The following is a 71,871-nucleotide window of genomic DNA, read 5'->3' on the forward strand; positions in this document are numbered from 1 at the left end:
GCAGGAAAAGCTCGTCAATTCGAATCGCAAGGGGAAGCTGTCTCAGTTCGAATTAATCAAAACAAAGTTTGAACCAATAAAAGTGAACTTATCAACCAGGGCGTATCAACAGTTTGATGCTTCAAAAAGTCCACGATTGCAGTTTGCCTTTAAGCTCCTTTCACTGCCGGATACGTGTTTCTGACCGTGACGCACCCCAGGGTCCGCTTGGTTTCTGGAATATCAGGGAAGGAGAATTGCGATTTATTTGACTATGATAGCGTCGAGAACACAACACGTTGAAAGGAAAAAGCGTGGGTAAAAAATCTCCTTCCAGATATTTTCAGTGCGCTGTGCACGCTTCCAGAACGAGGACCCCACCGTTTCAACATTAGAACCTGACGCTGTGGAACTCGCACCCCATCCTCGGATGAAAAACTCTCAGAATGCGAATCCGAGCTCGGCTCGTATTCGGTTCGGAATCTCGAGAACCATCGCTCCTGTCCACAGTCGAAATCCCCGCGCGCATGGAGGGAGCATTTACAGCAGCCCGCACAACGCACAGAAATGACGCGTTGCGAAATCATGATGGCAAATAGAGATCAAAAGGGGATACAACATTGATACAACAACCTCGGTTGCTCCTGACAGCAGCAAGTGAGGGTGCGGCGAGTGAGCAAAATCCCCGATTGAGTCGTGTTTCGGTCTTTTGGAGAGGCAACGGCGCACTGGGCTAACCTGGCATGCCATAGCAGACGCGCGAACAGAATAATAATTAAAAAAAAAAAAAAGCAGAGACCTGTTCTGGATGGCCCAAGAACCCTTGCATCCGTAATCGCACGTTTGCCGCATGGTCACTCATACCGACAGAGTACAGCACACGAAGTGACCATGCCCCCCAGCAACGAACAATAGGCGCGGTCGCTGCGTACTCTTCAATATACTGTCGTGGAAAGCTGGCAAGTGAAAATATGAGCTACTAGAAGGATTCGACAGATGGCGCGAACAGTCCAGGCTTGGTGCCAGCGCGAATTTTTGAACGCACAGAGGAGAACGTACCGGTACCTCAGTGTCACTGCGAAGGGGAAATGTGAAAATGTACCGGTACCGTTTCAGTGGTGCCAGGACTTTCTATGCCACATTCAATGCCACCATGACTTTTGCAGTGGAGAACCACCTTATTTGTTGTTAGTGGCAGCGACAGGTTCTGCGCTTCTGAACTGAGAAAACCGCTTTTTTTTTTCTGCTACATTGCATAAACATCGCTTTCTTCACTCTCCTTTACTTTGCCTCATTGCTCAGCAGATTGCAGACCATTTGGAACTCTGTACTTTTGCCTTACGTGCAATGCTCTTGCCTCTGAAGCGCATGAGCGGACTTACGCGTCCCAAGGATTTTTTTTACCGCTCTTTTTTTGGCCCCCTCAGTCCACTAACAAGTGGAACCTCCTGCACTAAAACTGCAATTATACCAAGATTCGAAGGGTTTGCATGGGTAACCTCTGCACGTAAAAATGAATCTGACATCTCATAAGCCTTCACACATGCTAACAAATTGCTGGAAAAAAAAAAAAAAAAATTTCCTCTCAAGTGTAGATTCATCTGCACTCGTTGATTAGAGCAAAATCATCAATTTTCAACATGCACAACTAAAAACAGCTTCGACCTCACAGAGGCCAGAGAAAAGTGGAGGAATCAAGGAGGATGAGAACAAGCTGAAACCTTTTTTTTTTTCGACACTTTTGTTTAGGTTTCTACAAAAATTCTGCCTTGTTTTGTCAGTGCTGGAAAAGAATGCTTGTGTGTGCCATTGAAACACACAAGTGCTGCAGAGTTCTTGTGTCAGCTCGCCCATTATTGTGCTTCTTTTTGTTCTTTCTTGTTGGATTTACGTAGGAATCATCTGTGAATCAACTTACGGTAGTTGTCAGTTTCTCTGCAACTGGAACTGCGACCCCAGTGAAAAATTTCCTTCCGGCCATTTTATTTCACAAGCTCATGCTGCACGTATACCTCGTAGCGTTTCCCAAGTGCACCCTGCCAGGCATTAATTTGTTACTCAAATCTGGGCTTCAGATTTCTCACTTGCACAAATTACGGCGGCATTCTTCAAGGCTACCGGTATCCCCATGCTCCTACCTCACGGCATCTTAGTTTATAACCTGTCAACTGGCCAAAAACAAAGAACCACGTTTTTTAAAGACGACAGTCTTTTTTGAGCTACTTAAACCCAAAAATTTTGGTCTGTCTGTCTGTGACTCGATTTAGCCACCCGGCCAAAGTTGAACAAAATCTGCGCAAGTCTTATATACTCGCAGGCAAATCTAAACGTCTAAGTTCGGTTTTAATGTTCATACTTGTCAACATTCTTGTGCAAGAACAAGACATTACGCAAACATACGGCAGAAAATCAATACATAAATAATATTTTCAGTGTTCCTTTATAAAAAAATTCATAGATTCTTGATTTTTGCAAAATGAAATACTACATCCACCGCAAAAAAAAAATCGCACTGTCACCTGCTGTCGCCCGCGCCACTATAGGTTCTGGCGACATTTTAAGAAATCACACTGCAACAGCAACGAAAGGTTACACTAACTGGGTTCCACATTCTGCTTGGAACGCACGTGGACCAGGGCAACGTGGTTCTATAAACGATGAAGTAGGGCGCCTCGCTTCACGCGTGTCTCCGCCGTACGGCAGCACTGGCATCGAGGCACCCGGCCTGGAGCAGTGGAACGCGGTAAATTTAAATTGCCTTGAGCAAACCTTTAGTGTGCTTACCTTGGGAGGAGCGCCACGCAAGAGGAACAACACGAGAGGTGAGCACGGAAAAGTGAAAAGAGGCACTTACTTGGCAAATGTCGGCAAAGACTATCGTCTTTTGTCGACATTTGCAGAGAGGTGAGCACGGAAAAGCGAAAGGAGGCACTTACTTGGCAAATGTCGGCAAAGACTATCGTCTTTTGTCGACATTTGCAACGAAAGGAGCAGATGCGCAGCCAATTTTTCTTTTTTTCGCCTCGCAATGAGGTGAGCAGATAAAGGCCCTGCCGCGGCCTCTTTCCATGTGATCAGTTGATGCAGCGTTCAGCCAGTTCATCTCGGCGTAGTTTGAGAGGGCGCCACTGCAGATAACAAGGCGCTTTGCAACAGCGCAAGGCTAAACCAAAGGCATTGTTTTATTTCAAATCTGGCGCTGTACTGCTGCCCTCAGTCGTGCCACAGGCATCAAGGCAACCCATGGGATCCTCTTCTTTCCACACGACAATAGGGACTGCTGGAGAAGAAGTGCTGGCTGCCGTGTACACCGTGGATGCGTCCCGACCGGTCTCTTCAGTCGTAGGGTTTCGTTTGCGCGGCAGTGAGCTGGCAAACCTGAAATCGCAGGAAAAGTGCGGTTAAAACTTTGCTGCAAGCTCTAGAGACGATAGTCTTTCCTGGAAACCCAAAAAACTTAGGTTAATCCATCTGTCATCTCCCAATACAGCCCACCGGACAGAAGATATTGAATGTGAAAGAGAACACCTGTCAGTGTGATATACGGGATAATTTGATATAAGCAAGCTAAAAGATTGTGTCTCATGAAAGCATGTACCAGTTATAAAAAAAAACTTTTTCATGGAACTGCCTTACTTTTGCACAAAGCAGTCTATCTTTTTCTGCTTGAACAACTTCGCTGCCCGAGGCAGTAGGGGATTCACCAAATTGTGTCAACAGTCGCAGCAGCTGAGGCTGCAATCTTTCACACTTGCGAGGAAGTCCCGGACGAGTGCGAGTGCACCGATCACCTCAGAGGTTGTGGGCAAAGTATCGTCGTTGCTGTGTGCTCGCTGCGCCTGCTTTTACTTGCACTCGGTACGACGCTGGCGACATGGTCTTCCAAACTCTGCCACGGTTGCGACGCTATCATCCACACTCGCCAATACCCTGGCTACACTAGGGTCCGAATGTGATTTAAACTACATGTCCCTTGACTCAAATGGAGTGCTTCAAATGCCATTCAGAACCTGCCATGCTCCACTACAATTTCGATGGCATTTGAAAGCTTTAACAATCGCTCGCCGTGCTGCATGGCGCTGCTGCTGCTGCCGAGTTCTGTTTTTACACAATAATGCAACAATCAAATTTAGCAGCAGTCTTTGGCATTAAAATGATATCAAATTACAAATAACGTAAGCTTTGACAAGGTTTTTGCTCGATTCTGAATCGCAATCGCGGTTTTCGTGCTGTCTGGCCACACTGGTTTGTCGCTTGCTCGCACTGGTGCTGATAGTACGGAATCATTACACCTTGATATCGCGATTTAAATGAAGCAAACGAAGTCTCACAATTGAGAATATTTTGTTTGTTTTAAGTACGCCAATAATGTATTCGTTTATGCTGACTTGGAACGCTGTGCGCGAGAGTGCTAGAAATGGCATTTGACAGCCCAAATGTCTCCCTCGGTGCTCATTTGGCTCGAATGTCATTTGAGGCAAACGGCATTTCAAAACCCAGCGGAGCAGCACAACTTTTCATTTGAGCCCAATGACATTTGGTTCGAATGGCATTCGGACGCTAATGTAGCAGCGGTATGACTCGCCGACCACTGACCCTGCAATGGCGGCCGCTCCATAATTCGGCAACTCCAGTGATGGCTTTGTTGCACGTTCTTGCAAAGTAAAATTAAAACTAAACAAATGTGAGCAGTTTGTAGGCTCTATTCTCACTAGAGTTATAATTTGCACAAAATACTTGGTACTCCACAACCAAGGCTTTTCCAAACAGCCTTAGAGTGATGCAAAAAAAGCCAACTCACGCGTGCCTGCATTGTGGCAGAGCCAGAAGGAGGCGCAGCCAAGACAACTTTATATTTCCCTTACCATTAGTAATTGCCGTATATTTCCGGGATTTGCATTCTTTAAATAGCAAAGGTGAGCTATGGACTGAACTGAAGAGTGAACACTATTTCCAAATTATTCCAAGGTTTGCAAGTTTGAGAACACCTTGTGATTTTCCACCAACCTAAGACAATTTTGATTTAGAAATGTCCTCAAAACGTCCACATTTCGCTATAATTGTACACCTAATTTCACTGTTCTGGTTCTGATAAGCACTGGCAATTTGGCCAAGTAAAATAATATTCACCCATCACTTGTAGTTCGTCACTACCTAATTTGAATGGCTGTCTTGTGGCATGGCTGTTTAACGTTGCTCCCGATTTCTTCATACTAGTTATTTTTAAAGGAGTACTGACACCGATTTTCGGCGTTAATATTATTGTACAGTTCGCTTCCTTTACTCAACAGAATACCCTGGCTGAAATATGAGCGGCCTGCGACGCGAAGAAAATACTTCAATTGGATCTCGTTTATCGTGCCGACGGAACAGCGCGTGGAGCGGCACTCAGAACATCATCCCGTGAAGCCAAAACAAATGACATGACAGCGCTCGTCAAAAACTCGTGACGTCACTTCATGCGCGCGGCCCCGCGAGCGGCGAGCGGGCGCCGGCGCATTAACAAACAGGTGCACGTAGCCAGAGCTACAGGCATAACCGCTGCCCAGAAAGGCACTGTTGGCAAAAATAAAGTTCCACACACGGGAAAGGAAGCGATAATGTAGCTCAGAATCGCAATAGAAGTCGCCACCAGGACTTTTATTGAAAGCGGTCATCGAATTTCCGCCGCAATGGTAGTCCTTGCCCCTTCACGCAGCTCAGCCGTTCAGCTACGGTGGCGGTGCGGTCGAAACAACACCCCCACCAGCCTCCGCAGTGTTAAGACGTCCGCACAAAGCGGTGAGGTCATGCCGGGATTCTGTCATATGCGCTTTTCGCGATGAAAGCGCAGGATTTTGAAACAAATGATTTTCAGGCCGTTCAATGTAGTTAATTATCGCGCAGTAAAGTATTTAAAGTGCTGTTTCGGGTTTGCCAGACCGTTAAACATCGATAAAAGCGATAAAATTGGAATAAAAAGTTTTTGTGTCAGTACTCCTTTAAACCAATGAGTAGCCATTGAAGCTCGGTCCTCGCAGCATTCTTTGCACATCTTGTTCATGCCCTCCAACCAAGATGGCGCTGTCTGCAAATATCAAGCAGGCTCAACACTCTTGATTCACGTATACTTCTTAAAACCAAGTAATCTTTCCGAGTCCGCAATAACACTTGGTTGCTGGCAACTCGATTTATGATCTATGCAAAAAAAAAAATAAAGGAATACTCCATGAACAAACGAGGACACAGACCGGAGGGTAACAGGGTCTGCGGTTATCCCGTTCCTCTCCCAACTCTGTCCCCATTTGGTTGTGCAGTAGTAAAACTTTGTTACAAGAGACACTCAACTTGGGACCCAGGAAATGAGTCTCTTGTAACCAAGGTCTCTTGTAAGCAATGTTGCGAACATGGGCAACATAGGAAAACCGTCCAAACTGTCTTCATCCAAATGTCTCTTGTAAACAAGTGTCTCTTGTAACAGTGTCTCTTGTAATGAGTTTTTTCCTGGTTTCAAGCCCAGGCTTTGAAGCATCCCTGCATGCCTTGTTCGCAACCGCCAAACACGACGTTGCCCACGAATCTCAAAAACGCTCCACATTCACTCGTACAACTCTCCTCCACGCTTTTCCTGACAAAACAGCGTCCCCACCTGGCAGCCGGTAGGGGACCGGTGGCGGCGGCCATGTCTGTGGCTGCGGCGGCATTCTTGCGCACCACGTACAGGGTGGGCATGGGCACCCAGCGGGCGACGTGCTCGTAGGCGGCGCGCGAGCAGCTGTGCAGCTCGGCAGCAAAGTGCAGCGTCGGGGCGCTGTAGCGGCGCGCGTGCGGCACCCGCCCCGCGTTCTCGTGCCAGTCGCGGAACAGATCCTGGGGCAGCCGCTCGCTCACGCTGAAGCGCTGCCCACCAGACGACGAGGCTCCCTCGCGCTCCAGGGGCAGCAGCTGCACAAGGTAGTTCATTGTAGTTCACTGTAGTAAAGGTATACGTCCTCACTTGCGGAACAATAAGCGCGCACACAATTCTACCCCTTGAAAACACGTGCCACGTTTCGGGGGCAACCAACACGAGTGCACATTACTGCGATTCGTTTTTAAAAAAAGGGGGAAAAAGAAATGTACTGGGGATATTTTGAACGGAGTTCACCAGCATACCACCCAGTCCGGGGGTGGGGATATAAGGGGTGAATGCTGAAAGCGCCACGCAACCAGGAGTTGCGGGTAAAGTTGTGCTCTCGATATGTCTCAAGAGCACGCGAGAATCGCAAGTTACGAATTATATTACTGCGCAGTGCATGAAACAGTGAGATTGCAGAAAACTTCGTAGCACATGTGGACGAAGACAAGAAAACAGAGACACCACAGAGGAACAGCGACACTACGTAGCACTCCGTGATGTCACTGTTTTCTTTCCTTGTCCTCGTCCGCACGCACTATGAAGTTTAGTGCACTGCAACACCAACTCGCCCAGGAATTCGTACTCATGAACCTAGATTGTCCTAGCAAGCCACAGAAACAGACAACGACAGGTTAAAGGTCAATGATAGGAAACAAGAATCTTGATATGGGAGACCAACTTTCTCTCCAAGATCACCTCAACGCAGCAAAAAGAGCATCACACGACGAAAACAGATGTAGGATGCTGGTGCAGTGACCGAGGTTCACTGCAGCCTCCTCGGGGCTTTCTTGTGCACCGCAGTCATGGTTTTTTCAGGCTGTTTATCTCAACAGCTTTTCGATTAAGGACAAAATGTTGCCAGCTCCTAGGAAGGCTTCTTCCGTGGCTTTGCCTGAAATGACCAGGTGTAAGGCTTGTCAAAGGAAAAGTTTTTCGTATGTACGAAAATAATTCACCCAAACCTGTTTATTTTTCTCAGGTTACAGCTTTTTACTGAAGCTGTCGTCAAGCGCTATGGCAACAATCGGCACTAGTTGAGATTCCTGCCGCGGTTCGTTGCTGAAGACTGACACAACTAGCCTTCAATCACGCATATGCAGGGTGGTGTCGATGAACAGCCGCGGAGCAGGTCACAGTTTGCGGCCTACGCGGTGCTTCCAACAACACTCCCCAAAGCGTGTTGAACTTCTTGCCGGATCACGTTGGTCATAACGGTGACTTGGGGTTGTGGCGTTGTTGGGAAGAGTTTCTGCAGTTCATCCTTGACGACTGCACAGATTGCCTCGCGTAGTGTATCAGAGCTAATAGTCCCGGCATTGATCATCTCCAAAACTAGCACATCGATGGCGCGGTCGTACTCCCTCGTACAAATTTCCAGCATCTTTTTCATTGCGGCCGCCTCGTACGTGAATTCGGCCACTGTTTTAGGGGAGTTGCGGACAAGGCAAGCAAAGAGTTCTTGCTTTCCTCCTCACATCAGAAACCTCAGTTTCTTTTCTTCCGTCATTTCTGGGACCACACGGCGAAAAAGTTTCTTCATCTCCCCGACGAAGACCATGACCCCTTTGTTGGGGTGCTGCATTCGAGTTTCAAGCAAAAGCGCAGCTCGTTCTTTTCTCACCACGGTAGTGGAGGTCTTAATGAACTCGCTTTTCAATTGTGCCCAGTTGGTCAAAGAGCTCTCGTGGTTCTCAAACCAAGTGCGAGCTGCATCTTCTGAGTAAAAGAAAACATACCAGAAAGTTTCTTCACCGTCCCACCTGTTGAAGATCTGGACGTGCTCCAGCTCCTCCAACCATTCTTCTGGGTCTTCAGTGGGACCTTGTTTTGTACCACTAGACACTGGGATAAAGCTTTATTGGCAAGAAGGGGTGAACTCAGCAGCACTGAAGAAGCTACTTTGTCATGTGTGCACGCTTACCGCTACGCACTCACGGCAATTACCGCCACGGAAATGCTCTCCATAGGTTTGTATTAGGTGTGAAGTTCCCTTAGTGGAACCCGTACTTAACTGGGGCCTGCGAAGTCATTCGTGGTGCGAGCGTCGAATTTCAAGTTCACATGCTGTTAGCATGCAGCGACAGCTCGAGCAGGGGGTTGTGAATCGACCATGATACAGCCACATCTTAAAGGCACACTTGCAAAGTTTTATTCATCCAGCTCGTATTTCACACCTTGCGTTACCCTACACGGCAACTAGCCCACACTTCCTTGTCTTGCATAGAAGCACAAGACTTACAGAGGTGCAACTCCTGGCCGGGCAACTCATGGCCGGGCAAAAAATGGCCGGTCATCTGCTCACTTCACAGCAAATGTTGTCGAAAGACGGTAGTCTTACGCTGCTCTTGCCATGTAAATGCCTCCCTTCCCTTCCCCACCCAACTCTCACGCTCCTCCCGTGATAACCACAGTGGACGTTTGCTCAAGTCAATTCAATTTTACCGCGTTCCACTGCTTGTGCGCCGTGCGTTCGAAGCTTTCGTCACTGTTGGACTCTTTGGAATGCCACCACAACGTGTGGGTGAGGGCGCGAGCTCTTTTTGTATTTTGGGGGTCAGGATGCGTTTTCGATATGTATTTTTACAGGGAAGCTGTTTAGCGAATCGTAATTTTTCATGCCCGCAGTTGAAAGTACCAAGAAATTGCTGATCGTGCGCGTGTGAGGACGGGCCTCACGGCGACCACCCAGCGGTTAACAGAACCAAGAAAATGCCTAGTACTCGTGTGCGCATGCCTCATGACGACCGCCCAGCACACGTTTTTCAAGCCAAGCAAACCCACTTGTGGTGATTGGGCACGACTGTGGTGATTGCCCGGCAGTTAAAAGAAGCAAAAAAAATGCATCTGTGTGTGTGCCTCGCAGCAACCACCCAGTCAGTGTCCCCAGCACCCGTCTGTCAAGCAAACCATACCCAACTTAGGGAGATTGGCCAAAAAAAAAGCCAAGTGCTTGTGTGTGCGTGCCTCGCGGCAACTACTGTCTCCGGCAGTATTTCAAGCCAAAGCATACCCACTTCAGAAGATTGGCAAAAAAAAAAAAAAAGGAAACCTCCAGCGTTTGCCGTACGTAATCGCGGCAAAATTTGCTCGGAGCAAAGAAGACACATAATAGTGTAGGCCGCTCCAAGGTGATGTCCAATGATCATCACCTAAAAAAAAAAAAAAAAAAAAAAAAATTAAGGAAGCTCCCATTTATAGCAACAATGATGAAGTAAAGGCCATTGCGGCAGCGGAGAAGAACCAAAACAGCGACAATCTGGGACTCAAACCATCGTGATGGTGAACGTTGCGTACAGCTTCGCTACGTTCGTCTTACGCGTTAGTGGGAGCTTCGTTCATTTTTTTTAATTTGCTACCGCAAAAATCAATCACACATCTATTCACACAAAATAACACAAAGTAATCACAATAATCACACAAATAAACACACAAAATAACACTGCCAGTACCAGTTATTCATTGATTTCCTTCCTCAAATATGCCTGTTGTTTTCTTTTTGCATGGCAATGTTGACAATGAATGGTGCCACCATGGTTAGTGAGTTGGAAAGGTTGTGCCTATACAAACGTCTTCTTCAAGTATTGAACTCTTGTCTGAATCGAGAGGCAGACAGGCAGACAGACAGACACACCAAAACTTTTCGGATTTAAGTGGCCCAAGAAAGATTAACACCTTTAAAATGGCGGTTAAAATGAGCAGGCCTGACTTACACACAGGAAAATACGTCAGCTGCAAAATAAACCAGGACGGTTAAGCGATTTTTCACCTTGGCCTTGAGGTCGTCCACAGTGGCCTGCAGCTGGGCGAGTGCGTCGTTCTTGCGCTTGAGCTTGCGCTCGGCCGCAGTGAGCTTCTTCTTGGCGAGACGTAAGGAGTTCTTGAGCCTTGTCACTTGTTCATCCTCGCTTACTCCGCAGTATGAGTGCAGTGACAGGGCAGCCACAATCCCATTGGTCGTCTGCTGTGCGTGCTCTTCCTTTGGCTGGGGCTCAGAGGCACTGGGGTGGCAAAAGAAAAAAAAGGAGGACGCTTAAAGGGGCCATTACAAGTTTGTTTTATTCGAAAGATTTCGTCTTTTATAGTGCCCCCAGCGCTTCTCCTGCAGCAAAGTATGCCGTATTCACTGAAAAATTACTCAATTTAGGTTTTAAAATTTTGATTCTCCCGCCAAATCGTGTGTTTTCGCAATGTCAGCAATGAAGTCATAGGTGCGTGTATTCAAGCGAACTGCCACTGCGTCATTCGGGTTTGCAGCCTTGCTTGCCGTCAGCCCTCCCAGATGGTGCTACTAGTAACTCATCCATGAACCGTTGTCTACCGTTGCTTTGTTTTTGAGCGTATTAGTACCTGGCTTGTTTTTGTTGCTTTAGAAAGCAATCGTTTCGTGAAACATGGGGTACCCTCAACAAACAGGGTCACGTAAGACAACGTCGCTTAGGCCAATCGGCCAGTGTCGTGTAAAACAACTTCAAGGCAGCAGAGTGCTGTGCAGCTAAAACAAGCATAGTGCACCCAGTACCAACAGCAGTGTGCATTGGTACTTCTATGCTTACGTGCATTTTCATAACTTTCGTTGTTTACCGCACCATTCTTACTTCTGTAAAATGACTATGCGTTACATTTAAGCGCGAATAGTTAGTTTGACAAGCCTATAAGCCGTGCCTAATTTGCGTTTGCTTTTGCCGGCCTCAGCCAATCGCACAGCTGGGCTCATATGACATCATAGGTTCTGTTGCGGGAAATGAGCTAGTGGGTAGCATGGCCACTCCTTTTTTCCCAATGATGTAGCTTATTTGAGAGAAGTGTGTGTTAACGGTGGTGTCAGTACGATGCTAAAGAGGCAGTCGTTCGAATGAAGCAAACTTTTGTTTTGTCCTCATGGCCCCCCCTTTAAGGGAGACTCGTCTTTTAACATTCCTAAGAGACTTAATACTTTGTTACCCACAGTATAGTGCCTAGAATATACTGGCTAGTGTGCGGAGCGCGCGCATTCTCTACGGGAGAGGGTGGCCCCGCCGGCGATGACTGCGCGCAGAGGCCGCAAGGGGCGCTGCTCGGCGAGAGGGTACATGAAAGCCGCCAAGCTCCTCTGTCGCGGCGGCGTATTCGGCAGACCACGCTTTGGTCGGCGGCGTGTGAGCACTGCCGAAGTAAACAGGTAGTCCTTTTTTAGAAACTGTTCGCCCATCCTTACAGTAAATAAGCTACCAATCGCCTGGCTATTTTGTGATTTCATCCAGAAACCCAAATTTAAGCTCTCCTAAGGCAGTATATTGTATATGCCGACTGAGTGCGAAATTTAATTTGAATGGTTTATTAATAAAATATTCTGAACCTGCGGGGAGCTAAATTTTTTAGAAAAAGTGGCGCTTACAGCAAATGAGATGGATACCGAACATCACAAAAATATTTTAATAATAAAACATATAGTTCACTGGTAAACAGGTAACAGATGTACATTTTTGCAGGCAATATATATATTTATAACAGAAAAAACACATTCCTATTGCATGCGGCTCTTTTTCTATTAAATACTAAATAAATAAACAAAATTTTCTATTCCTTACGCGCGTTTCGCCGAAATCCAACCTCGAAATGGGGAATGTGTACGTATTAGCATGCTTTCTGTTTTTATTCGTGTTTTAAGAACAGATAAAAAGTTCTGCATGTTTCTACAAGCGTTTCCGTTTCACTCGCTAGTTTCTTGATGATATCCTCATCATTGACGCTTTTAAGAATCTCCGTCCCCACGCTGAGCAGCGACAAATCGCTGAGGCAGCTGTCAGTCACGTACCACTGATCAAAGCGGTTTTTGATCGATTTCAGCTGGCTGAATGACCTTCGCCAGTGAAATTCGTTACCGACAAGCACAAAAAAAATGTTGCAGCAACATAAACATCTGGGAATGAACCTTCAAAGTTTTCACGGATTAGAAGTTTCGCCATGTCCGTCACAGAAGAGCAGCCTTCGTTGCACGCATTTGAAATAAACTGCCCAAGCTTATCGGAAAATATGTGCCAGCCAGACTCGGACGGATACTTTTTGCAATGTCCAGTGCCTGCAGGCTCCTCGGAACTGGTGAAAAGCAGTTCCAATCTTTAATAACAGCAAACTGCGAGGATACTTCGGTGTACGACCATTGAACGAAATTGCTACAATGATTGAAGTAATGTATTACACACACACATAAAACGTGTACACGCACCTAGCAAGTGAAGGCGGGCCTGGATGCGTTACATCAATAAGAACGCCGCCAGAAGACTTGAGAAGTCCTCGAAAAGCTTCCAGCCCGATTGGCCGTGAAACAAGGCACTCACTTGCTGCACAACACAGCACTGACGAGTACATACCCCCCTACAGGGGATCGTGTAACGCCCTGCATTTGCACAAAAATACGTAATTGGCGGCACTAACACACTTAACCGTTATTTAGCATGAATAGAGATAATTGCACAGACAAAATACTGAGAAACCAAAAAAATAAAAAAATAGAAATATTACGAAAATTTACAGATGAGAAATATGCATCTGAACTCTGGCCTGAACTAGAACAGCTCGAAAAAAGATGATGCGAATACGCATTAAAAATAGCGAGAATGACCCAAAAGTTATGCCTTGCATTTCCACAAAAATGTATAATTGGTAGAAGTAACACATTTAATTGTTATATTGGCGTCAATAATTTTTGTACAGACAAAATTTCAAGAAACCAAAATACACCACAATAGAAAAAAATCATCAACTACACTTTTTCTACGACCTCAGGGGTCGTCTACTTGGGAAAATAAATCCAAAAATTAAGAAGGGGGGGGGGCAGGACATCTCGACCCACCCTCTGAATCCGAACGAAAAATCAAACCACCACCCCTTCGGAGTCCTTCCATAATGAGAGAATTCCTTACTGTATAAGTGTTTAATTGGGCATTGTTTACGCTATCATGAAAACATTATATAGCATAGAAGCCTCTGCGTTACCTTATTTCCAGTTTTTTTTTTTTTTTTTTTCAGCGCATTAAAACAGGTTTCAAACAGAAACTGCTCTCTGTGCGCTATGCGCGTTCCGAAATTGTTGAACCGCAGCTGCTCAAATCCCAGTCCGGCTGCTATCGGTGTCCATCAGCTAAACTAGCTTCTTTGCTGTACGCGATGCATGGTTCTGGGCGATTGAAACGTTTTCTCCTGAGACTGGTGAACTGTGAGCTGACTTATAGTTTATGCACACTATGAAACAAACAGCCCTTTCGAAGCATTCATTTTGTAATAGATAATCTCTGTTTTAATAGGGAAATCAGCAGGAGGCCTAAAATTTTTTTTGAAACACTGTCTGCCAACCGGGCTCCCTAAGCACGTGCACGGAAGGCCCGGTTCATTTGAACCCTCACGGTCCCCACCGTGGATAATCCGCTTTTCATCGTGTGACCATGAAGGCCGGGGACTCTCGTCTAGCCGATAGAGATAATCCTAGACATACAGACAAAGGTTGTCAATGTCACGTTGCGGCTCGCCGCACCTTCAAAGTGACAGCGAAGGTGCCTTGTGACTTCGGCGGTAGTCTTTCTAGTTTCCGGGGGTAATTATCGCATTAGAGCTTGCAAAGCACGGGTATAGGCACATCGCGGGTGCATCCTGGTCAGCGGTGTTAGTGTTACGGTCGCTGCGACGTCATTCGTGGGCCCAAAGATGAATGAAAGGGGCGCCGCCGCGTTCCGAGAAGTTAGAGAGCACGCAGTGAAGTTCACAGTCGTTATGGGCCTTGAGTGTCGCCAAGGCGACGGATATGTGACGAGGGACTGACAGCTTTTTTTGGAATGCACGCGCCGTGTTGACCAAGGCGGAACAGTATTTTAAAGAGGGGAATAGTTTGGGCGCGCTTTAAAGAGGCCGCCCGAAGGTCAGTTCTTAACATCACAGTGAGCCATCTGGTAAGTAGGTTAGTTGAATCCCGAGGAAACTTTTGGAATTGGTTAACGTGTAATAAATCGTGGTTTATATTGTTGGTCAGGCCCTTCGTGAAAAACAATTTAAAGTAACAGATATAACAATGTTTTTAATTTACTGCCTGGTGAAGCACAACTAGGTGCTTTGAGTTTTCGAACGCCAATAGTGTCATTATGACAGGAGTTCTGAAATATAATTCATGTTCTGTGTAGTTATTTAATGCCGTAATAGGTGAATTGTAGGTTGTTAATTATGTCTTCGGCAACGACCGTCCTTTGGAGACATTTACAAATATCCATGTTCATTTTAAACGAATCGGAGGTGTCGCTTTAAATGTCACTGCCATAATGTTTTCTATTTCACCTCTGATATTGCCGCACGTATTATCTTATCTCCTTTGATTGAGAGAGGGTCGCAAACTAACGTCACCAGCCCAGAATAATCAGCGCAGCGCAGCAATTAAGGCACCTCTGATCTCAAACGTTGCTTTAGTGTCCGGTTATTTGCTCCAACCATCCAACCGGTTAAAAATCGGTTGGATGGTTACTGACAAGTTAAGTATTTTGAGAGCGGGAGGAGACGGCGAAGTTTACGCCACACATTTATCTACATTGGGTTTAACAAAATGCGTGCATTCTAAACGCACTCGCGTAGTTCTTATATAGCATGGCGTTTTGTAACGAACGCTCCAAATACACGGAAAAAGTAAACGCCCGCTTCGCGCTACTCAGCTAACTTGAAGCTTCGCAGCGCTTGGGAAGCGCGCGGAACGCGGCGCGGACGGCGCGCAGATGCACCCTCTCGCACAGCAGCGCCCCAAGCGGGCGCCGCCGCCAGTCATCACGGTCGGGGCCACCTCCGCGCCCGCCCTCAGCACACTAGCCAGTATATTCTAGGCACTATACCCACAGACTTAAAAACCATCGTGCAGCAATACGAAAAGCTTTGCAAATACATGCCAGTGTTCCTAATAACGGCCTAGTTTGCTTATTTCACTTCTGTACTGAAAGAAAAAAAAATAAAACCTGCTTGCTAGACAGCTAGCACCCTCTAGTAAAAAGTTTATAAACCAACATGTGTTTTTTGCTCAGTAAAGAAGTGATATAGTATTTCTAAACGAAGCGAGCTAGGCCGTTAGGAACATTTCTACAAATTTGGGTAGACCTTTCATATCGGTACACGATGCTTTCTAAGCCTGTGGGTCGTGAATCAGCAAGTCCCATACGCATGTGGCCAGGTGAGTGCTCCCCCTTTGAACGTGGAATGCCACAGGCTTATCACCACACTTCGAGATGAGGATGACTCTGTAGTGCGCCGCAACACATCCATCACACGCATATCGGGAGTGCATGCGTGCTACGGGATATTATAACCGAGTACTGTGGCACGCCCCCTGCTAGGACAGTGCCCTAGGGATGTCAGTGCTAGGGATTTTTTGCTCACAGTCGACGCCGCTGAGGACGCCAGCTTTTCCACGCCACAGGGCCCTTTAAGGGACCCTGCAGCACTCTTTGTGCAGTGCAAGTAAACCTGCACGACGTTTAGATTACACTGCAAGGAATATTTGAGCCAAACATTACACGTGCTTGTGAAGCGGTAAGCGCGCAAATAGCCATGAAAGAGGCGGAAAAACCAACTGCGCTCTCTTCAATTCCCCTCATTATGCACCCCTGGCATGGCCGAAATGACGTCATTCTGGCCACGGCTGTCCTATTGGCTGTCGCTGGTCAACTTGGCGGCTTATTTCTCGCATTTCCTGTGACGATCCACCGTCGTCTGCGCTGTGTGCCAACCTCTTCTATGTATAAACCTATTCGCATACTTTTGGTGTTTCTTTTGTTTTGCGTGCACGCGGAATTTGAGTGAAGGGCTCAATATGTACTTTCCTTTTAACGACACCACTGGACAACGAACGTTTACTGCTTCAAAAACGCCCTAGCAGCCTGAGCGCTTGCATGCGAGCAGGCAGCCATGCCTGCTTTTTTGTGGCACTAGACTGGAAATAGACCCCTGCACATTGTGGAGAAGAGGAGAAAATGTTGTGCACTTTTCATCTGCAAGGTAAGTCTTTCCCTCGCCCTAATTTTGTTTGGGGCACTGGCCTTGTGCTTTTCAACGACTGGGGCTCAGCGTTGTGACGGCGTGCACAGCCATCGCATTTTCTCTGCTAGAGTAACAACGTCGCCAATGCTTGCAACGCAAACAATAATGCCATGGTATAAATAAGTCTCCTCAGAATAAATGCATCAGAACAAGAAAACAAAAACTGTGGTTGATTCCTCTGTCATAGGAATCGGTAAAACATAAAAGTGAAATGTGCAGCGAAATCTGCGGGTCAGCGGCTGTCCTGTGGGTGTGCTTGGCGAGCGACGTCCTGCTGGCGGGTCGCTTCAGCAAAGTTGTACTGGCGTCATGAAATCTTGGTGTATCCCGGCATTTATTAAAGCACTTTCGTGTTGAAATATACAACCTAAAAACAAATAACCCAAGGTATAACATACTCTTTGGTTCTAAAGGTTGCTTCCCCACAAGAAGACCCTGTGTGCAGGGGTTTACAGGCTGCCTTTACAGGCTGCTTGCTTCGTTGTACTGGCGTCATTTCCGTGATGGATATGATGTCCGTGAAATGTTCGTGTATCCCGGAATAAAACACTTTTGTGTTAAAAATAATGGCCAGTACTGCTTTCGGTACGTGGGCGCACACGCTACTGGCATAATGGGCTCTCTAGAACAGAGCGCATCACGAGCAGTAAGAAGATTATAAGTGTTGCAAAAAATATCTGTGGGTGGCTAAAGTAGGAGAGTTAGCCAGGGAGAGAGGAAGATTCCCGAACAAGCTCTTCAGGGAAGGAAGGGAAGAGGGACCCAGCAAGGGTCAGGACAGCAGGCATACCGTATTTTCTCACATATAACCCGCCCCTGCATATGTTCCACACCGCCACTTTCAGCTCGCCGGAAAAGAAAAACAAATGCTCGCGTATTGCCCGGACATTTGATACAGGAAAGGCTGCACCAAAGCTACTGTTCAACCAACACATCACATACTATGTAGACAGAAAAAGCATATATTTAGCAAGTAGAATAGACTGACTGCAAGGCGAAAGTCAGAATTCACTCAGTGTAACTGCTCTCGCCAGAGCTATCACTTGGGCCGCAGTCCTCACTGTTGTACACAAGGCCATCTTCGGTTTCACCCGTGCTGTCTGGGAGGCTGTCCTTGGTTTGTGAACTAATAAAATTCAGTCGTTAAAGTGCGCTAGTCTTTACTTTTTCTTCCTTGTCCTTGCATGTTTTGCGCAATCGCTGCCATGGAAGGCTTAGTCAGTGTTATTGCGCAGGGGCTTCACGGCACAACGCGCATTGCCGTGAAGCTGCACTAAAGGAAAAACCCCGCGTATTATCTGCACCCCTACTTTGCCACTGCAATTTTTGCATTTTGGGTGCGGGTTATACGCGTGAAAAATATGGCAGTACCTCTTGGAGGGGACGTCTTGTTTCGGCTGCAGCGTGCCACTGGGGTCCGGGCCCTCCTCCGCGGCCGCAGCAGCTGTGCCCCCCTTGTCCTTGGGCTGGATGGCCACCAGCTGGCTGGCCTCGTGTCGCAGTTGAAACAGCTGCTTCTTGGGCAGTGGCTGCTGGCTGGTCCTGGGTGCCTCGTCCGCCACTTTCGCACCTGCAGAGACAGGCACAGCGCAGGGCCGGTGGCACACTGGGCATTCGTTGAGCTTTTTGAAAAAGAAGTCAACGTGTGGCCTCAACTGCCCACTGGGATGGGCCCAAACTGCACTGGGCGTTTTGTCCACCCAACAAAGCCAGTTTTGAAGCGAAGCTTGATACGACTAGGTGAAACGAAAATCCAGCGGTCCCGTTTACGCAGAAAACGCCTCTGGCGCAAAGCAAAAACAGGTTAGGTTGAAGTACGGGGAAACAGAGGCTGGCTGGGTTCGTGGATGACGTCGCTACAGCCTTGCATCTACCAACACAGGTAAGTGGGAACGGTGCATCCGGGGAAGTGAAAACGAGTCCCTCTCGCAGCAGAATGTGCACCCAGCAAGCTACTGCGTGAAGTGCAGCTTGAGTGACATTGGCAGGCAGGGGCGGCGGGGTGCAGGTGAAGCACCGTCAACGTGACAGTGGCAAACATTGGACGCACATTACAGCGTTGCTGGTTAACCATCTGTGTAGCGTGCATGGGCGCATTTCTTAAACTCAACTGCACCTAAGCACACACCTACCCAATGTGTCTGGGCAAACTGAGAAAACACATGTAATCAGCCTTCGTCATCAAAAAAATATATATAAAATAAGAAAACATATCTAGGCGGCTTAACTTAGAACTAGTGAGGCCAAATTGTAAATGAACCCTGGAGTAAATACCAGATTCTGCGTAAGAAGGAACCTTTGAGGGGCGAAGCACCTTACGGGCTCGAGCTGTCGGTGTCTCCTGCCGTCGTCTCACGTCGTCACGGTAGATCATGTTGTCCAACGATGGTAAAAAAACAAGCATATAATGCATAAAGCCGGATCAAGATATACCAACATGATTTAAACTAATTTAACGTACAGGAATAATCAGGATTTAGTTGCATTAATAACAGAAATTTGTTAAATTCAGTCTCGAAATTGATTTCCATTGCCAGGTTCTGTCCAGTGAAGCCTACTTCTCAGCATGCTGCGGCATGCGACACGAAGACAACTTGAGGGTGGCCTGTCTCTCATTGAATTGCCTAAATTCCGTTCAATGCAAGAGAGAGCGCCACTGCCTCAGCGAGCGTGAGGTTGCTCCTCTCACGGGCGCTTCTTCGGCGCCCAATCAGCGCGCACTGTGTGGCACGAGACAGTCTTACAATCTTTAAATACACTTATACACTGCGTGCTTTGCCCCTCCCCTCGTTTCACGTTAGTGAAGATGGCCCGGGATATCTGCATACTGCAAAGGCCAGCGCATGCGGCCACTTAAAGGCAACAACTTTAGCCTTGCTGCTGCAAAAATTACAACAATGCAAAACATAATGTTAAAAGTGCTAATATGCTTGGCAATATTGTGCTACCTCCCTACAGTAGTGAGGTCGCGAATCCCAATGATTGATATCAGTCATTTTAGAGCAACAATGCAATAATAGTTTAATTTAAGTGGAGAAACGTTTGCATTTTTGACGGTTTCACTGCACTCTCCCATCGCAACCTTACGAGTGCAGCCGAGCAGCCAGCGACGGCAAGCTAGTTGATTGATTGTGGGGTTTAACGCGCCGACGTAATGCGGGCGATGAGGCGCGCCGTAGTGGAGGGCTTTGGATTAATTTCGACCACCTGGGGATCTTTAACGTGCGCCGAAATCTCGTACACATGGGCGTTTCCGCTTTTCACTTCCATCAGAAAAGCACACTGCCGCCGGAAATGGAACCCGCGTCTCTGGGCTCATCAGCACTACGCCATAGCCACTGAGCCACCACGGCGGGTCGACGGCAAGCTAGTGGTGATAGCGCGAAGATATGCACAACAAATAGCAAGACAGCCCGAAACAAGATTTTATCGCCATGCAAGGCACCAAAACAACATGCTCTGGCCAAAAGCAGAGGAAACACGGACCCTTCTGCTAATGAAGAGGGCAGCGGTATTCTTGCCCACTATGAGCCCTTTAGGCTGGATCAACCTGTCTGCTCAAGACAGAAGACAGAATATAGCAGCACAGTAAACGACGAGGGACGCAGAAGAAATTCACAAGACGAGCGCTGTCTTGTGAATTTCAGCGCCCATCTTGTGAATTTCTTCTGCGTCCCTCGTCGTTTATTGCGCTATTACATTCCATCATGAATATGTACCAATTCGCCCAATTTTTCATTTTGTTGCTCAAGACAGTATGACACCTAGTGAGACAGTGGCTACATGTGTTGCATATCTTTTGCAGTTCTCAAGGCGTCTGGTAATGTCAGCTGTACGCTGCATTTGTCGGTGACCCAACAGGATTATCAGCCACTTTCCTACAGTTAGGAATCAGAGTAATATATAAAACTGAACTGCTCAGTCATTCCAGGAGTGCATTATATTAAAAGGAATGGAATTTTGAAAAAAAGGAACTAAAAGGAACAGAACTGCGGCAAATTCCAACACCCCAGAATAGAGTTGGGAATATTATTCAGGAAAACTCTCCTGAAAACACTGGAAAGAAGCTGGTGAAAACGTTCTTAAAAACCTATTTTTTTTTCAGCACACTCATTTTTTTCGAACTTCAAGGAAACCTCGAGAAGCCAGCCCTGCACAAATATTCAAGCCTCCACTCACTTCGCAAAAGTGCTCACTCTTTGGTTCCATTTGCAGTGCACTTTTGTCCCCTTAAGTATCATGCTTTTTCAGCATTCGAAAGACAGTATGCAAAACCTGCCAGGTGTCCTTAGCTATCGCCTAAAAGACGTGAAGACAAAAGCCTTGACTGCCAGACCTATTGCAAAACGGTGATGTGCGCATGCCTTAACACCAATACACCGGAAGTTCTGTCTTCAAGCGGAGGATGCCTGTGGGAGTTTCATCAGCCGGAAGCAGGTGTCTGGGGCCACTGCTGAATACTGGCATGCTTCCTTCACACTGCCAGGGCCTCTTGCGGTCATGTGGTATTTTAACACGAAAGTGTTTTATTTCCGGATATGCTAAGATTTCGACGACGTCATATCCGTCACGGAAGTGGCGCCAGTACAACGAAGCAAGCGGCCTGTGAAGGGTGCGCCCCTGCACACAAGGTCTTCTTGCGGGGAAGCAACCTTTATAGTACTAAAGAGTACGTTATAGTATTTAGGGTTGTTCGTTTTCGGGTTTTATATTTTAGCACGAAAATGTTTTATGGCGTGATAGCCCAATATTTCACTGACATCATATCCGTCACGGAAATGACGCCAGTACACCTCTGCCGAAGCGACCTGCCAGCAGTACGGCGCTCGCCAAGGACACCCACAGGACAGCTGCCAACCCGCAAATCATGCTCAGCTGCAGCTGCACATTTCAATTTTGTGTTTTACCGATTCCTATGGCAGAGGAATCTACCACAGTTTTTTGGGGGGAATGTTTCCTGTTCACAAGTTTTGGGTCAAGCTTTCGACCAAATTTTTCAAGGGTGTTTGGGCACCTCCACATGTGACATATAAGGCTTTCGACTTAATAATAACAAATGGTAGTTGGCCTTGTTGCAAAACGTGCATTATTTGGGTTGGCTGTTTTGCGCAATGACACCGCACAAAAAAAAATATCCCCACCATATGTGAACTTCACACAAAGTCCAAGATACAAAAAAAGGAAGAGCGCATGTTTTGACGAAGGACGGACAGAAACACACACCACAAGCGCTAAAAGTCCAAGATGTTTTTTTTTTTTTTTTTTGAGCAAGACCATGGTTAGGAGCTGCACGCTAATTAACGGCAACGCATTCACAAATACTAAATCTGACTTGCCAGTCGTTAATTTCGATTTGCAGACGAAACAGCAGATATTGGATAGATGAACCAGAAAAACAGGTAAACACTTCATTAGAGAGACAAAGAATGCAGAAGAGGAAATGAGCCAGCGAGCAGGCCGACTCACATTTCTCAAGCACCGTGCCACCAACTCCTGCCACTGGTCGCTTGGCTGCCGCACGCGTCCCAATGTTATGTGCCTGCACAGAAGACGAAGCCAATCCAACTCAAATTCTGTTCCACGCTTTCAGGTTCCACATGCTCACCGACCAACTCCTGACGATCCCACCAAAAAACATTATTTTCTAGGAACCCCGCACAATTTCCTTTTGTTTTGACACCCTGATGCTTCAAGTATGGGAGGTTAAATTTACTATACTATATTTCCTATGGCTGACGAGAAAAGCGCAACAAATTACACAAAGAATGAAAGAGGACAAGTCTCTGTTGTCCTCCTTCATCCTTCGTGTAATTTTTTCCGCTTTACTCGTCAGCGCCATGCAATGCCAACTTGTCGAGAAGTCCGCATTATACGTATATACTATTGATTGCATTCACTGGCGAGGCGCGCATGCAGGCAACCGTGTGAGTGCGTTGTCACTCGTTACGTCGGGCTTCGCGGGATGGTGGCACTTGTCCGTGCTAAGCACATGACGGTGTTGCATGTTAACAAACTCTACCTTACCGAACGCAACGTATTGCCTCAAGTCCAATGTGAGTGCGATTAATAACATCTTAGTTGTTACCACCGTTGAGAATCAGGTTGAAATGGAGCAGCCAATGCACGCTGGCGTTTTTTTTTCTTCGGCATGCGGCCGCAGTGGCCCAAGCCGCGCCATGTCTGTGGCTGTTTCCAGTGTTGCCAAGCGAAGAAATTGACAGCTAAACTTTTCAACGAATGCAACCTACATAACAGGAACAGCACGTCCTCTGCTAGAGATTGCCAATGCTTTTACGCGGGCCATGAAGACGAAAAACAGGTTCAGTTCATTAAAAGGAGTGCTTTGTCCCAATAAGAATGATACCGATTTTATTTAAAACTTCAAACAAATTGTTCAGATATTAAGGAAAACATGTAACACAGTGACTTCACAAGCTTTCCCAAGCACCTTTCCGGGAATTTCTCCACGAAGTCACAGAATCTTGTTTCATGCTGACTAACGGCACGCACAGACGAAAGACAACGGCAAACCAGGTGACGGGACAAGCGCTGACTCGCAACTACTTTTTATTGAAAGGAAACACGAAATATGTACTTACAATACACCAGCAGCTGTGCATGACAATACACCGTAAAAGGGGAAGGGAAGCCTTCAGACTGACACTGCACCAGATATGGACCATTGAAGCCAACTTATCTGCCAACTGCAGGAACAAAACATCACCTGTAATCTAAAAACTCAAATTCTTCTAAGCACAATTGAGGGCTCGCTTACACGCGTTTGTCCTAGCTTAGCGATATCCTAAGCCTCCACCACCTCTCGCGTTGTCCTATCTTTAAGCTTGAACAACACTTTCGTGTGACTGAAATCCGGTTGGCACTGGTTTTGCAATGTTTCGAAAGGTGCGACTGTGCATCTTTTTCAGTACTGTACCTGTGCTCCATTAGGTGCACATTCAGACAATATACTGACTCCCGCACATCAACGGAACACTGTAAACCACCCCCGTGCAACACTGAACAAATGGGTCCTTGCGTTGTCTTTCGTCTGTGCATGCTCTTAGTCAGCACGAATCAGTACCAACTCGCGCTTCTTCTGAATCTCGTTTGTGTGATTGGCGGCAACAGACTTAAGCCCCCCTGCCAAGAAAGACGATCTTTTGATCATATCACTTCAATGCTAGTGTGCAGTTAACACACTGACAACCAAGCTTACAGTGCTGTCCCTCACTCCTGCACATATTACGTCACAGCAGCGTGAAATTTTAAACGTTTTCAATATAGCTTATCATTATCAGCGAAAAGGTGAGCGAGTGGCCAAAGTCTATAGTTCTTTAAAACTGAACAAAGTTGCAGTTTGTATTCAAAGCGCCTTTAAATTTGCACAAGTATAGAGAGGCATTAAATGACAGGTACTACCTTACTTACTGCACAGCACAGGGTGCGTGCAGCACCAAAGTACTAACATAAGCTCCGTGTGCAAGTGGTGTGAACAAACTCAACCACAGACAAGTTTTTGCGTGCTCACCATGCTTTTCTGGCGCTACTCTCTATGCGCATGTGCTTGGTGTGTAGCAATAGTAGTCACACACGGCAGTCAGACACACCCAATCAATATGGGGGCCCAGCTAGTCTGCATTCATACATACATGGGCTAACATAATTACAAAGGAAGACCTGCAAAGGCTCGATAAAACAGCTAATCAAATAAATCGTTTAAATCTACCTGCTATAGCAGTCAAACCATAGTTCCGGTCTATGAATGTAGGTAAAAAATTATTCCAATCAATCAAAAAATTAGGTTCAATCAATGAGTAATTACAATGCATATCAACTTCAGTTTACACACAAGTTAATTAACAACAAAGGAGGAGCGAGAAGGTCATAGCACAGAAAATTCTTTAGTTATTCCAAATTCGCACTGTTCTGCATTTCAATACATTGTCAATTCTCATCTTTATCTATCCATTCCCATTCTCATCTCTTTAAAGTTCAGTTAATACCTAGTTTTTAACAGATTACTGACACCAAGAATGTGTTTTTCATTTTTTTTTCCACCCTTATGGGTCTCCCAGCTGTGCCATAAACTATAACACATGAATCAAGACTAGCGAGCACATTGCCGGCAAAGAATCACAGCCCCATTCATATCATGGGCTTCCGTTTTGGCCACTGGAATTAGGAAACAAGTGCACGGGGTTGTGTGGCCTATTGCACATGCATCTTATTAAATGTATGGCGCACTTTAGGGCCCTGCCTTGTCATCATAGCTCTTCCAAGGTCACGGTATCTAGCCACTGCTGTCACATGGTGCCGCGCGCCCAAACAGAGGCTTCGAAAAGATCACCGCTTCCTCTGGTCAAGATCGAACCTCGGTCTCACATTGCGAAGCTGATGTCAATCCTACTGCGCCACACAGGCACACGTTCCTCATGTGCAAAGTGTTTGGTATGATCTTAGTGCTGCGTCATTGCCACGGAAGCTGCTGTTTCTAGGACGCAAAAAAATACACGATAACATAAAATACGATACGAACCGAGAATTCACACATTAATTACCCCCCAAACTATTCTTTATAGGTATTTTCAGCGGCAGCGGCATCTTGACTACTTTCGGTATCAACACCAAGACGATATTGGAACGGCCCCTTTGGCAAGTCACTGCTCTGCACTTGACAGCTTTCACGTTGCATGGAACTGCTTTAATTTTCCTGTTCAAGCGACACGTTTGCCGCCCTGACATTAGCTTCACAAGCATCTACCAAGCTCAATTGGAGGTTAGCCCAAAACTTGTCTCAGATTAGTTTCTTAAACTTCTCAGAGCCACCACCCTGCTTTGCATAACAGAGCAACTGGGCCAACATTTCATGGCCTCCCTAAACAGTGGTGATCAATAATATTGACTTCAATGTGGTTCCGAGCAGTGTTTGGCACCCGTGATTGCATGAAGACATCTTGGCATCTTCATGAAGTGAATCACCGCAGTTCTTGAAAATCAAATCCTGATGTCAGAGCTGAATTCTCTGCAGAATGCAATTTCTTCAAAAATAATTTCTATTTCACATTCACAAATTTCAACAGTTTGTTAGGAACATGACTTGTGCATGGTAGTGAAGCCATGAATCTGCTGTGCACGTTTTTTACTGATCCCGAATTCTAAAAATACAACTGTCATGCAATGGATGCCTATTTGATGACAACACTGAATGTGCGCCACTGTTGCTCTACACGTGCAATGCGGTAGCCACAAAGAATAGTTTGCCTTTCGATACACAGTTATTTGTGGAAGGCGCTAAGACAAACCTTTGGGAAGCACTCTGTGCGGTTCCGTGTGTACAAGATTTCGGCGCATGTTAAAGATCCCCAGGTGGTCAAAATTAATTTGGAGCCCTCCACTACGGTGCGCCTCATCGCCTGCGTTGCGTTGGCACGTTAAACCCTACAATCAATCACTCTGTGCGGCAGAGTTGTTGCTGCTTCACCCTCTCCATACAATGGTGACATACTGACTTCAAACGAGGTGCCCATACTACGGCAGCTTTTAGGCACCACATTCGGAACCACAGTCCGACCCTTTGGGGGGCGTTGCGTGAAATACCGCCCTCCGCTTTCTGGCCAAAGCTCCCCTTTTAAGACACCACCAAGTCAGTGGATAGCAAAACCAGCTAACCCTTCAGCTGCAAACAAACTTCTCCGCGTGATTTCGGTGGCATCTTGACTGAACGGTGGCGTAGGAGAAGCAGAATTTCAATAAAATAGAAAATGGTTACTGAATATTGTGTGTCCCCAAAGAGCACGATCTTTAATGTTCTGACCCAACATCCCAGCATGTAACTACCTTTAACACCGCTGATCTTTACGCATCAGTCCTTTGCTTCTACACCTTTATACAGAGGGCAACACACTTGTCTATAACACAGGTTTCGTACTTATAGCCTTATCTTGCCTCGGCCGAAAAACATTTCAAGAGAACTATTGTGTCATTCTGAAGTCTTAACCATATATTTTGACCTCAACGTTTTTTGTGACAAGTTTGAGCCCGCAGTTTTGCAAGGTAACTAGTTGAAGTTGAACTCGGTGTTATAGACAAGGGTGTTGCGCACTGTACTACCGTATTGGGTCCACGTGACAGGCAAGTCTTCCATCCACACTTGTGAATAAAATGGAAGAATGGAAAGTGCAACTGAGCTTGCGCTTCACTGCAACCTGAAACACGTAGGTACTGTCACCCAACACTCACATCAGGAACACTGAATTCACTCATTCAGCAAGCCACAGCTTTTTAGCTCCCATCAAACTTGTACAGTGGTGCAGTTGAGGCACCCGATGAAGGTTGGGCTCACCCAATGCCAGTGTCAATTCATAGTGCCATCTCTCTCTCACTTCGTGGCTGTCGAAAATCTGCCCTCGCGTAATCAGCATTAAGTGCTCAGAAGGAAAGCACTAAATTAGCAGGGCCCTGAGTACCAGCATTACCAGCTGTGTGAGGTGTAGTGAGAGCGCAAGGGTCATCTAAAATGTTTTAGGAGGATGAATTCTCCCTTCACAATGATGGTGTTGATGACACTGCAAGTGTACAGTCTTTGCCAAAATTTTCTAAGCAATGATAAAAGTTCGTAGGCAAGAAACAATTCTGAATACAGGCTCACCACTCAGGTGGGAACGAAAATCTTCATGCCAGAAAGCTAGTGAAAGCACCTTTCTTTCTGACTCCCACAAAATAATTTGGCCATGCCTGGGCGTTAAGCTGGTGCAAAGAGTTATTCATGGCACATAAACTTTTGCTTTGGTGTAGAAAATTTTGAGGAAGACTTCACACATGTACAGATGAATTTTCCTGTGAAGTCAGGCATGCACCCCATTGTTGCGGTGAGGAAGATGTGAAGCAAAGGTGCATTTACACATTGTATTTACAAAACTGAGAACACCGCACAGGCCATGAGCGCAAGATCTTTTTCTACCTCTACCTATAACTATGCCTCAGAGTCTAAGGGCACCTGGGCTCTCTTGGATGCTACCCAGCACATGTCCAAATGCTGCACGGAGGCTATGTACTAGCGTCTCCTTCTTCTTGCTCTACGATTGAGACATTGTAACTGCATTTCATGACACAAATCTCCGAGGCATCCCTCACTTAGCGGCTCTACGGAAGGCCCTCACCGGCACAGATGACGTCCCCTTGGCAGGGGCCGATGGACGCTTGGGGGAGGAGCAGACGACATCAGTGGGGACGGCATCTGGCCGCAGGCAGGGCCGGTCGAGGCCGGCATAGAAGCAGCTGGGCTTGAAGTGACGTGAGCACACCCGGTGATGGCTCTTAGGCTCCAGGTCTTCCCTGCCCAGAGCACGCAGCCATTGGGACAGCAGGGCTGGGTCTCGGTGAGGAAAGCTGGGCAGAAGAGGGCACTTGATCAGTGCAGTGTGAACTCGTCATCACAAACAAAAGCGACCTACTACGGTGGCTCAGTGGCTAAGGCATTGTGCTGGTGAGCCCAAGGACCCAGCTTCGATCCCGGCCACTTTTCTGATGGAGGTGAAAAGCGAAAATGGCGTGTGTCGAGATTTCGATACACGTCAAAGATCCCTGGGTGGTCAAAATTAATCCAGGGCCCTCTGTTGCGGTGCGCCTCGTAGCCCAGGTGTTAAACATCCATAATCAATCAATCAATCAATCAAACCAAAGTGGCAAGGCCATAGGTAAAGGAGAGTAACAGACTGTGTTTGAAGTGCAACCTTGAGCACAGAAGTGGTTTGCTGACGAGGGCTCTTCTTCTAGATGCATACCGACTACAACTCAATGCTCATGCAGGAAAGCAACGGAGGATCTAAAAGAGTGATTGTAATGAAGAGGATCGAGTCAATCAAGAATCATCGACTAATCCCTGGCTGGGTATGCGCTACAGACCTAAAAGAGTCATCATCAATGTGTGTCAATGAGACTAGTGAGAAGACCCCCAGCATGATCATTTTCCCAACTCAGGTGTAATTAAGCACTATTAGAAGTGTACGTCATTGGAGGATCATTAGAAGAAACATCACTGGAAGATATGCAAAGCATCATGTGGTGTTGTATATCTCTCAATGGTGGAAACATGTTGGTATGTTGGGAATTCATCCATGTACTCCTGGGTCCCCATCTTGAAACAGAAAACAGGCTGTATACCACTCCTTACTCCATTCATCATGTTGGTGCTAGTACCACAATCTGCTTTATTGTCTCCTGTTATTGGTTATCAGGTGGACGGAAGCGAGCCAAGTCCTACTCCCTCTAATGAAGATGCGTGCAGGTACAATTTTTGCACTCCCCTCGAGTAACAACTTACAAATTTTATCCCCACAAAATACCTTGCTCTGCAATGGCTCTCCCACCAAAATTCTATGCCTCGAAGGTGTTAATTCTATTAATTCAAAAGCATTAAATGGCACTTTGGGTATATAGGCGGGCGTCGGCGTTATCTGTAGAAGCGAAATGGCACCTAAGCGCATGGCTCAGAAATAAAACCAACAGAAAAGGAACATGTGGTTAGGCAATGCCTGGGCATGCGCAGGGCCGCTCAGAAAAGTGGAGTGTGTGGCAGCAGCAGTGGCCGATTTTCAGCTGAACCCTTCGTGATAGCACCTCTGGATAGACCTGCTTGAGTTCAGCGCATACTCTAACAAGCTTTATGCCCCAGTCGCTTCAGCTCCTCATGCTTAGCACCATAGCAGTCACCAGTGAACTCCGAGTGGCATACAGCTCCCAGCAGTGTTCAACTAAACATTAACGCCTTTGCATTCACAACTCCTAAAAACTAGGTGATTCCAGCTTTCCTGCGAGCTGAGTTTGCAGCTTTTGGTTCAGAATGGAGGGCAGTAAAGTTTTTCTCGGAATGAACCCTGAAAGGTGTACGCAGCCCAGAGTCGGGGCTCCAGATTTCCACGTTGATGTGAAAAGCATACAAATGGCACCTTGTCTGCTTAGCATCCATCTGGTTATGTGGCCCTGTGTTCTCCAGCAATGCTCTCTGTAACCGCAGTGTCGGCAAAAACATATCCATGGATGTTGCATTATACTTGTCGCGGGTGAAATTTAAGGAAGAACAGCAGAAGTTGCAACTCGCCTAAATCACCACAACTGGCTACGTCCCTCCGTGCGGCGCGATGAGAGCCTTACTGTGATTATTTTGAAAGTGACACGAGTCGTATTTGCCGATTCTTTGGACTTTATAAACTACCGCAGCAATGACAAACAAACTATGCGTGAAAAAGCAGACGATGTCCCGCATTAAGAGCATATCTCCTCTCAAAATGCACATGCGCGTTGACATCTGGGCCTCCCGCTTCGGTGAATGGATACACTACACGAGCTATTGCTGTTCTTAACTTGTACACGAGTATAGTAGACGGTCATGTCTGGTGCCTTATGCATATGTGGAATTGTAACAGCAACCATTTCAGGTATTTGTAATTAGGCTTCATATATCAACGCAGCTTCCAAATATGTTAGTGCTATCGTGCTAACTCGACATTCTACGAGATGTGAAATGAGCTGCGATTGTGCGCCGCACTATATAAATATATATATATATATATATTCCCCGTAGCTGGTGGCCAGGATCAGTGCCGTTTCTTACTGGTGTGATTAGTGGCACGACGAAGGGCATTCCTCTGTACGCAACATATAAACAGATCTAACTATTCGTAAACCCTGCGTAATGTGTTCAGCACGCCAGGTAGCTAATTAAAGTATTGCCAATTTTTACCTATTTTTCAATTATTAATACTGCTGCCTTAAATAAATATGGTTCCCGCATCTGGTTCTCCTTCAGAAAAGAACTCTATAATAATAATAATAATACTTTATTTGTACTCATGGTGGGTGGAACCAGGCATACCGCAAAATTAAGGCAGAATTGCCCATACCAGTCAGGATTACGTACGCAACCTGGGACCCAAATTACAGTTCATGGTGGACGAGAGAAAGGGAGTTGGAAAAAAAAAGGGGGGCGGTGGAGAAGTGAAGGGGAAAAAAGTGGGGGAAAAAAACTAAAGCACCACTGGCGCCACCGCCCGGAGATACAATGCAAAAGTGGCAGGTACGGCGCAACAACTAGACCTACGGGCAAAGCTCACAAGGCCCCCGTACAAGATATGCTATGCGGGATCACTAAGCTGAAGGTCCGCACCATTGCTCCTAATGCCAGGAACCATCTAGCCCCGTAACTGCACGTCCTCGTCTGAGCATACAAAACAGCGCAAAAAGAAAGGGCACAGACGAGCGCTGTTTTGTATGTTCAGAGTGAACCAAGTGGCCCTACTCGAGACGCTAATTCCTCTTGTCTCACCACATTTTTTTTTTTTTTTTTCACCGCTATCGCACGCAGTTCTTAAAAGCACGTTGCGCACTAGTAGAAATTACATTTGCCTACGTGCGATGCAAAGGCAAAGGAGACGCACACGAAGCTAAGCGCGCCGGTTTTGTAGACTCATAGCCGCGACTCGCGAGCCAATCACAGGCCACTTCTATGCTATTTGCGCAGCAGCACCTGCGGTGCCGTACAGTATTTGCGACCCCCCAACAGATACGAACTGGTGCCGTTATAAAAGTTTTCCCAGGAAGAACTTGACAGAAGCCAATGTTAGAAGTTAAATATGCCGAAATTAAAACGCACTATTTTGTTCTCTAAGAAAACCTGCGTCACTACGGGCAGAAATGGCCGCACCAACAAACGTGCACAGAATTCACTTACGAGTGGAAGGATATGTTGTCACCCTTGTGGTGCCTCGCATTGCAACCCGATGCTGCGCAATACGCGGGCATTTTGGTACTTGCACGTCAATTACTCCGAGTTTGTATTGCTAAAGGACCGCTAAAGTGGTACTGACCACGCCAAAATGGCGCCTGCCACATACGCTACGCCAGTGCCACCTTTTCACACGCACAAAAAAGTGGCTCTACACGTTATTAGGATTTAAGTATTATCAAAGTAGTTGCAACATTTTAGTGTTTTTTGTTAGGATACGCCAGATACTTTACTGCTTAGGTTTTTTTACAAAAAATAATTGAGAACACTTTCGGAAAGTCACTCGAAGACAATCCAAAGCCGCCTGTTGTAATGATTGACTTATGTGCTCGTATCCTCCTGCCTTTCGCGTTGTGATTCGGAGTGGTCTGCAAGTACTGGAAAGTTTTTGTTGGCTCTATCTTTAGTTCACTACGCAGTTATAGTTCCTTCATGGATCATACTTTGCGGGTAGGCACTGACACAAGCGGGCAATGACCTAGGCCAGCGCGTGCACTCCTAGATAGCGTCTGCTCGACCAGCGTCATGGATATCATGGGCCGACATGTGCCTGCGAAGTAGCGGATTTGGTGACTGAGACGGTTCACTGCCGTGACAAGATGAAGGTGACACTGGTGTCAGAACTCAAGGGCCACCAAGATCGCGTTTGGTGCGTCGCTTGGAACCTGTCCGGAACAGTACTTGCAAGCTCCAGCGGCGACAAAGCCATTCGCCTCTGGGCTGCCGACGGTGAGGAAAGTCAATTGTTCCTCTTGGGGGATAGCGAAATTTGGCTGTTTTTTTTTACCTCAGTGAAGCTCGGGAAGTACAAGACAAGTGTTTTCCTCCATGTGTTTGTAGCCGGACGATTGGGATGTCAAGCTGGTTCTGTACAGGTGCTGTCTTCTCAATGCGAAGTGTGAGCAGCGGTTATAACGGAAGTTTTATACACAGCCAGCGCGATGCGAATCTCGGTGAATCCGGGTCAGGTTTTCTTTGCGCCAGTTTGTTAGTTTGTGTGCAATGAATGCGCAGTCTGCCTTGTCGCCTGTTAACAGGAAGGTGACTGGCGAGCTTGTCTCTGTGTGACACATATTACCCGCGCCAATTAGAACACATCTGGAATAAACATTCGTTAATAAGCTCGTACTAAATGCTGTCCGCGTGTACGATGACCGCAGAACGCAATCTGGCTGCAGGTACGTACGTATCGCGTGGAATTACCGACGCGTACAAATGAACTTGAGCTGAAGGTGGCTTCTGTGTTTATAGCAGAAGAAAGCTGTATAGGGAAAACAATAGATGAATTAAAGGAAAGCTCGAATGGAAGGGAAAAAAACCTGGGCTTGACTTTCCATAAAGAAGAATAAATGCGGAGAGACAGAGTCAGAACAAACTTTTTGTTCACAGAGACTCGGCAGGGGAACTGGAAGAGCAATCGAAGGAGCACCACCAATTGTCTCTGATTTCAGCAGGGGTAATGATGGTGAACCATTGGTGGTTGTGACAACTTTCTTGCGCATGAGCTGTTACCAACTGAACCATGAAGACGCGAAATCCATGAAGGGTCGTGTTTCTCATTCTTCTGCTCTCGCTGCGCCTGCAAGTGTTAGTTTCAGTGGAAGTATTGTTACGTGTGTTACTAATGGTCGGTTGACTGCATGAGTTGATGGCTAATAGAAGACGGGGTTAACTGACGCGGTAATGTACCCAACAAAATGAGACTTTTAGCAATGTGTTAAATGAAGCTGCTGGTTTGTCATCGCCTCCTTGATCATCATTTGCTTTTCCTTGGGTAGACATGCTTACAGTCGGACTCCTACACGCTCGCTGCAAACTGTCCGCTAGTGAGAGAATTTACACGAGCATGTCAAGGTAGCAGAAAGTGGACAACTGTGCCAACTCTCATTTTTGCGGCCTCACTCAGTGGTTGCTCAGAAGTGGTACAAAAATAGTTGTAGATGGGACGTTTGTTTGCAGTGGCATCGGCACCACTGCCAAAATTTGATGAAGTGAAAGTTGAAAGTTTATTGCGACAACACGTGCAGGAGTGACGACTATACAGTTGTCGAAAGTAGCGGTCAAAAAGGCTAAAAAAAAAAACTGACACTTCCCCTTGTGGCACGACTATGCGAGGAATGGCCCATCCTTTGTGACTATGCAAAATAACAGAAGAATGCACGCAATTATACACATAAGAAGTCAGCTTAAGAAACAATAATTACAATAAAAACTTCACGAAAAAACACATCAGCTTTCAGATTTCAGGAAACAATAAGTAGAATTCAAGATTTCGCAGTAAGAAAGAAAAAAAAACAGTTCTCAGTTTTTGTAAAGAAACAGTAATTACAATACAAGATTTCAAAAAGCAAAAAAAAAATTACCTCTAAGTTTTCAGAAAGAAACAAGCACTTACAATGCACATTTTTTTTACTGCAGTTCTAAACAGTACATGTCTAATTTCTTTTTGAATGCTTGTTTGGATTTAGCATCTTTTGTCACGGTTACAATTTTGGGGGGATTATTTAAAAAGTGGCCACCAAGAGACCGTGTGTATGCACTGTTGTCTGATCTGAATGCTTTGTTTTTCCAAATCAGGTGTCGATTCTGTCGTATACTCGGAGAGTGGAAAAGCGATGTGTAATGGGACACGCAGTCCAGGGCCTGAATAAGTTGTTGACCACTATTGTTGCTTTTTTTTTTTTCCATCTTTTGCCTTACGAGCAAAATAAAGAAGTCAGAGCTTTAAAGCGTGCGTTTTAAAACTGTCAGCATTTCCTATAGTGTGTGGAGGGTGGGTGTGGCCAGACACGCCAACGTTTCGTCCGAGTTGTCGCAGTGAAACAAGCACCACAAAATTGCGACCGCTAGGAGGCGCTCACTAGCAACGGGCCGCTAGAAGTGCCGCGTCAAAGCCATCTGCATCTTTGGGAGTGCAGCTGGATATCGCTACTTGGCAGTTGTATTCGTGGGAAGTTATACTGCAAAAAGAAAGGGTACGGGAAGCATTCCACTGAAAAAGTGAAATGCAACAATATGTTTTGTGGTGATGGTGTATATTTTTTTGTTTGTATTTCCCTGTATTTTTTTTTTTTTTTGTTTTTTGTTCTGTTAGCATGGAAGGTTCTTCAGAAGAACCATGTGAGCTGACTACTACTGGTGAATTGACAGACATTCACGAAACCTGATCCACCACTGTGGCACAGTGGCTAAGGCGTTGCGCTGCTGAGAATGAGGTCGTGGGTTCGATTCCCGGCCACGGCGGCCGTTTTCCTGATGGAGGTGAAAAGCAAAAAAGCCCGTGTGTACGAGATTTCGGCGCACGTTAAAGATCCCCAGGTGGTCAAAATTAATCCGGAGCCCTCCACTACGGCGCGCCTCATCGCCTGCGTTGCGTCGGCGCGTTAAACCCACAATCAATCAGTCAATTCACGAAACCTTGGTTTATAACGTTTCCAGGGCACCATGTACAGCATGTTGCTACCAAGTGGCGAATGGACAAACATTAATTAAATCTTCAATTATAACATTTTCATGCTTGAATTCCAAAATTGGGGACAGCTGGTTTAACTAAATCTCACCCACATTACGAGAAAAATCATAAACGAAACTTGTCATTTGAAATGTGTGTTGCAAAAGTTCGCTATCGCTTACAGTGACCTTCTGGCTTGAAGAGGGCACTCTGGAGTGAGGTGCATGATACGAGCTGGAATGCCTATATACCATGCACAGAGCCTTGACAAGTGCTACATCCAGTTTTACAACTTTAAGGGACTGCGAAGACTATATCCTTGCTTGATTTGAAACAACTGGCGTTCGGTAACTTGCTCAACTCTATCTTGCTCCCGAGAAAAGTTGTCTTCACGTGAAATTATCACTAGTACAGACTTTTTTCTAAATTTCCTGCTGCACAACATCAACAGCGATCGCAATGGAGGATCTTCGATTACCAATCCCGCACTCACTGTGGATTATGCGAAATTCAATCCAGTGTTCCTTTCACGTATAACGAGGAGAGTCTCCCACTTCCGACAGACTCTCGGTTAAGTCCGAGACTGGTAATCGAGGCACCACACAGTCAGCAGCAGGGAGGGGGAAGCGAATTAATCAGTGTGTTGCCTCCACACTAGTACTGAATGCAATCAAACGGGACCAGAGGCACCGCTGAGACAGCACAATCAAGTCCGTGCGATCTGCCGAGGTCAGTGCGTGAAAGTGGCTGGTGAATCGCCACTCCTTGCCTGTTTTTCTTATTATCTAGGTGAATTGAGCTTTGGGCCGAATTTGGCATGATTGATATACCGATGGTGTAATTTTTAAACCGTAACAAATTTCCCTAATTACTACTCGTTTGGTAGTTGCACACTTCACTGTAGCGATTCTGAGCCTTCAGTGAGTCAGGGACCATTTTTGGATTTGAAAAATAATAGGGTCTGTATTAAGGCCAGAGTGGGGCATGCCATGGAGATGTACTTTGTATGAAAGCTAACCTTTTGCATTGACAATTAAGCAGAATATTGACGACTTGGCAGTGTTTTTCTGTGTGGTTGGTATTGCATACCGACAGCAGTGCCTTCTGGGGACCAGTTTGGGTGCGGCTAATGTATTATGTACGATAAGTGGCTGTCCATACACCTTAGTGTAAAAACAATATAGTTATGCAGCTCTTTTGATTTCCTTACGATCCTTGTTAGTGGATTACAAAAGAGCCCGTATGTTTAATGGTCAGTGTATGCACCATTGGGTGGCTTGTCGGGGGCCTCATCACGCCTTCAGGCCCTCCCGTGCACCGTTTGTTTCTCTGTGTGAAATGCACCGCGCAGGCACTAGGGCTGCCGCTTCGTTGCAATACCTTCCGCTGACTTAGGAAGTTCAGGGTTACGAATATGCCCACCTTGACTGAATGGCAAAGAATGGATGCCTTGACAAAGAAGAGGATGCTTTAGATTTAGCTGCAGCAGGTCTTTGCAGCAGAAACTAAAACTGGACTATTCACTAGCATGCTTCAAGGACCTGGTAGCCACTAAAATGCAATAAATCTTACAGTAATTTTTGCGCCTATAAATTTCAGTGGGGAAGTCACTCTTGAAAGACTGCTGATGGTGCTATCTGTTTATGGTGTCAGTTCTATTCTAATTGGAACCTAACTGTTACCTCTATTTTAATTCGAAACTAACTGCTCGGTCTTTGTAGCAGAACTGCAAACCACTGAGAACATCTCTGATGGGAAGCAGTTTTTTTTACACGTGCCGTGCCCTGGGGCGGAATGTCGAGTTTGCTCGTTTCAAAAATGTCCATTCCGCGTCCTTTCCAGCCGGGGCGTAGTTGCACTTGCGATAACTCTGACCAATGACGTGCGCAGAAACGAGCGCCTCTTGTTGCTTGTACTACATCACAGCTGATTGTATGCTTGTAGCCGATCAGGGCTTGCTCGAAATGGGCACGAAGCGGACGAAACTGAGAGCACTGCCCCCGAACAGGGGACGGTGCGTGGGCGTGCAAGGCGGTGCTGTTGGACGGCCACCGTCGGACGGTGCGCTGTGTGGCCTGGTCCCCCTGCGGTCAGCGGCTGGCCTCGGCCAGCTTCGACGGCACCGTGTGCGTGTGGCGGCGCGACCCGGAGTCCCCCGGCGAGTGGGAGAGCGTGGCCACCCTCGAGGGCCACGAGAGCGAGGTCAAGGCGGTCGCCTGGTCCCCTTCAGGACGCCATCTGGCCACCTGCGGCCGCGACAAGACCGTCTGGATCTGGGACGGTGAGTTGAGAAGGGGGGCAATGTTTGGTCCACGTCTTACGCCAGCAGCACTACTTGGATGTGCAAGCTGATAAGGCTTCAATGCTATGAATGATCATCATCATCACCAGCCTATCTACGCCCACTGCAGGGCAAAGGCCTCTTCCATTAATCTCCAATTACCCTGGTCCTGTGCTAGCTGCGACCAATTTACCCGCAAACTTTTTGATCGCGTCTGCCCATCTAACTTTCTGCCGCCCTCTGCCCTGCTTGCCTTCTCTAAGGATCCACTTTGTTACCCTTAATGACCAATGGTTATCTTGCTTTTGCATTACATGCACTGCCCACATCCATTTCTTCTTGATTTCTACTGGTATGTAGAAAACCCACTCCGCTCTCTTCTTGTTGCTTAATGTTACACCTATCATCTTCCGTTCCATTGCTCAATGAGTCGTGCTAAATTTAAGTTGAACCCTCTTAGTGAGCCTCTAAGTTTCTGCCCCGTAGGTGAGTACAAGATTCAGCTGTCATACACTGTCCTCTTCAACGACAAAGGTAGGCTGCCATTCATTATCTGGGAACGCCTGCCGAATGCACTCCACCCCATTCTTATCCTTCTAATTATCCCTTCCCCATGGTTGGGATCCGGGGTCACAGCTTGGCCTAAGTAGATATATTCGCTATGAATGATAACTGTGAATAAAACAAAAATGTCTGAATGCCACAGTGAGAACATTTAAATGAATGCGCAAGCCTTTCTTCCTGTACATTGAACACTTTTAAGTCGCCTTCACTACCATACACAAATGCTTTGCTGGGAAGACATTCCCGGGGGAAATGTAGGTGGTCTTGAGTTAAAATATAGAGGCCCTAATTAATAGCATTTGCTTATGCAATGGATATGGGGTGCATCAGGAATTACAGACGTACAGACGTTGAGCTCACACGGAAACGTTCGCGCACTGCGCTTTCTGCAACTGTGCGGGAAATTTCCCAGAATTTAGGAGCAGTGGCACAAGGCACGAAACTGACTGACGAGCAAATTCGCCGAGTACGTAGTTGCTTTAGGCCGCGGCACTCATTTGAGCCGTTATGATTTGTACCCAATGTAGTTCTGCCGCTGGCATTCGATTTCCTCAGTTTTTAACTCTCTCAATCCCACCTTCTTATTCACCATAGCTGGCCAGGGCCTGCCGTTATCAGCTGCGCAAGATGTGTACAAGCGTAAAGCATTTTGAGGCGCCCTTTCGAGGTAAAAATTTCTGGAAACAAATTATCCTGGAGGGGGATTCAGTTCTCGCTTCCTGCTTATTCTTGGTCACCCCTGTGGTGTGTGACGTCTGATCTGCAGTGACTGTGGTTGCTGTGTGTCTCTGTGAGCTGTAGCTGCAGTGCAAGCAGCTTTGGCCAGCCAAAAGATATACTATATTGCAGACTAAAGTTTGAAGAAAGAAGCAGCACTGAGGACAGGTTCGAGACATATTTGTGCGTGACGTAGTGCGGCAGTGCTGCTGAGGAACTTTTTACGGCATGCTGAATGAGCACACCGGCTGTGCGTACAGTCAGAAGCGTTATATCACAGTTAACATGGGAGCGCGGGTTGCTCACTAGATGCCGAGCGGTCTAGCGATGGGCTGGCGTACTGTCACAGTTGGTATGTCTAGTGGACACACTCCCTGATTGGGCTTGATTGCACGGTTGTCCGCTGCGGTATTTGTGTCACGATATCTAGAAGCCATTTCAGGGAAGACCAATGCAGATCAGGTGCTTTTTTATCAAGCAGCGAAAAGCAGTTGACATTTTCAAATGTCAGTTTCTTGCTGCCCCATTGGCTGATAAAAAGTTCTCTCTCCTTGTCCATGAATATGTCCATGTGCAGTGATGGAATTACCCCCGTGAACAATCACGCGATCCAGAACTTCTTGTTTTTGGGTAGTGTGTCCGCTAAATGTATGAACTGGGAAAGTGCTCTGCACGTGCAGAGTGGCACGTGCCCCTGTGTTCACTGTGATAAAGCTTTTGACCGTACGTGTGCCTGGCTGATTGCTGTCACAACCAGAAAATGAATACATCGAAGCGATGTTTTAGAAGCAATAATTACAATCTAATACCCAATTAGCTACTACGAATGTATAGAACAAGTTTTAAAGATGTGGTGAAATGTTTGCTCTGTGTACGACACTTGGGGATACTCTTATGGCCTGGTACACACTGTATGTAAATCAGTCACGATTTTAAGAGGGATATGTTTCATTGAGCCTTTTTTTTTTTTTTTTGCCGTTGTGAAATGTAGGTAAAATAAAAAGGCTGGCAGACTTGGTGCACAGTCTTTACGAGTTTTTTCTTTTGTTTCCAGCCCCCGTCACCGCCATGTTGGAAATTAGCAGTGAGCTCAATTGCAAGCAGCGGCAAAGTGCCATGTCCGAATGTTTGCCGATTGTGTTTGCAGTGGACGATGGTGACGAGTTTGAGTGCGCATCCGTGCAGACCTGTCACAGCCAGGATGTCAAGACCGTGGTGTGGCACCCAACACAAGAGGTGAGCTGCCCAATCAGGCTGGGCAGGTTTTCAGGAGTGGCCTGTCTGAAATAAGGGGGGTCTTTATCCGCCGTAGTCTTTGCGGGAGTGCCCTAAGGGAGTGTCCCACAGTATTGCAGATCCCAGAATGCACCCTTGGGGTTAATCTAAAAGTACAGTATAGCAGGTTTATTGCAAGCCCAGCAATAATAGGTTCACCTCCATTATAGCTTGAATTAGGTTTGATATGTATGTGTGATTTCATTCCTGTTTTATTAAAAAATGTAGAGCCCTAGGAACTGAGCACTGCTTACTATCAGGCGGGTACTACACAAGAAATGCAGTATGCCGTGTGGAAAAGTTTAGGTGACTTGCAGTGCTTGCTAGATAGATGCTATGAGCGTTTAACCCTTTCGCTGTCACTGACATACCGGTATGTTTTTGCATTTCCCCCCTGCAATGTTACTGACGTACCGGTACGTTCTCCACTGTGCGTTCAAAAATTCATGCCATAGCGCAAAGCGGGCGCGCCTGGACTGTTCGCGCCATCTGTCAAATTTTTCTAGTAGCTCGTATTTTCACTCGCTAGCTCTCTTCAACGGTATAGTAAAGAGTACGGAGCGACTGCACCCACCCTTTGTTGCTGGGGGGCTTGGTCACTCCGCACGCTCTACTCTGTCGGGATGAGTGACCATGTGGCATGCGTGCGGTTACGGGTGCGAGGGTCGTTGTGCCATCCAGAACTGGTTTCTAGGGGTTGTTTTTATTCTGGTCCTGCGTCTGCTCCGGTGCTCCGGTAAGCCCAGCGTTGCGCCGCTGGGGCTGCATTCGAATTTCTCCATTGCATGGCTGCATTCAGCCGTGTTCAGCCTTGTTCCCATCCTAACAGATGCCAAAAAAGTGTTCTTTGTGAAGACAGCATTTGACCTCCATAACAATGCTACTTGGCTGCCCAAACTCAAAAGTGATCAAGTGAAACCTTTATGCGCACTCATGTTGCAACAAAAGAGATGTTTTTTTTTTTTTTTTAATGTTGTAAATTTTTAGCTCACGCTGCTTTTGCGTATTGTTTTAATTAAGGGGGTACACTAGTCTTGAGGACCGAAAATTTGCGACAAAATCCATTTTCCGTATTAATTTTATTTGCAGTCTACAGGTCCCAAAGAATGTGCCTGCAAAATATCATAGCTGTATCATAAGTATTCACAAAGCTGTTGCCCTTTGAAGTCACCTAAATGACCATTTTTGCCGATGTTTCCAAACTTTGTGCCCTGTTTTCTCCGAACTAATTTTTTCCCACATGGTCAGCTGTCGGGTACAATATCTTGAGATGTACTGGTTTGATTTGTATCATTTTTGCGGCATTCGAAAGCTTATGAACTGAACAGTGCAATAAAACCACAAAAGTGTAGAATTTATTTTTGCTGGCGCAAGATTTCATGCAGTTACGTTTACAAAAACATTGGAAATTGATGACCTGACACTTATGAAGCAGGGGTGAGACAGCTGCGCACATTGTGCAGATTTGATACAAATTTGTTTTCCTGTGCCAGGCAGCTCCAAAACCTTGAATATTGCAAAAAATGTGCCAAACTGCTCCGAAATTGTCTGAGAGCCAAGGATTTTAATGCTCCCGTCAATTTCAGTGGGGAGAAATGCTTACGGACGTCATAATTTTCCAGCACCCCAAGGTGATGCTGTTTGTAAAGGTTTAGTTGATTGATCATTCAGTACAAACCCACATAAACTTGTCCCCGAGATAGTGTTTTCGATAGGGCTGCACATGTTATATATCTGTGCATTTTCAAAGTATTCCTGTCGAAAGTCATTGCAAAGTCCTGTAGAAAGAATACTTATGTGTACTGAGGGGTCAAAATAATTGTGCAGGTTGATGAAAAAACGGCAATTTTTGGAGCGCCGTATTTCCGAACGACATTACTGGGCACCGCCATCTCGGCGAAGCAATTGCACGTGGTTGAGGCAGAGTGCTCTTCGCCGATTTCTACTGTGGTTTTGGTTATGGGGTAGGCTGGGTTTACATTTAGTCGTTTTATGTGTCGCGGGAAGGTGCGTGACTCAAAAGACGGGAGTTTAGCAAAAACAACGTGGTGACCGCGAATTCGCTGTGTTTCAGCCTTCGGTGTGAGGCGTGGTGCATTCTTGATGCGAAATTTCGGACTCATTGCAGTGTTGTAAAACGCCGAGTTATTGCTGCCTTTTACAGCGAGCTTGCGAGCAGCGGGAGTGGGACGATCGACACTGCAGAAGTGGTGGCAGGCTACATCGCCGCAAAATGTTCAAGCAGTGTCCGATAGCGGGGCGGGTTATTATTGCACGCTAGTAATAATAGCTCATATATCCAAAGTGAAATATAATGCCAAAAGGGAGGTGGCTAAACCAACCAAGGTTACTCAAATTAGGATCGTAGTGAAGGTGTACCTTGGGGATTGAAATGGGAGGGCTGGTTGGGTGCGACTGTCACCTCGCTTTGCGCAACTTTTGCCGTGGCTCTACACTTGTGCGTAAAGCCGAGTCTGGGATTACAAAAATAATTTCGGCTTTCACGTGATAATAAAAATGTCTTACGGTTGCTTAGTTTTTCAATTTGATATTTTCAATGGCATGGCAACCAACAGCGTTCCTCTCCTACTCCGTTTGGCTAGCCACGTGGCTTCTTCCGGCTCCTGAAGCACAAAGCGACAAAAGTCGTGCATGAAGCTTCTAAACTATCTCCAACCAATAAACATCTCAGAGCTTCATTTTTCAGATGATGAAACAACTTTAAATAATCCTTTAACTATCATGTTGTTTTTTTGCTGCCAGCCACAGGCCACTTTTTAGCTTGTTGGCGAGCCATGCCAGGAACGAGCGAAACGTTCCTCGCTCGCTCGCTGAACTGCAGCTCGCCTAGACATGCGCCAGATTTCCCTCTGGTATGCATGAAAAGAAATCTCTGTGGCGTCGAGTGGTGACCGTGGCGGTGTCGGGTGTTGTGGCAGGTGCTGGTGTCGGCCGGCTACGACAACACCTTGCGGGTGTACACGGAGGAGCTCGAGGACTGGGAGTGCGGCTGCACCCTATCGGCACACGAGAGCACCGTGTGGGCCGTGGACTTTGACGGCGGGGGCCGCCGGATGGCGTCGGCCAGCGCCGACGGCAGCGTGCGTGTCTGGACTATGGACAAGTCCGTCACGGAGTGGACCTGCGAGGGCGTTGTGCAGGGACTGCACGCAAGGCCTGTCTACAGTGTCTCCTGGTGAGGGGGAGAGAGCTCTGTATCTATAAAAAGAATTGACTGGTTGATGGTGGGGTTTGGCACATTGGAGCTATGCCTGTGCTACGAGGCACGTCGTAGGGGAGGGCTCCGGATTTGGACCATCTGGGGATCTTATACGTGAGGCGAAATCTCGTCAGACAGGCATTTTTGCTTTTCGTCACCACGGGCTGGGTCGAACCGTTGGGCTCAGCGGCCCTACGCCATAGCACTGAGCCACTGCGACAGCCATATCCAAAAAAGAATTGACTGTTGACAGTTGGGCTGGATGGTGGTGGTTCTTGAAGATCTTGCGGTAGTGCAAACTTGACGTGGACACCATTAGACTTCTTGTGTTTGTGTTGAGTTTGCACGAATTCAAGATGAAGGGGTGAGACAGCTGTGCATATTGCGCAGTTTTAAAACAACTTTGTTTTCCTGCGCCAGGCTGCTATAAAAGCTTGAAAATTGCAAAAATTGCGCCAAACTGCTCCAAAACTGTCTGAGAGCCAAGGATTTTAATGCTCCCGTCAGTTTTAGTTGGGAGAAATGCTTACTAACGGCATAATTTTCCAGCACCCCCGTGGTGATGCTGTTTGTAGAGGTTTAGTTGATTGATCATTCGATACAAACCCGCATAAAATTGTCCCCTTTATAGCTTTTTTGAAAGTCACAATGTCGGGTTGCAGATGTTATAATCCGTGAGTTTTTAAAGTTTTCCCACCGAAAACAATTCCAAGGTCCTATAGAAAAAATACATATGTGTAAGGAGGTGACAAACTACTTGTGCAAGTTGATTAAAATATGGCAATTTTCGGGGCGTCGTGTCTCCGGAACGATACCACTGAACATTTTGGTGTGGTGACGGTTGGAAAACATGGCCGCCGGGCGAAGAAGTTGCTAGAGGTTCAGGCAGAGTGTTCTTCGCCAATTTCTACCGTGGCTTTGGTTGTGGGGGTGACTGGGTTTACATTCAGTAGTCGTTTGATCTGTTGCGGAAAGTTGCTCAACTCGAAAGACGGGATTTCTTCAAAAACGACGTGATGCCCGCGAATTCGCCGTGTTTTGGCCTTGAGTGTGAGGTGCGGTGCGTGCTTGAAGTGAAATTTGGGACTCATTGTGGTGTTATAAAACGCTGAGTTATTGCTGCCTTTGACAGCGAGCTTGCGAGCGGCGGGAATGGGACAATCGACACCGGAGAAGTGGCGGCGCAGGCTACATCGCCGCAAAATGTTCAAGCGGTGTCCGATAGCGGGACGGGCTATTATTGCACGTTAGTCATAGTGGTTCATCTTTCTGAAGTGAAATTTAATGCCAAGAGGGAGGTGGCTAAACATACCAACATTACTCCAATTACGATCGTAGTGAACGTGCACCTTGGGGATCGAAATGGGAGGGCTGGTGGGGTGCGACGACTGTCACCGCGCTTCGCGCAACTTTTGCCGTGTATGGACACTTGTGCATAAAGCCCAAACTATAACAGACTTTAACAAACTATAATTATCACTTTTATCTTGAGCAGCATCAACAAAAATGAAGTTTATATCAATTTATAAGATGGAAACTACCGTAATGTTCCGAAAGGACGCCCACCCAAGGTACAGAGATATCAAGTGAAAAATACGGCATGGGCGACCTTTCGGGTCAAGCGCGAAAATTACAAAAAAAGTGGCTGCACTGCCGACCGAAACTGGAAATAACAAGTAAAAAATAAGAAAGGGGCGAACTGTCGGGTCAAGTGCGGAAAGGACAAATATCGTATTTACATGATTGTAAGTCGACTAAAATGTAGGTCGCCCTTCCCAAATTGCATCTCTCTCAAAAAAGAAAAAAAGCAAGCGCCGCCTAAAAAAATTTATCACAAAAAGAAGCTCTTTCTTCAACTAGCAATACCCCTCCGTACAGAGGCTCTTCCGTCAGTGATCAATGCTCCCACAAGAGCCGTGCATGCGGTCGGGGTAGTAGATATTAGCAGTCGGGGTAGCAGTAGATATTAAAAAAGAAAAGCTTTTGTATTAGCACGCTAAATAACCATGCGTTGGTGGGTTGAGCAAAAAACTTTATTCGCAGTTATGAGAACACATTCGCCGCTGCGAGTTGACAGCCATTGAAGCAACCGGCAGTGGCCACTGCCGTGCGATACCAAAACAAACAACATGGCGGCTGACGGAAGCTGTCGCTCGCGATTTCCTTTTATTCGTGAGTACGTTACTCGTATTCAAGAAACGTTTTGTTCGTCTCTAATAAACAAAATACCCTATTTAATGGCGTAATGAACGCACTCGCATAATGAAATCACCCCCAACTGTAGTCAAAATTAGGTTTCTCTTTCCCCAGTGCAATAAACGCACCCCACTTTACAACCTCGCAGTCACAAATTGCAGTACTATAGCTTTCCGACTTCACTTTGTGCCACTGATGATGATCGCCAATCCCACCTAGAACCGTCTCTCGGCTTAAAAAGGAACAAACACTCGGCAGCGGCATCGCGGGACAGGCAATCACAACAACGCTCAGTCTGTACAATCCACTGAGCATCACATGGTCTCAGCCCTACTTTTTTGGGATATCTTTGTTATTTTCTTGCTTTTCTGCTCGTCTTCCACTTTCCTGTCAGCGATTTGCAGAAATGTCAGTTACATGTTCCATTTTTAAGGTAAATGTTGTGGAGTACGTAGCTGAGGAAGGGAACTAATCTGCCAGTAGACCTTTGGGAATTTACAAATTGAATCCTTGGCAAACGAACACGAATCTATTTCAACAAAAACCCTGTGGGTTTGTCAATTGTTTATACGTATATCTACAGCGAAGGTAGAATATCTAATGCAATATTTTATTTCGTTGCTGCGATCCTTCGTCATCCCAGAAAATGTTCCTGGAAATTACCCTGCTTAATAAACGCACATCATGGTACAATACAAAAGCGCTCAAAAAACAAGGACGAAGGAAGAAGTAGAAAGCATGACCACGTGTACTCTGGAGGGTATATATTTGTATGTTTTTCAATAAACGAGTAGTTGCGAGTAAGCGCCGTGCTGTCTACTTCTTCCTTCGTCCTTGTTTTTTTGAGCGCTTTTGTATTCCACCAAGATGAACACATACCAACTAGCCCAACTTTCTGTTCTTCTGTAATAAACGCACCCCAAACATTTGCTTCCGTTTTACGAAAAAAAAGTGTGTTCTTTACGCGAGCAAATAGGGTAACTATTGGTGAATCTTTTTATTAAATGCACGGCGCTAACGTAGCCTCAATAACATAACATTGTTTAGTACACTTCCGAACACAATGGTGGGAGGACTATTGGTGAATCTTTTTATTAAATGCACGGCGCTAACGTAGCCTCAATAACATAACATTGTTTAGTACACTTCCGAACACAATGGTGGGAGGACTATTGGTGAATCTTTTTATTAAATGCACGGCGCTAACGTAGCCTCAATAACATAACATTGTTTAGTACACTTCCGAACACAATGGTGGGAGGACTATTGGTGAATCTTTTTATTAAATGCACGGCGCTAACGTAGCCTCAATAACATAACATTGTTTAGTACACTTCCGAACACAATGGTGGGAGGACTATTGGTGAATCTTTTTATTAAATGCACGGCGCTAACGTAGCCTCAATAACATAACATTGTTTAGTACACTTCCGAACACAATGGTGGGAGGACTATTGGTGAATCTTTTTATTAAATGCACGGCGCTAACGTAGCCTCAATAACATAACATTGTTTAGTACACTTCCGAACACAATGGTGGGAGGACTATTGGTGAATCTTTTTATTAAATGCACGGCGCTAACGTAGCCTCAATAACATAACATTGTTTAGTACACTTCCGAACACAATGGTGGGAGGACTATTGGTGAATCTTTTTATTAAATGCACGGCGCTAACGTAGCCTCAATAACATAACATTGTTTAGTACACTTCCGAACACAATGGTGGGAGGACTATTGGTGAATCTTTTTATTAAATGCACGGCGCTAACGTAGCCTCAATAACATAACATTGTTTAGTACACTTCCGAACACAATGGTGGGAGGACTATTGGTGAATCTTTTTATTAAATGCACGGCGCTAACGTAGCCTCAATAACATAACATTGTTTAGTACACTTCCGAACACAATGGTGGGGGGACTATTGGTGAATCTTTTTATTAAATGCACGGCGCTAACGTAGCCTCAATAACATAACATTGTTTAGTACACTTCCGAACACAATGGTGGGAGGACTATTGGTGAATCTTTTTATTAAATGCACGGCGCTAACGTAGCCTCAATAACATAACATTGTTTAGTACACTTCCGAACACAATGGTGGGAGGACTATTGGTGAATCTTTTTATTAAATGCACGGCGCTAACGTAGCCTCAATAACATAACATTGTTTAGTACACTTCCGAACACAATGGTGGGGGGACTATTGGTGAATCTTTTTATTAAATGCACGGCGCTAACGTAGCCTCAATAACATAACATTGTTTAGTACACTTCCGAACACAATGGTGGGAGGACTATTGGTGAATCTTTTTATTAAATGCACGGCGCTAACGTAGCCTCAATAACATAACATTGTTTAGTACACTTCCGAACACAATGGTGGGAGGACTATTGGTGAATCTTTTTATTAAATGCACGGCGCTAACGTAGCCTCAATAACATAACATTGTTTAGTACACTTCCGAACACAATGGTGGGAGGACTATTGGTGAATCTTTTTATTAAATGCACGGCGCTAACGTAGCCTCAATAACATAACATTGTTTAGTACACTTCCGAACACAATGGTGGGAGGACTATTGGTGAATCTTTTTATTAAATGCACGGCGCTAACGTAGCCTCAATAACATAACATTGTTTAGTACACTTCCGAACACAATGGTGGGAGGACTATTGGTGAATCTTTTTATTAAATGCACGGCGCTAACGTAGCCTCAATAACATAACATTGTTTAGTACACTTCCGAACACAATGGTGGGAGGACTATTGGTGAATCTTTTTATTAAATGCACGGCGCTAACGTAGCCTCAATAACATAACATTGTTTAGTACACTTCCGAACACAATGGTGGGAGGACTATTGGTGAATCTTTTTATTAAATGCACGGCGCTAACGTAGCCTCAATAACATAACATTGTTTAGTACACTTCCGAACACAATGGTGGGAGGACTATTGGTGAATCTTTTTATTAAATGCACGGCGCTAACGTAGCCTCAATAACATAACATTGTTTAGTACACTTCCGAACACAATGGTGGGAGGACTATTGGTGAATCTTTTTATTAAATGCACGGCGCTAACGTAGCCTCAATAACATAACATTGTTTAGTACACTTCCGAACACAATGGTGGGAGGACTATTGGTGAATCTTTTTATTAAATGCACGGCGCTAACGTAGCCTCAATAACATAACATTGTTTAGTACACTTCCGAACACAATGGTGGGCGGACTATTGGCGAATCTTTTTATTAAATGCACGGCGCTAACGTAGCCTCAATAACATAACATTGTTTAGTACACTTCCGAACACAATGGTGGGAGGTTAGTCGCTCTGAGTACGGTGGACAAAGGGCGCAGATCGGGAACGGCAACTTTCGAAGTCATCATCACCTTTATTGAGGCCAGAATGTATGCAGCGGTAAATTCACGTGCTTCGTTTGGACCATAACCATGGGAACGCGGGTGCAAAGCTGTCCCCACCTCGTAGCACCCCTGCTTTCTCGTTTCTCTTGCCGTTACTAGCGCCACACTTCCATTTCGACTCTGTGTCGACCCCTTAACATTGGATTGTCAAATGGGGAAAAAAAAAATGAGGTTGATGCCTCTTTCATATGAATCAGTGAAGCACGAAAGTGAAATGTGCCTTCGCAGGAGCATTTATTGTGCGTCTCTGTGAACTTGCACATCTCTATTTATTTTACGTCGGTATGGCACTGTTAGACGCATCAACGTTAGACACTGGATTGTACGCGCCGGAACATTGCGTAAATCCGACTGAAACCACAGCCCCTTGAAAACCGTGTGAACGGAACGAAACTGAAAGCAGTAGGTGGAGGAGGGTGTTTCATTTCACCCGCTTGCCGCGTACACGAAGACGCTGGCATGGAGGCGCCAACTGTCGGTGCTTATTAGTGTCGTGATGAACTACTTCGCTTCACTTCTCCTAGATGGCAGCATCTCCTAGACAGCATCTGAATAAACAAGGTAGTGGGAAAGATATAAGGCGTGTTCGTAGACCTACTTGCACTTGAACTCGTAGCGCAGTGGGCAGAGCGCCGTGTACCTGCCGTTGCGGCGAGAGAGTTCGTGGCTCAAATCCGGCCGCAGCCGCGTCAATGAAACTTTTTCTGGTGACGTCATTTCCGTGACGGATATGACGCCGGTCAGATCTTGGCGTACCCAGGCATAAAAACACCTAGGCATGAAGGGCGACCAACGATCCGTTAGGGCATCCTTGCGTGGTCAATTGTCTGGCCACTGTTCATCCCTTCTACTACCCCTTCCTCCTTCCACTCCCCCTCTTGCCAGTAAAGCTGCAAAGGGTGTGTCTTTTTTTCTTCAAAATCGAGACTTCGGCAGCCGCAGGACGTTTTCACAGAGGTAGCCCCTGGGCTTTGGAAGGCGTTGAAGCTAGTGCAATTTTAGGTCAGTAAGGTGATGAATTGGACTAGTTGGTTCTGCATGTTTGAAAACTGCGCTTGAGGTTACTAAGGACACACTTGTAAGGAATACAAATGGACGATGTGGACAGCACGAGCGCAAACTAACAACTGATTTATTAGAAGTGAAAAATCAAAACATTTAGAAAGGGTGACAAAGTACGAGTGGAAAAGGTTGGGAGGGGGAATGAAAGCACATTCTTGATAAAAACAGGCGCTAAACATCGTAATCTGTTCAGTGCTGGCCACACCTGAAATACAGTCAAATCCCGCTACAACGAAATTGACGGGACGCGCAAAAAATTTCGTTGAAGCGAAAATTCGTTGAGGCGAAATCCGCTCCAACACACCACGGAAAGGCCCGAAAAATAGCCCCGTATGTTTCCGCATCATTGGCAGCAAAAAAACAATGTTTAGAAAAAGGAGTGACGCGCAATAACGTCATGTTTATTCGGATAACAAACATACCAATGGTTATCTGTGTTCACTGCACGCAAAGAACGCGTTACGGAGGGGGGTGAAGAAATGCAGGCGCAAAACGTATTGCTGCACAACAAGGCGTGCCCACCGAGCTGATTACTTGCAGATAGCTGCTAGGGGGTAGGAAGCCCCCACTTGCTTGTGGCAGGAGCAGTGCCGTTATCTTATCCTCCGACAGGGCACGGCAGCTACTGACCTTGGCAGGCAAGACGCACGCGCTTGCATTAAACATGACCGCGCGCTCGCGACTAAGATAGGATGACTTGGCTTCAAGACCAAACACGCAAACATGATTTTTGCTCTTGGCTATGAAGAATGGTAGAAGGAAAACGGCAAGGACAGCTGCTCACGAGTCAAAACGCATACATGACGGCGCCGCGCCAGCAGCGGAGCACATTCGTGCGATTTCAATTGGATACAAATTGGCTGTGGCTCCGGCTTGGCGAACCGGGCCTGTGCCTCATGTAAAGACGGCCAGCCACATCGTTATCACCATAAAAAAATGGCGTCCGCCTGAGTTTTTTTGTTTGTTTGTTTTGTTTTGTTTTGTTTTGGGTGGCGGTGTGGGCGCACCGCGCATGTTTTCGGTGAAACTAAGTGTCCTGAATGTTTAAAAAGTTAAAGATAGCTGGTGCTATGTTTATATTATTGTAAAATAATTGTTCAAACCCAGCCCAATTCATCGAAAATTTTGTTGAAGCGAAAGCAAGCCAGACAAATGGTTCATTGTGGCGAGGACTTTGTTGCATTGACTTCTATGGCTAACTGACGGGGAAATGGAAATATTTCGTTGAAGCGGAAATTTCGTGGAAGCGGACTTCGTTGTAGCGGGATTAGACTGTAGAATTCATGAAGAGAAGTTCATAGCAAATAAGCGTGGTAAACAAAAGTGTCAAGCGCAGATAACGCTGTTGCTTAGTTCCACAAGCAAAGATAAAGAGCCATTGAACAGATTACGATGTTTAGCACCTGTTTTTATCAAGAATGTGCTTTCATTCCCCCTCCCCACCTTTTCCACTCGTACTTTGTAACCCTTTCTAAATGTTTTGATTTTTCACTTCTAATAAATCAGTTGTTAGTTTGCGCTCGTGCTGTCCACATCGTCTGTTTGTATTCCTTACAAGTGTGTTCTTAGTAACCTCAAGCGCAGTTTTCAAACGTGCAATTTTAGGTGTTGGGCCATCTTTCAGTTCTTTCAGTAAATTGTATATTTCACCGCAAATGGGGGTGGGCGTTCTCTCTGAACTTTATACGGTAGGGATATGAGCTATCCTCAGAAGACACAAAAATTGGGCCAGGCTTCCCATAGGCACTCAAACATGCTACTGGCATAGTTGCAAACCCTCCTCTTTGCATCTCTTTGCACACGCTATTTTTGTACCAGTAATTATGCTGACCAATCGTATTGTGCGGCAACAGTGCTAGCTACTTGTCTGATTTATTTTGCTCATTGTTACTAATTATAGTTTGGCAAATGCAAACATCAGATCTCCTCTGGGAATGAAACCAAATATTTTCAAAGATAAATCTCTTGAGTGTAATCCACACATCATCATCATCATCACTGCCAGCTTGGTGATTACAACTGAAGGATGAAAGCCGCCCTGCAGTTTTCGAACGTTTGCAATTTGCGAGTGGTGGGGCAACAAGTTGGCTCTTCTGTGCGATATGAGAACTTTTGAGCTTTACCACATGGCGGACGTGCCTCCTAGGGTTGGCTTTTGTGCACGACACCGAAGCTATGCAAGCCTCGCAGGAAACGTGTGCCCAGTGCAAGAAATAGTTTAGGTGATGACACTCCGCCGCCCCATCGGCAGCCAGAGCGATTGTGTTCAGCCAGATTGTGTTCAGAGCCAGCAGTGGCGCCAGTTGCGCATTTGTGGCATGGCGGCCCAACCAAGTGGTGACCGTGGTTCAGCGCAGTGGTTGGTACTGCGTAGCATCGTCGCGCTGTAGCCGCTGTCTTTGTTCCAGGGAAATACTGCAGTTACACTACTGACCGTTCATTTCATAACACATGGCCAAACTTCAAATGCAGTTTTCTCAGTTTCATATGTTTGGTCGTTTCCCTCAGCCTTACGCAGCTTTTTGGAAACTTCATTTTGCTTTATAAGGTCAACCTTGGTACCGTTTCTTTTTTTTTTTTTTTTCAGTACAACCTGAGCTACCCGATGACATTCTTAGTTTTTCTGTTAGGCCATGCATAAATAATGACTTGCAGTTATTTTGATGAGCCAAAATATCGAATACTGCCCACATATTTTTTTGGGATGCCATGACTTTAGAGAAAAACGAAGAATGTCATCGCGTATGGGAACTCTCTGGCTATCAATTCATGTCATAAAAAGCTACAAAATGCAGTGCAAAAGTTCATTAAAGCTGCGTAAGAAATTACCTAATTATAGTTTAGACTTTGCATGATAACTTTCAAACTAACAGCAGCAGCCCAAATATAATTGCATATTTGAAATCTACGCAAAAAAAATACATTTGTGTGCAAATTTTCATAAGTTTCTTCCCATAAATAAAAAAGTTAGTTTTAAGACCTTCATGGGAACACTGCTCTTAAAAAAACTTCCTTTAATTTCCAACTAAACTCTGAAACTTGTCAGTCTTGCTGCTTTTCCCCAACTGATTTCAAATAAGCCGTTATTTTTTGAGTAAGTCAATTAGTTTCTAAGGTAAACAGAGATAATTAACCATTTTTGGAGAAAGAATAGACAAAGCAGCGTTAGGCTTAGCACCATGACCTTCGCATTTTCCAATACCATGAACACTGGTGAATGCAATAAGAAAGCGGTTTCTTGATGCACCACTTGGGACTAATTTTACAGCCCGATAAACTTTGGTGGGAACAGTGGCAAGTAACTATTTCGAAGGCTTGTTTGAACACCGAAGCTTAATGAGCTGTAAACCGAGGAATCCACATTTTTCTGTGTTGATTTTAATTTCTCGTAACATTTTTTTATCAAGTACTAGTGCACAAACACTGATATGGGTGGAGTTTTGGGTTCCCCAGTAACTGCTTTCCCTTTCTGTAGCTAAATTTAAAAAAAAAATACAGTGGAATCTCGATGATACGATTCTCAGTAATACGAATTTCGGGATGATGAGAATTTCTGAAAAGTCCCGGCAAAAGTGCATTGTTTGCAATGGGAAAAGTTTCGGCGGTTACGAACGGACCTGCGCGGCCCTGCGGATGATATGAGAGAGAGAGAGAGAGAGAACATCTTTATTGGCCGGCTAAATTAGTCGCAGATACCAGCCTCCTGTAGGGGAGGCAGCATCTATGACTGCTGGCGTTGGAGTGCCTCCATCGCGAACTGGACGGCTCCCCGTTGAGAGTCTAAGTCTTCCTTGCCCACCGCACGAGCAAGATGGGGTGGAAGCACGTCTGTTGGGTCCGGAGTCACAGCACATGAACGAGCTGGCATGGCGCCCGACTGCTGAGCCAGCAGAGCGAGCAAGCGACGGCGACGTATGGGCTCTCTCTGTCATCTTTGTCACTCTTTCTCCAGGAGCGGCCGGGCTGTCTTTTTATGCTCGCGAAAACTGCCGCACACGCCACAGGCGCGCTGACACCGCCGTGAAACCACCCGCACGCTGCACGTGGCGTGGCCGGCGGCAGCAACATGGCGGTGCCTTCGGCTGCAAAGTGGTGCGGAACACTCGAGCGACCGCTTCTAACCGCTCTTTAAAATGCCGCTGAAGGCACACATGAAGTTGCTTGTGTGGTAAAGGAGCTGATAATGGGGGAAGAAATGGTACTATAAGGCATCATCCGCGCCGCTAGTGAAAGCTCCTATGAAATATCTGCCGGGGTGGTAAGCCTAAGCATCTCCAGCGGAGCCAGCTGGCTGTCTTAAAGCACTTTGAAACTGCCGCAATGAGGCTCGCGCTTCCCCATTGGCGCAAGTCGTCAGGCTCCTTCCATTTGCGTCGCGCGTGATTTCCTGACTGATGTAGAAGCTGCCACAGGTGCGGAATCGTCAACACGGGCTTAAAAATATCGCACGCGTTCAACACCGACGTGAACTAATCGCGTGCAAAAATGCTCCATGCGGTTCGCGCCGTGACTGTTGTGGCATGTAGTGTGCTTGGGCACCGCGAGTGAGGAGACGTGTGCAAATTTTTACAGACTCCAGAAAGGACTGTTCGGCGACATGGAGGTTAAAAAAAGCAGAAAAACATCACAGATTTCTTCACACGAAAGTAAGAAAAGAAATAAGCGAAAATTTTTTTAGTGCTCTTTTTTTTTGTCTGTATTTGTTCATACGAATTTCGGATGATACGAATATGTTTCGCGGTCCCGCGAGATTCGTATCATCGAGATTCTCTACTGTATTCAGATTATGGGATTTAACGTGCCAAAGGTGTGATGCTATGAGGCGCGCTGTAGTGGAGGGCTCCATATCTCGACAGATGGGCGTTTTTTGCTTTTGACCTCCATCTATTTGAAAATATTTGATTCTATTCGCAGTCAGCGCTTACTCATCATATTTGATTTGAGTCCTTAATGTGATATTTGCGTGCCTTAGAATATCATGCTGGAGGTTGGGGATTGGGAGGAAGCGTCAAAACAACACCATCCGCAGGTGTCCGAAAACGGGCCTGTTGGCCACGGGCTGTGGCGACAACGGCGTCCGGGTGTTTGCCGAGGAAGGTGGCTCCTGGCAGCTGGGGTGCCGGGTCTCACACGAGCAGGACGTCAACGGCGTGGCCTGGAACCCAGTCTCCCCAGGCCTGCTTGCATCAGCGGGAGACGACTGCCTCGTTCGCATCTGGCAGGTGGAGCCTGCGGTGGTGCATTAAAGTGGCAAGACTCTCCACAAAACCCTGGTGCCAGTTTTCACGGGAGTGTTACGCCATCTTTGTTGCGTCGGCGTTTGTTGTTAGGCCACTGGGCTGTGTGAAACCTGCGGGGCACTTAAAGGGACCCTGCAACACTTATTTTAACTTTTTTTCCTAAATTTTAAATGCTTGCAGAACGTATTCAACAAACCCATCCAGTGCTTAGATTATGAGGTCGCAAAGTACCTGAGCCAAAAATTACTGCTCTATTGCCATCAGATAACTAGGAAGCTTGCTCAAGAGATCCTTCTTTCTTTCCCAGTCTTGCGCGCCTCGAGCGCTCGAAATACATCATTACAGCGATGTAACGGCTTTCAGCTGCAACAGTAAACGCATTCGATATCCACTGTGAAAAGAAGCCACAAAAGCAAAGCAAAGCAGAAATGAAAGACAAATCTGCTGCGAAGCCAAAATCACACGTGCCAGTCCGTATTGGCGATAACTATAGCTTTCACAGTGCTTTCAGATTCGAGGGAAAGAGTGGCAGTGTTTATCATACATGTTGCAGGGTGCCTTTAAAAGGACACTGAAGAGAATTCGAGCAACATCTGTTTGTGTCTGTATTGCAAAGACTGGCTCAAATAAACATGATTTTGATTGTGTGTGTGGGTGCTAAAGAAGTATTTAATTTGTAAAGGAAGAAGTGCGTCTGCAGAGGCTACAACAACTACAGCACGGACCTAAGAGTAAGTGCGCAAAGATTTTGCAATGGGATTGGACAATTGGGAAATTTTCGGAGTTCTTGCATTCGCATTCGTGCTTGTGTCAGTGTTATTTTTCACCTCGAGGAAGAATTTTTGTTTCATTTGCAAGAAGCATATGTTCCTGAATGTACTTATGTTTTTTTTTTAGAGTGATGTTCACATCAATTTCATTTTTGGTTTCTAGCAACAACATTCTTGGCTTCCCAACGTTATCGTTGATTGTGCATCCTTGATACTTTAGGAGCTGGCATGCTGCGCTTCTGCCATGTTATTGGCGGCAGAATAGGCTGGATAAGCCTGCCAGCACCACTCAAAGCGAGCAAATATTGTACCATCCATAGCCCAAGTACAAGCCAAGCCGTACGCAGGGGCTGAAGCCCTTCGCATTGTTGACGACCTTCAACTGCAAGGCATTTCTCCCCACACTTCTAGAACTCACTTGGCTAATCTTTGTATAGGGACCGGGCAGCTGGACGGGTGGCGCCACCACTCGGCGCTCCCCTCGTCTGTGGAATGAGCCGGTGCATTGGACTACACAGCCTCCCATTGTTTTTGTCGTGTTTGCTTCGGTGCTTTGGAAGGTTTGGTGGTGTTGTGAGCGTATATGTGCGGTGAAACAAAGTCTAGACAGATGTGTTGGGTTCTTAGATGCAGTAATGACTACGTAAACTTGTCAAACGCATCTAAAGTTGGGTATCGGCTGCAATGGCATGAGCGCTTTTGCAGCGATCTGCGCTTGGCTACACCCGTTCTGAGTACGAATAAAACTACTATTAGTAGTATTATTTTCTTCTTCGAAGCACTAACGGCTACGCAAACTTATTGGATGCTTGTAAGGTTGGGAATGGGCTACATTGACACAAGCATTTTTGCAGCGCTCAGCGCCTGGCTCCGTGTGATCTGAGTAGGAATAAAACTATTAGCAATATTATTATTCATTTCTACCACTTTAAATTATCTTCACTGGTTTCAATGACTACGGTTTCCACGCCAGCCTTAGCGCTGGGGTACCTCGATACGTGTGCTTTAAATAGAAAAGCACCTGCATACGAGATTACCGTGTAGCAGTAGAAATGTTGCGGTAGTTTACACTTTCTGTAACCGTGAGCTTTGTGCCTTCGGTTTTGGTGAGCGACACTGTGACAGCATGGGAGCTTGAAAGCCGAAGTGGAAAACCCACGTTTGTGGTGGTCATTTTGTTAAGAGCCAAAGTTATTCACCAACTCAACAGCCCAAGCTACAAACCATCCACCATCCCTCCTCCCCATCCCGTTTTACCCCCTGCGTAGAATAAAGGCTGGCACCGATAGTTAAAAAATGTGGCAGCTTTAACGTCAGCCGGTGTTTTTTAATGCTCAAGTATTCTTTACCAAGTACCTAAAAAATTGTGTAATGCCTGGTGAAGACACCAAAAACGCGCGATTAGTTGCCTCAAATATGGGTGCATCAGCCCGAGCCCTCCAGCACAGACACATTTCCGACACGCTGCACAAAGTCTAGATTTGGAGAGGGGGGGCATGGAAGTTCAAAATTAAACAGCAAAATCATCTAGTCCTCCGTCTAATGATTATGATGGTTGAACGCAAAGCTTTCTTCCTGCGAAATCGAATGGGAAATGGTCAAAGTCAAAGACGCTGCGATCAAAAGACCAAACTTCATGCTGGTCAGATTCGAAGCTCAACTAGTCAAAGTTTAAATCCAGAAGGCAACCAAGGAAACCCATACGAGATTTGCGATAAACCCTCATCGTCGTTAGACGAAGGTGTGCATGACTTTTCAAGCGTAGGTGGCAGCTTGTAAACCGACCGCGGCATTCAGTTGTGAAGCTGAGTACAGGTTTCGGGCACCCTCCTGTCTTGCGTCCTTCAGCCACGCAGGAATTGGTTTTTGAAAAACCATTTACCAACTTGCCAGCAACCATTGCAATTCTTGTAAAGCAATGCTTCTCCACGACAAGCAATAACGTTCTACTATCATGCGGTATTTATTCTATCAACGATTCCCGATGACTGTAGTAAGAGCATTTCTGTGAAATTAAACACGTTTCAGCCGTAATGAAGTTACGGAAGCGTCGTCCATCACAATTTCTGTTTTGAGGTAAATCTTAGAAGACACCCCCCAATTTTGTCTTTCACTTGTGCACGACGTCGACGCCGTTTCGTCATCAACTGTCCAAGGTCAGCGCCGCAGCATTCCTAGATCGGTGGCACACACCGGCTTTGTGGGAGCATTCAGCTGCAGTATACTCCTCGATACGCAAAGCTGCATGCAGGCATCAGAAAATTGCATGAAGCAACGAACTTTCACTTCCAGCTTGGCGCATTGAGCATCGTCTGCTATTTGTAAATATGAGTATGGGAGTAAATCACATACATGGCATGCCTCGTAAACGTCACATCCACGCTCAAGATTTACCGATCTGAAAAATGCACGTGGGGTTACGTTCAGCCTCATTACGTTCAGGAGTCATAGAATGGGTTAAAAGTCAAAGTGATGCGACTAGGGCTTGTGAGGTATCAAATTGAAGGTCTCAATGAGGGGAATCATGGGGGCAAATTAGAAATAGCTTTTTGGTTATAGTCATGAAATAGCCACGTGGGTCATAGACTGGGTTTAAAATCTAAGTGATGGGACTAGGGCTTGTGAGGTATCAAATTAAAGGTCTCGATGAGTGGAATCATGGGGGACAAAATAAAAATCGCTTCCTGGTAATAGTCATGAGATAATCACGTGAGTCATAGATTGGGTTAGCAGTGAAAGTGATGCCACTAGGGCTTGTGAGGTATCAAATTAAAGGTCTTGATTAGTGGAATCATGGGGGACAATTTAAAAATCGCTTCCTGGTTATAGTCACGGAGTCATAGATTGGGTTAAAAGTCAAATTGATGCCACTAGGGCTTGTGAGGCATCAAATTAAAGGCCTCAACGAGGGAAATCACGTGGGGCGAATGAAAAGTGGAGTCCTCGTTATAGTCATGAGATAGTTACGTGAGTCATAGATTGGGTTAAAAGTCAAATTGTGCCACTAGGGCTTGTGAGATATCAAATTAAGGGTGTCGATTAGGAGAATCACGTAGAACAAATTAAATATTGCTTCCTGGCAATAGGCATGAGATAGTCACGTGAGTCATAGATTGGGTTAAAAGTCAAATTGATGTCACTCGGCTTGTGAGGTTTCAAATAAAGGTCTTGACGAGGAGAATCACATGGGACAAATTAGAAATTGCATCCTGGTTATAGTCACGAGCTAGTCACGTGAGTTATAGATTGGGTGAAAAGTGAAAGCGGTGCCACTAGGGCTTGTGAGGTATCAAATTAAAGGTGTCGATTAGGAGAATTACGTGGGACAAATTAATTATTGCTTCCTGCTTATAGTCATGAGACAGTGATGTGAGTCATCCGTTGAGGTAAAAGTCAAACTGATGCCCTAGAGCTTGTTATCGCCCTCCCGAATGTAAAAAGGAAGTTGCACATTCGAGAAGGGGGCTGATGGAGTGTTGAAAAGTGTGCTATAAATGTGTGTTCGCGCTGGTAGTGAAAGCGACAATACCATATCTGCACAAGATCCCGGCATCCCAAAATCCATAGTCGGCCATGGGTCATTCGGGGAAAATTCGTTTTTTAAGCTCGCCGCGAGCAGACTTGTTCAGTTTGTGCTTCCTTCAAGCTCCCCTATTCTAAGGGAAGATTTTGTGCGTCTTCAATATTACTGGGGACTTTCTGACACGTTTCAGAATGAGAACAGAATGACCTCTGCATGCTGAGTGGTCGACGCAGCTCCGGTGCTTCCGAATAGGACGTTATTTACCGGGGCCCGATCGCGAAAGGAAGCCACATCTCTTACGGCACATTGGGCAGAGGTCGTTTGCTTTCGCGAAAAAAAAGGCTGTTCGGGTGTACTTTCACAAGCAATAAACACCTTTTCCTGATTTAGCGTCAAGAAAACTATAAAGGAATGCTACCAACAAATGTTTTGAAAAGCTCTTCAGCAGCCCTTTAAAAGCATGTCGAGCTTTTAATATGTTTGGAATCGTGTTTTTTCTATTTCCGATATTTTTCTCAAAAAACATGAAAAGAAAATTTTTTTCACGCCCTTCACTATTTGATGGAAATTACAACTCTACTGAGGTGGCATCTCCTTGCAATTCGAAATGAAGCTTCTGTCCTATATTTAAAAAAAAATATATTCATTTGTTTTGTTTCTTTATTGCTACTTTGTTACTTGTGGCTGATACGCCATGTGGAGCAACGTACGTAGCACCAACACAATAATGTACCAGGATGGTAAACATATCTATGGTGCTTTACGTTTTTATGGTAGTAAACAAATATACACATGGCGAAACAGCGCGCTTCGGAAGCCTTTTACATCCCCTGGCAGTCTTACAGCAGTAACTGAAAATAGCACCCGCTGCAGTGGCTCAGTTATGCTGCTGAGCCCAAGGACGCGGGTTTGATCCCGTTCGCGATCTCTGCTTTTCTTGTGGAGGATAAAAAAAGACGATCGTATGTCGAGATATCGTGGCGCGTGAACGGTGCGCAGGTGCTCAAAAGTAATCCAGAGCCCTCGTGGCCCAGGTGCACAGCCGCGGCGCGTAAACTCTCATAACTTGAATTTAAAAAGGCCCTATATCTTCGTCCTTTGCTGCAAATGCCATCGAAAGACAGTAGTGGTCTGCCATCCGAGCCTGTAAAACCCCCTTGTGTCCCCCCCACCCTGGTCTCTTCCGCTCCCCCTCCACCACCATAGATGCAGTCGAAGTTTGCTCGATTTGATCCGACGCTCCTGCGTGCGCTGCTGTTCAGAGCTCTTTTTTCTATGGCTCTTTGGCGCGAATTAACAGCCCCCCAAAAAAGCAACACACAGCGCCTCAAAAAAGCAAGCAGTGCTTGCTCCAAAGTAGTGGATAGGGAGCGTCGTGCTGCTAGGGGGAAAAGAAACTCGAGCCACCGTCGGTAAAAGAGTTGTCAATCACGAAGCTGAGGAATTTGAAAGGCCGGTGAAGTAAAAATATAATCTTTTCCAGCAGTCCCATGACGGCACTTGATTGCAGTGCCAGACTTTCCTGTAGTGAAATTTGTTATAAACGACTTCATGCTCTAGAGAGTATGTTGCAAGCCACCGACGGAACGAGTAACGCCAGTCACGTGATGCGCCGTCCAGGATGACTGTCACCAAGAATACTCGTGGCGACGTCACGCTTTTCTTAGGGAATGCGCGGCGCAACAGCGCCATGATGCGCCCTGCAAGACGTTTCGCAGGGTTACTCTTTTAGCGTGACAGCACTATACTGTCTTTTCTGCTCCTTAAGAGTGCAATGAATAAATCGGCATGCATATTTATACAGATACCTTTTTGTGTAGTCTCGGTACAACTATTCACAACTATCTGAACACTGGCACCACGATTTGTAAACTATTCCACCATAAAAATAAGGAAAGTTTAGGAGAGGCTGTGACCACCTCTTTCGTGCAACCGGTAACGCCATCTTAGGAGTGTTCACTTGTTCTTGTATTTTGAGCCCATTCTCCCTTTGGTTCTCCTTAAAGGGAAGGTGAAGCGGTTTTAGAATTAAAAGAAAAGTTGACTAGCAGCAAGTACACATTGAATAGTTCATGTGTACGAAATATTTTCGAAATACATGCAATAGAAGCGGCGCAATGAGCAAACAAAGGTGGTCCGATGCCCCGCCACTATCTCGCCGCGCGATGCCGGAAGACCGAAGAGCGCGGGCGAAACCGGCTGAAAAACGTCATACCTGGACTTCCGGCCGGATCGGCCGCCTCGGCCATGCTCTTTTCGCCGTGTTTCCTTGTGAATGATACTTGTTGTTGTGGTTGATAGCACTCATTTGTACAATTTTCGTGTTCAAAAAGTATGCACGAACGCCAAACGAGGCATACGTTATCATGCCGTATTCCTAAGCAGAATAATGCCACGCCGGGATGCTTGATAACATACGGAAGCGACAGCCGAGGTGGCTGTGCTTGATGACAGAGAATATACAACACTACGTTAAATACTTTGTAAACCGCCCCAATGCGGTTTTTTTTTTTTTTTTGATGCGACGGACGTGAATGTTCACATTAGATTCTAGATTTAGGAAAGATGGGGAATACTGCTGTACTTTGGCCGGGGATGTTTTGTTCCATTCCAGAAACCAAGTCACATTTGTTCAGGAAATAATTGTTTCGTTAAACGCGTCGGTTTTCTTTCCCTATGGGCTCAGGACAGTGTTCAAAAAAACAATTTTTTGGCGAAACTAAAACAAGGGGCCAATCCTGATAGAAGTTCTCTCCCGGCTAAGAGGTAAACAGTATTCCTACAAAGTAAAAGAACCAAGACAACCAGATTACTTATTTTGCAAGTATACATGTCAGGATAAGGTGATGTTTGTCTGGAATTAAAAAAAAAAACACCACTCCGAACCACCACCGTGCCATAATTTGTGTTGACTGCGGGGGCCTAATCCTTTGCCCAAGATTCCGTGTGGCTGCATATTATAACCTGGCAAGCACTTGTTGTCACTGAACCTCAAGTGTGCTCCAGTGATAGTCGGTGATATATATAAGGATGATACTAAAAAAATTAGGAGCGAAGAGTAAATATACGGCCTCCGTCCGACTAGCGCGGTAAATGCTTAAATCTAGAAATGCTGAAACAGGCCAACGATTCATTATCACAAACGTTTGGTGATTGTTACCTAAAGTAACGTAACTGCAACGTAACTGCCTTGTCCGACTGGTCTGTTAATTATAACGAGGTGGCCGTAATATTGTAGCAGAATGCGCAACGCACAAGCGAAAATCAAGCCCTACTACAGCCAATAAAGCTGAGCAGGCACTATTATGCTGCAGTGTTTTCAGACTAAATGCATGTGAAGCAGTAAGACGCCACTCATCGAAGTGCAGCTAGCAATCGCGGAGGCGCCGTAGCGCCGCTGCCGAAATTGCGCGCGCGTGTGGGTCTGTGTACGGGGATGAGTAACGGGGCTGGGGTGGGCGACAACGAACAAAGGAAATGCGGAAGCAGAGTCTGCTTGTTGGTTTATGCGTGTACCGGCAAGATGTGTCTCGCATATACGTTTACAGCGCATGAACGCTATTTTTTTCGCGCAGTGCACGTACGTGCTTTTCGCTGGTAGATTGTTTATAAAACGCCAATTAATCTTCGGCATAAATGGTTTTGTGTATAATAAGGAACAGTTAAGGCAGTACCTGATATTAACATAAAGTATAAAATCCCCCTATGCTGGTTGCCTGATTCAAAAATATTTTGATGTAACCCACTAGACGACGTCACAGTCACTGGTTTGGGGTTCTCTGTCGTGTAAAGTAAATTTAAGCTCCAAGATAATTGAACCAACAGCACAGGAAATTATAAAACAAACTTCCAGTCATGTGAGAAAATTAAACTGCAAGCGAAATTGCCGCAAAGGCAACCGTGCTATCGTTCGCAATGCTTCCGACAACCCGCGCGGCCGAAGGGTGTCCTCCTTTGACGTCATGACGGGCGCAACCAATCAGGGGCGTCGAAAGACGAAAAGCGCGCCTCTTTCAAACGGGGCCGCGGTTTTTGCAAGAAAAATGCCACTTGGACTCATGTACGATAAATTTCAATGTGATATTCGGAATCAGCGCGCAAGAAACTATACAACTGTTAATCTAACTCAATTTTTTTGGAAAGCGCTTCAGCTTCCCTTTAAGTCGCTTCTCGCTTCGTCTTCTCCAACTGTGCCTCTGAACCTGTGGAAGTAATTTTGTAGCTTCGGCAGCAACGAAAATCGATCGCTTGGATTGTTTTAGCTTGTGCAGAAAAACGACATATTGCCGCGCTAGCGACGTCACAGCTGCGAATTCGTTTGTTAATTTGCACCATATAGAGCGGGCTTCCTACTTGCATTTACGCTCAGTGCAATAGATCCATTTTTGCCACAAGTGTGGTTCCAGAACATGAATACCCATCCGCCCACTTTCATTCCAATACCGTATGAATTCGAGGCGCAGACAAAGAAGTGGCTATTATTATCGTTGTAACGATCGTCCTTCTGCAGCTCCGCTAGACATCTTGTACCTCATCACATAGCTTAGCTTGGAGGCTCACTTCATTCGACTGTTACAGTATATATGCCCAAATCCGAGTAACGGTTTTTGCAGTGGCTCAGAAAAATCAGCCCATATTTAGAAAGATCCCCGTAGACATATTTTCCGCGGTAGGCTGACAGCAACACATGTGAAGTTCCCACTGCGTTCCCTCCTCGCCCTTGTGTTACTTCACCATCGCGCCCCGCTTGGGCCAACTACATTATGCAACCGGCCAGCGCGAACGGTGTGCAAGACGTGTATTGGCACGGAGTGTTCTGCGAAGGCCGCATTACCTTGTGTACACAAGCGGCTGCCATAGAACAGCTGCACCTTATCAATATTATTTTATTTTATGAGCAATAATATGGATTACGATCGAAACTGTGTAGCATATGTTATACAACTCCCAGACGGCAGATCAATTATCTTTCGAGCGAATGACATTTGCTGTAAATGTCAATGTTTCAGCGCTACCCAAGCAACCACTGGACGTCCGTCGGCCGTCCGCCGTACGTCCATTCCGGCTCTAGCGGACGTCCGTACGACGTCCGTTTCAGGGCCGATGGATATCATGTACGTCCGCCGGACGTCCGGTTTTAACACTTACGTACATCCAGTCGGACGTCCGAAATCGGCTGTATTTTGGATTTTCAGTAAAAATTTCCAGAATCACATAACGACATATTCTTACAACGAATACTACAGTACACAGCGCAAGGCTAGCGCACTACCGCGCATGCGGCATACATGAACACAGTGAACTTGCTTCACACGTTTCGTTAGCGGTTCTCAATTCTTATATATCCTCCCCCAAAGAGATCGTCGTTGGAGTTGGTGAAGAGCTTAAAAAAATTAAAAATTAGGCTTAATATTACTTATATGCAGATGAAACTTGCAACCTACATGCCAGGGTGTTGATGCACAAAATCCTTTTAATTGAAAAGCACAGTAGCTTCATCGTTTTTGCTTTTATATCTAATTTATGCCATTATTTGATGCTTTATAGTAACTTTTTACGGCCGTTGGCGGATGTCATTCGGACTTGTACATCCGTTTCTGGATGTCCACAGTACGTACGAAAATGTACGCCCATACATGGACGTACAGTGGCCGTCCAAACTGGGCCTTGGATGTTCAGCTGTACTTCGGACGTCCCACGGATGTACGTGGTTGCTTGGGTACACGACAACACCGAAGGACGTTTGAGATGAATGATATTTAGCGGCGAACCGTGGTTCGGGAGCTCATTCAGCGGCGAATAGAGTGGCCTCGACAGCAGTGCCGCATCAACAGTGAAGAAAGTTCACTAATACACCAAAAAATACTGTTTCTAAAAAGTGTCAGCAAACATATTTCCTCTTCATATTGTGTTTAAAATAAAGAAAGGCAAACAAGTACTATGTCAAGATAAAATCGCGCCCACTATGTGCACTGTACCCTAATACGGATTTTTCGCGGACTTGTGTCGGCTTGTAATATCAACTGATGTCACCTAAACTGGTGATCTTTCTAACTTTATTTAAATATATTTCTTTGTTACCTTTTCAAAAAACAGATTGTATGAAAACATTCTAGATGGAGACCTTTCATTTGATCTCCCCCAAGCCCCAGTAGCGTCACACTCACGTTTAACCCAACCTATGACTAACGTGACTATCTCATGAGTATAACTAGGAAGCAATTTTTAATTTGTCACATGTGATTCCCCTCATCGAGACCTTTAATTTGATACCTCAAAAGCCCTACTGGCACCACGTTGACTTTTAACCCAATTTGTGACTCACGTTACCATCTCATGACTAAAACCAGTCAGCGACTTTTAATTTGTCCATGATTCCCCTCATCGAGACCTTTATTTTGATACCTCACGAGCCCTAGTGGCACCACTTTGACTTTTACCCAATTTGTGACTCACGTGACTATCTCATGACTATAACAAGAAAACAATTTTTAATTTGTCCAACGTGATTCCCCTCATCAAGACCTTTAATTTGATACGTTACAAGACATAGTGGCACCATTTTGACTTTTAACCCAATTCGTGACTCACGTGACTATCTCGTGACTATAACCAGAAAGCAATTTTTAATTTGTCCCCCATGATTCCCCTCATCGAGTCCTTTAATTTGATACCTCACACGTCCTAGTGGCACCACTTTGACTTTTACCCAATTCATGACTAACGTGACTATCTCGTGACCATAACCAGTAAGTAATTTTTAATTTCCCCCACGTGATTCCCCTCATCGAGACCTTTAATTTGATACCTCCCAAACGCTAGTGGCACCACTTTGACTTTTAACCCAATTCGTGACTCACGTGGCTATCTCTTGACTCCTACCAGGAAGCAACTTTTAATTTGTCCCATGTGATTCCCCACATCGAAACCTTTAATTTGATACCTCACAAGCCTTAGTGACATTAATTTGAATTTTAATCTAATCAATGAATAATGAATAATTAATAAATAACATGAATTAGGTAATTAATAAAATGAACAAGCGTCGCCCGCACCTAATTTCTGACAAAAAATGTGTGTGTCATATGACTAATATTATCAGGGTAACGAGCGGTTGCTCTTTTTAACAACACAGAAACACGCGTGCTCCACATTCACACGCCAGGGAATACCCAGTTCAGTTTTGCGATTTTCTTCCACAGGTGGCGCTGTTGAACGGCGCCAGCAGCGCCACCTGTCCCACGTTCGGGCCCCTTATGAGAGAGAGAACAGACTTTATTTACAGATCCTGCGTGGGGTTGCCAACCGGCCGCGCAGGGCTCGGGGCTTCCCTTCTAATGCCCTAGTAAAGTCCTAGGGCACTGGGCCTAGATCTCGGGGTGTGCTCCTGGCAGGGCGTCCGGTACTGGGGTCCCACGGCACCCGGTAACCGGGTCCTTGGTCCCCTTTCTCTTCTGCCTAGCCAGGGCCTCCTCGAGCCGCTGGATCGCCCATCTCTGTGATGATGAGTCTATGGAGCGCAACCAGCGTTCCACTTGCTCGGGGTACGTGGCATCCAGGGACTGCCCGTCCCCATCGCGCACTTCACCGCCGCACTTCATGATGTGGCCGAGTGTCGCTAGTTCCCTTTCACAGACGCTACACACTGGGTCTGCGAACACCTCGGGGCAGATGTGGCGCGCCAACGCCGGGGTTAGCACGCATTCCACTTGCATCTGACGAAGCATCACCGACTCCGCACGGGATAGTTCGTGGTGCGGGGCCGGGTACTCCCTCCTCTCGCCCCTGAATCGCTTTAGGATCTCTCCGTAGTCCGTCAGGGGCTCGAGGTCTTCCTCGGCGTTGGTTTCGCCTGCATCCGCGGAGAGGCTGGTGCTGGCGTCCCGGCATCTGACGAGTTCACGGGCCGCCGCGTCCGCCTCCTCGTTGCGGTTGTCGACGCTCGGCAGCTCCCCCATGTGTGCGGGGAACCACTTGATAACGGTAGTCGGGCTAGCGGGGGTGCTCCCTGCAGCCCGCGAGGCCCTGGCGAGCCCCACAAGCCGCTCGGCATCCCGCCAGACCGTGCTCCTGGCGAAATTCTTTACCGCCGTCTTTGAGTCACTTAGCACCGTGCGGGTGCCCGGTACCCCCATCGCCAGGCCTATCGCCGCCTCCTCTGCCTGGCCGGGCGTACTGGCCCGCACGGTGCCTGCGTTGAGTAGATCCCCCGTAGATGCCTGGACGACTGCGACCGCGTAGGCGTCTCTCCTTCCAGGGTACTTGGCTACGTCCACGTACGCAGCGCCCCAGTCGTGTTGGTATTGCCTGGCCAGAGCTGCCGCCCTCGCCCTGCGTCGGTCCAGGTCCCTCTCCGGGTCCATGTTCTTGGGCAGCGGGAACACAATGATGCCCCTCGCCGCCTCGTCGCTCAGGGGGACTTGCTCTTCTAGCACCCCGTCGCTGCTTGCTCGATCTCCCGGTGGCTTGAGCCCCGCGCGGTCGAGGACTCTCCTGCCCGTTGTTGTGCCGTTCAGCCGGGTCAGCTGCGATATTCGTTGGGCCTCGCTGATCTCCGAGAGCGTGTTATGTACTCCCAGAGACAGCAAGGCCGACGTTCTCGTACTGGGTAGTAGGCCCAGGGCACTCTTGTAGGCCTTTCTGATGGCGGCGTCGATCTTGCCTTCTTCCGCCTTGGTCCAGCGGTGGAAGGCTCCCGCGTATGTTGCTTGGCTAACGACGAAGGCCTGCAGCAAACGCAGGAGCCCCCTCTCGTTCATGCCTCGGTGTCTTGTCGACACCCGCTTCACGAGGCGGGTGGCGATCCCGATCTTTGTCACGATGTTCTTCAGAGCCGTGGTGTTCGTCTGGACCCCGTCCACGAACATCCCCAGGATCCTCAGCCCGGGCACGTGCGGGATCGGTGCACCGTCGCTCGTCCGCACCACGATGCTCCTTGCGGCCTCCTGGCTTGCCGCCTTCCGGTGCCTCCCCGGGGGCGGCAGGATGAGCGGCCTTTAGGTCGACGGTTGCTCTCCGCTTGCGCTTGAACCCCCCTCACCGTCGCATCACACCAGGGTTCCCGGGAGGGGAGGTGGGCGTAATTTTTCTGTCTCTTTTTGTGCTCAGTTGACTTTTCATGCTAGTCCGCACCAGAGTTTGCGTGTGCGTGACATTCTGTCATAATCATCATCACCAGCCTATCTACGCCCACTGCAGGGCAAAGGCCTCTCCCATTATTCTCCAATTGACTCGGTCCTGTGCCAACTGTGACCAATTTATCCCCGCAAACTTCTTGATCTCATCTGCCCATCTAACTTTCTGCCGCCCCCTGCAACGCTTGCCTTCTCTAGGGATCCACTCTGTTACCCTTAATGACCAGCGGTTATCTTGCCTTCTCATTACATGCCCTGCCCACGTCCATTTCTTCTTCTTAATTTCTACTAATATGTCTTTAACACCAGTTTGCTCCCTGACCCACTCCGCTCTCTTCTTGTCCCTTAATGTTACACCTATCATTTTCCGCTCCATTGCACGCTGAGTCGTTCTCAATTTAAGTTGAACCCTCTTAGTGAGCCTCCAAGTTTCTGCCCCGTAGGTGAGTACCGGTAAGATGCAGCTGTCATACACTTTCTTCTTCAGCGACAATGGTAGGCTGCTATTCATTATCTGAGAATGTCTGCCATATGCACCCCACCCCATTCTGATCCTTCTAATTATCTCTGCCTCATGGTTGGGATCTGGGGTCACAACTTTGCCTAAGTAGATATATTCGCTTACCACTTCCACTGCTTCGCCACCTATCTCAAACCGCTGTGCTGTGCCGAGGTTATTGATCATTACTTTAGTTTTCTGCATATTAATTTTCAGGCCCACGGTTCTACTCTGTTCGCCCAGTGCGGAAAGCATGCTTTGCAATTCGTCCCCCGATTTACTTAGCAAAGCAACGTCATCAGCAAATCTGAGGTTACTGAGGTATTCTCCATTAACCCTTACTCCCACCTGTTCCCAGTCCAACGTTCTGAATACTTCTTGTAAACATGCTGTGAATAGCATTGGAGAGATTGTGTCTCCTTGTCTGACACCCTTTCTTATAGGTATTTTACTGCTCTCCCTATGGAGGATGATCGTAGCTGTAGACCCATTGTAGATATCCTCTAGTATTCTTACATAATGCTCATCTACCCTCTGGTTCCGTAATGCCTGAATGACTGCTAGGGTTTCGACCGAGTCAAATGCTTTCTCATAATCTATGAAGGCTATATATAGGGGTTCAGTATACTCAGCGCACTTCTCTATCACCTGATTGATCGTGTGAATATGGTCCATTGTTGAATAACCTTTACGGAACCCTGCTTGTTCTTTAGGTTGACTGAAATCTAAGGTTGCAGAAATTCGGTTAGCGATTACCTTGGTAAATACCTTGTAGACGACTGACAGTAAGCTGATCGGCCTGTAATTTTTCAAGTTCTTCATGTCGCCTTTCTTATGAATTAGGATGATGTACGCGTTCTTCCAGGATTCCGGTACCATTGCGGTCATTAGGCATTGCGTATACAGGTTTGCCAGTTTTTCAAGGACAATTTCACCGCCATCCTTCAAGAGGTCTGCTGTTATCTGATCCTCACCAGGTGCTTTGCCCCCTTTCATTTCTTTCAAAGCCTTCCTTACTTCTTCGGTCGTTACTGGTGGGATGTCTATCTCCTGTGAACAACTGTCTCGTTCGGTATTATCCTGTATGTCCTGGCTACTGTACAGATCCCTATAGAACTCCTCGGCCACTGTGACTATTTTATCCCTATTTGTGATGACATTGCCTTGCTTATCCTTAAGTGCATACATCTGATTTTTCCCCACGCCAAGACGTCTCTTTGCTGCTTTCAGGCTACCTCCGTTCTTTACAGCGTATTCGATCCTCTCCATATTATACTTCCGTATGTCAGCTGTCTTACGCTTATTGATTAACTTCGAGAGCTCCGCTAGTTCTATCCTGTCAGCTGCGGTAGAGATTCTCATGGTTTGTCGTTTCCTGATTAGATCTTTCGTCTCCTGTGAAAGTTTACCAGTATCCTGTCTAGCCATAGTGCCCCCGACTTTTACTGCACACTCCGTGATAATGCGTGTAAGGCTGTCGCTGGCTTCCTGTGTTGTAATCTCGGCTTCCTCGTTAAGAGCGGAATATCGGTTCTGCAGCGCGATCCTGAATTCTTCTACTTTACGTCTTTTTTTTACGTCTCATTTATCGGCTTCTTTCTTACTAGCTTGTTGCGGTCCCTCCTCAAATCTAGCCTAATTCGGGATCTTACCATACGGTGGTCAGTACACCTTACCCTTCCGAGCACTTCCACATCCTGCACGACGCCAGGGTTATCGCATAATATGAAGTCTATTTCATTTTTGTGCTCCCCATTCGGGCTCCTCCAGGTCCACTTCCGACTCTCCCGTTTACAGAAGAACGTATTCATTATGCGCAGGTTATTCCGTTCTGCAAACTCAACTAGAAGGTCCCCCCTGCTATTTCTAAGCCCAGACCATAGTTCCCAACTGCCTTGTCTCCAGCCTGATTCTTGCCTACTTTAGCATTGAAGTCCCCCATAACTACGGTATACTGTGTTTTTACTTTAGCCATTGCCGATTCCACATCTTCATAGAAGCGTTCCACTACTTGGTCGTCGTGGCTGGATGTGGGCGCGTAGCCCTGCACCACCTTGAGCTTGTACCTCTTATTTAGCCTAATTACAAGACCTGCTGCCCTTTCGTTAATGCTATAGTATTCGTCTATGTTGCCAGCTATGCTTTTATTGACTAGAAATCCCACTCCCAGTTCTCTTCTGTCCTCTAGACCACGGTAACAAAGGACGTGTCCATTTTTCAGCACCGTAAAGGCTTCGCCTGCCCTTCTAACCTCGCTAAGCCCTATTACATCCCATTCAATGCCCTCTAATTCCTCGAACAACACCTCGAGACTTGCTTCGCTAGATAAGGTTCGCGCGTTAAACATTGCCAGGTTCAGATTCCATTGGTGGCCTGTCCGGATCCAGGGATTCTTAGCACCCTCTGCTGCGTCACAGGTCTGACCGCCGCCGTGGTCAGTTGCTTCGCAGCCGCTGGGGACTGAGGGCCGAGGGTTAGTTGGCGTATTCATGGGAGGTTGTGGCCATTACTACACCAGGGTGGCCAATCCTGCTCTGGTGAGGGCATTACCGGCAATGGTCGCCGGGGTCAGGCCGCACCCCAAGCCCCTTTGTGCTATTCCATCAATACACGGATTTTTTTTAATCCGGTGGGAATTGTCCGGCACCGGGATTCGAACCACGGTCCTTCTGCACGCGAGACGGGTGTTCTACCTCTACGCCATCGCTGCATCTGTCATAATAAAAGACTTCAAATCGCATACACTAACTCAAGGCGAGATTAAAAAAAAGATATAAAGAATCCACATCGCCTCAATTCGTGCTATGCCACAAAGTTCCATTTCAAAGT

At 46.4% G+C, this 71,871-nt stretch overlaps 2 protein-coding genes across 2 annotated transcripts; one reads left to right on the forward strand and one right to left on the reverse strand.

Moving 5' to 3' along the window:
• Window positions 1-3,137: 3,137 nt before the first annotated feature.
• On the reverse strand, window positions 3,138-31,810 carry LOC144179598 (uncharacterized). The gene is made up of 7 exons (XM_077708017.1): window positions 31,626-31,810; window positions 28,057-28,285; window positions 22,364-22,436; window positions 18,269-18,467; window positions 10,623-10,854; window positions 6,608-6,903; window positions 3,138-3,357 (listed from the first exon to the last, which is right to left on the reverse strand). Exons 1-7 carry the CDS (start codon window positions 31,694-31,696, stop codon window positions 3,162-3,164), a joined length of 1,296 nt encoding a protein of 431 aa, XP_077564143.1. The 5' UTR covers window positions 31,697-31,810; the 3' UTR covers window positions 3,138-3,161.
• A 158-nt stretch (window positions 31,811-31,968) lies between these two features.
• Window positions 31,969-55,763, forward strand: Ciao1 (cytosolic iron-sulfur assembly component 1). Its single transcript, XM_077708018.1, has 5 exons — window positions 31,969-32,408; window positions 37,139-37,411; window positions 39,840-39,928; window positions 42,907-43,163; window positions 54,906-55,763. Exons 1-5 carry the CDS (start codon window positions 32,279-32,281, stop codon window positions 55,120-55,122), a joined length of 966 nt encoding a protein of 321 aa, XP_077564144.1. The 5' UTR covers window positions 31,969-32,278; the 3' UTR covers window positions 55,123-55,763.
• The last annotated feature ends 16,108 nt before the right edge of the window (window positions 55,764-71,871 follow it).

This window comes from Haemaphysalis longicornis, unplaced genomic scaffold (genome assembly GCF_048455015.1).
Source record: "Haemaphysalis longicornis isolate Haplotype H1 unplaced genomic scaffold, Haemaphysalis longicornis Haplotype H1 scaffold_4, whole genome shotgun sequence".
Classification (NCBI taxonomy): Eukaryota; Metazoa; Arthropoda; class Arachnida; order Ixodida; family Ixodidae; genus Haemaphysalis; species Haemaphysalis longicornis.

What these genes read in the sequence shown, in the direction of transcription:
- Ciao1 (XM_077708018.1), top strand. Translation starts at nt 32,279, where the DNA reads ATGAAGGTGACACTGGTGTCAGAACTCAAGGGCCACCAAGATCGCGTT. An exon ending in TGTGGCACCCAACACAAGAG is followed by an intron (nt 39,929 to 42,906) that starts GTGAGCTGCCCA and finishes GTGTTGTGGCAG; the next exon opens with GTGCTGGTGTCGGCCGGCTA. An exon ending in CCTGTCTACAGTGTCTCCTG is followed by an intron (nt 43,164 to 54,905) that starts GTGAGGGGGAGA and finishes CACCATCCGCAG; the next exon opens with GTGTCCGAAAACGGGCCTGT.
- LOC144179598 (XM_077708017.1), bottom strand. Translation starts at nt 31,696, where the DNA reads ATGCCCGCGTATTGCGCAGCATCGGGTTGCAATGCGAGGCACCACAAG. An exon ending in GACAACATATCCTTCCACTC is followed by an intron (nt 28,286 to 31,625) that starts GTAAGTGAATTC and finishes TCTTCTGCCCAG; the next exon opens with CTTTCCTCACCGAGACCCAG. An exon ending in CAAGACGTCCCCTCCAAGAG is followed by an intron (nt 10,855 to 18,268) that starts GTACTGCCATAT and finishes TTGCCACCCCAG; the next exon opens with TGCCTCTGAGCCCCAGCCAA.